The following is a 72,089-nucleotide window of genomic DNA, read 5'->3' on the forward strand; positions in this document are numbered from 1 at the left end:
CTGCGAAAAGAAAAATTCCACCATATAACCTTGAAAATAAACGAAGTGTCCCCAGGGACAACTTGTCTCTAGGTACAACAGCTTCCCCTAGTGATGATGGTAATGAAACTGACTGTGGCGATGCAAAAATTGATCACTAATCAATCTTTCGGGAAGATGATGTGACTACTGTGTAAACGGTGATAAAACTAATACAGTCGTAACTGAAAGTGTCAGTTCAGTTGTAGGGAATAATTTTATTTCTACCTCAGTAAACGATGGTCTGCGACAGCCATTCCTAAAACTATTTTAGGACGCGTTATGGTAAGGATTTCAGAAGTTTTCAATCTGAATGATATATATTTCCTTGACTGCAATATAGTATTGAGCGTGATGCAGCATACTGTTTTCCCTGTAGATTCTTTTCCAATGGACGTAGATCAGGTAAAAATCCATTCGTTTTGTTGTTGTGAGAACTGGAAGCGAGCACTGGAAAAGGGTGCCAGTTTAGAAAACATGCAGACAGAGCTTGTATAGCGAGACGTGTATAGTTTCTTAGGGTTCGTACAAGGAAATGAAAAGAAAAGGTAGTAAGATGATTGAAAAAATTAAGAAAAAAATCCTTAGTAACATACTGTACAGTAAGGTCTGAAAGTCTTGTCACCCCCCTTATTTGTAAGTTTATGTGCATCCATTTTGAACATATCATAGCAGATGTGTGACAATGGTTGATACTTTACATTCCAACTTGTTTAGTGATCCAGAACATCAGTATCAACATCATTGTTGCGGCACAAAATGATGCAGCGCCATGTCCTGTGTAAAATTTTCTGCAGCAAAGGGGGTGTGATTTCTCTGAATGCCTCCCTTATTTGTATGTTTATGTGCATCCATTTTGAACATGTCATAGTAGATATGTGACAATAGTTGATACTTTACGTTCCAACTTGTTTAGTGATCCAGAACATCAGTATGGGCACCATCATTGTCGCGGCACAAAATGATGAGGCAGCATGTCCTGTGTGAAATTTTCCGCAGCAAAGGCGATACTTGCTGAATAGCCAGTGCATAAATTAAGCCAGATATGTCACATTTGGAGTGGTAAAGAATGTGTTTGTTTGAAGTTCGGAAAACGAAAGTTCATCTTATTTGGTTCATTGATTTCATTATGTATGTCTTTTGGATAATGAATAATAGTTCAAGAAATTAAACTGCAAACAGTAATATCATTCGCATTATGGTAAAATAATTGAATTGTGAAATTAGGAAGTATTGTTAAATTAGTGAGACATTTTTGTTCAGTGGGCTGCATGTGTGACAGATTATATTATTTACATACTGTATGGTGATGATCACCAATTTCAAGATATGAGATTTAATCTCGTTCTTACTTACCTTTCAATTAAATAATAATATCCCAAATATAAGACGATCGGGTTGGTGAAACATTGGTTACGGATTGGAGGGTCTGAGTTCAGTCTTGGTGATGGCTGAATTTTCTTGTTGTCAAAACTTCCAGAATGGCCCAGTGTCCATTCAGTTTACTATCAAATTGATTACAGATTCTTTGCTGGTTCGGAGCACTGTTGGCGTGGGTTAGATTTCCACTTGAACTGATTACCTAGTTGAGTATTATCAGAGATTTTTCCCAACTGTAAGGCAAATATCAGGTAATCACTGGCGAATTGTCGATCCCATTTCGCCAAATGTAATCCGCTATCATCAATTCATCGACGCTAAAATAACATAGTAGTTGATACCGCGTGATTAAAACTAAAAAAAAAAAAATAATGAAGAGTATAGGATCTTTCTGGGGAATGAAAAAGCTCTGATCGTGGCACTGACTACAGTCATCTCATTCTGGTAGCGAAGTAATGGAATCATGAAGCTCTACTTACACAGTACACGTCTCTCAAACATCTTCATAAAGTCTGAAAAGGGAATATGGGAATATCTTTTTCTTTTTCATTTCAACTATTAAACTTAGAACAATACTCTTCAGTGAATTTATCTCTTTTCTTGTTTGCTTTTATTACTGTCCGCATCTCTTCTCACTATTCACTTGACGAAAATTTCTCGTTGATTTGTTTAATGCAGTACAAGATCGATTATTCGTTTTAATAAACTGTTCATAGTGAATGGTTGATCGAAAGAACGTATAATCAGTATGATCAATTTGAATAAACGTAAATATACCTGGTGCTGTTTAAGATTATTTAAATTACTTTTTCCTGCACTTACCTTCAACTAATTTTCTTTTTATGTCCTTATTCGAGCAAAGAGGAGCGAAGTAAATTTTTTATGATAGTCCAAAAGGGTGAAAAATTGTTTAACCTTGACAGAGAACCGAAGCAATAGTTTCACGTTTGATGCAGTTATGCGCTCTTAGTAGGTACAATTCAGAAAGTAGAAAATTGCGGTACAAGTCATTTACTGTGCACTGCTTAAATATCGTTCCCATTTTTAATGAAGAATACTCCACAAATCAGTTGATCGAGGGACGGACAATAGAGAGTCTACTGTAATTGGACTGAGTTACGCAATAATAGACCAAGCGCCAAAAACCTGTTTCGAGATATTGGCCATTGAAATAAATCTGTTTTTTTTATAAAACATTTTATGCAAGAAGTATTATAACATTCATACTATTACAAAAAATAGCACAAATAATACCAAAAAGGCCAACAGATTTTTGATAAGAGACCAGCAGTTGAATTAACACCTATTTCAAAACAAAATATATTAACGAAATTTTTGCTTATAAATAGCAGCAAAATTCAGATATCAAATTCTTGATTTTTTGTAAGTTAAATTAGCTTGCCATCAACAGATTTGTGCAAATATCTATTTTTTTTTTCAAATTATCGGTTGGTCTGTTATTACGTAATTCCGTCCATTTGTATTTGGCTTTCTCAGCTTTGCTTGTTTTTCAAACATCTTATTCTGACACATAGGCCTATGTCATTATCTTTCTGATTTTTGTTTTGTGATTGTATTTTTCAATGAGAAATAATATTTTAGAACTAGTTAAATAGTTTCCTTCTTTTGTAAAGGGTAATATGAAATGCAATAGACTTAATTTTATTAATTATCATAATAAGATTATAAATTTTAGTTACTAACATTTTATTATATACTCTTCTTACTTCTTCATGCGTGATTATAGCTTGACTGTTGCTGGGGTTACTGATATTCCGTATAATAGAATATTGTTAATTGCTAAAAGTTGGGTATGTTAATAATGTTCTTGATTCTTATTTATTTGTATTGATATAGCCTATGAGTTATTTTTTATTATACTGTTTGTGGTTTAAGTTACATTTGAAGAGAATACACGTTTATCTGGTTGTTCGATATGTTTCAGACAATGAGAATCTTGTGATATCAAGTCGGAAAAGAGATATATACAGAGTGAAAGGGGTAAAACTGCATTAACTTTAAGAATAGAATCATTAGGTTGTAAGTAACCAAAAAATGAAATATCAATTTGATATTTGAATAATGGTTTAACCGAAGAAAAGTAATTTGTGTCTGAAGTTTGAATGTAATTTTATAGTAAAACTATAGGGTATTGAGACATATGAGTGGTAAGATATCAATTCGAAGAAGTCGATAAAATATTCCTTTGCCAAACGTTTCATTTGTGTAATAACGTACAAAATTAACTGAACAAAAACGCATTTACAGTGTGAAGGTACCTTCAGAGAAATCTGGCATCGCTGCACTTACGGGTTGCTCGCAAAGTATACAACACTGTTTATCTGCGTTCTTACGTTTTATCTCAGCAATAGGAAGTCTTATGCCAGTTTTTTCGTAGAATTCTGAAGGTGAAGTCAGTTAAGGACAGTGCCAAAATTTACTAATCGTGAGTACCTAGATATGCCTTTAATGGTGAATGTAGAGTATCCAACGCCCACTGAACGAATATTTCACTTTTATCACTGCCAATGTTGCGCTATAATCGTATATGCAAGGTAGGCTATAACAAAAACCTAAACTAACCAAATCTAACCTGTCAAAGAAGCAACAAGTTATACTAAATATGTGTAAAATTGGCCTATGTCTCTATAGTGGGCGGGACATAAGTAACATTGACTGAATGCCAAATTCGAGAACGTTTGTTTCTGTGACACAACGAGTGTTAGAGACTGGATGTGTGATTCCAGGCTGCAGAAATCGAGGGTCGCGGTTACCAGCCTACCTTCATGAGTTATAGAATTTATTTTATCTTCTTATTTGTTGTGCACAGAATTTATTACTGCCCAAGTTCAAGTGCAATTTGTTTTCATTTCTTGCAGCATAATTCAGCTGAAAGTATGGACGTGTTAATAAATTTTATTATTATTATTATTTTTTTTTTTGTTATTCACAAAATTTTAATAAAACAGGCATACTGATGTTGAGAATTAGCCTACTTATGTTTGTTCATGATGAATTGCAAGGTTACTTTTAAATATTCTGTTCTGTTTACTTTATTCTTAAAAATAACAGAGCATGTGTGAATGAATTTTCGTTTTTAGTAAACACACTGACCTACAAATCAGCTGTTGCCGATCGCCTCCTCACTGAAAGGCAAGCAGAAGCGAATCCTTTGCTTATTACTACTGCATTAGGCTTCATACGTTCGCAGCTGTAAACGAAGCATTGCGCTGTTTCAACGTATCCACTTCCAATCTCTCAACGGAAACTCGATTTTTTCCATAATCATTACAGACAGAGAAACGGTTATTCCAACTTACCTACTAGTTTTATTGCTATCTATAACTAGTTGAAATTAATGCAGTTATACCCCTTTCACTCTGAATAATTATTAATCAGAATATGCTTAGTTCTGGATTGTGCAAAGCTTGTGGAATAGCATACCTCTGTTTTTTTAAGGTGGAGTGTTCTTAAATTGGCGATTTCTCCTTCGAAGAGGTGGAAAAATTCAAATATCTTGGAGCAACAGTGACAAATATAAATTACACTCGGGAGGAAATTAAAGACAGAATAAATATGGGAAATGCGTGTTATTATTCGGTTGAGAAGCTTTTATCATTCAGTCTGCTGTCAAAAAATCTGAAAGTTAGAATTTATAAAACAGTTATATTACCGGCTGTTCTGTATGGTTGTGAAACTTGGACTCTCACTCTGAGAGAGGAACATAGGTTAAGGGTGTTTGAGAATAAGGTGCTTAGGAAAATATTTGGGGCTAAGCGAGATGAAGTTACAGGAGAATGGAGAAAGTTACACAACGCAGAACTGCACGCATTGTATTCTTCACCTGACATAATTAGGAACATTAAATCCATACGTTTGAGATGGGCAGGGCATGTAGCACGTATGGGCGAATCCAGAAATGCATATAGAGTGTTAGTTGGGAGACCGGAGGGAAAAAGACCTTTAGGGAGGCCGAGACGTAGGTGGGAGGATAATATTAAAATGGATTTGAGGGAGGTGGGATATGATGATAGAGACTTGATTAATCTTGCACAGGATAGGGACCGATGGCGGGCTTATGTGAGGGCGGCAATGAACCTTCGGGTTTCTTAAAAGCCATTTGTAAGTAAGTAAGGAGTGTTCTAAAATGAATGATTTATAACACACAATTGTATATATCAATAACATTTTATTTCACACACAAGTACAATCATTAATTTAAGATTATTGTTTACTAGTCTCATGCTTTCTTGAAATCTACAAAAGAGACATTAATAGTCAGAGCTCAGAATACTTCTGTAGCCAATCATCGTGGCTGCTTAGCAACTTTCTCTCTGAACGTATAAATGCTATGTAAAAAAGGAAAACAATGTGTGTGTTCACTTATAAGCTAGAGAGAAAGTTGTTTCGTAGCCTTCGGCGTTATTGACAGTTTGTACTCCCGGTAGTCCGGTTGGATCCTCTCGTTCTCCCCAGTTTATGCGCAGCGTAGTAACAGGAATCATAAAAAATTGTAGTGGAGAGACTAGACGGATAGGTTGTCCTGCACATCCACTGCGCAAAAATTTTCTCTAGTTGATGGCCTTGTGATTAATTCACAAAGCGCCTTGTTTGGACCAATACTGCAAATTCCTCTCACTTTCACATGTTGATGGTGGTAGTACTAGTTCATTTCCGTAAATGGCTTTACTTATGAAATGTTTTTGTTATTAACACATATTTTGTAGACCAGTCCATTCTATTAACAGAATGTTTGTCCTTCGCATTTACATTTCTAAAAGACAGGATACTTCAATTTCAGAATTCGCTTCACTCACACACTTATTCGAATGTAAAAGTTGCACGCGAATTGGTTTCAATAATAAGAGGAATGAACCTGATTTACAGTAGTCATCGTATAGCCTGAATTCTGAAGTTCGGTTGCACAGCCGGCTGAGAATAATTCCACAATTATTTCTTTAATTAATTCTTCTCCTTCTATCGTGTCTTCTGTTCCTCAGAGATCAAGCTTTTCCTTAACCACTGCACATGGTTTTGATGTTATTTTGATGTTTTTGAAATGAGAATGCTTTTATTTAATATATTATTTTGCGGAAAAGCCGTCACCAGTGGGATCCAGGATCCAAGGATAATTGTTAGGGCATTCCATGCAGGTGAAGAGACGGAGGGTCTCTCCAGGGAGCTCGCGGGTGGTCAAGGGGCATGCATTGGGTAGAGAACAGTAGGGCTGGCCCTTGACGTCACACTTTTCTTTCCATTCCTGGAAGTCTCGTAGTGATGTCAGTTCAGTGGGATTCTGCATCCATTGGATAACCTGTGAAAGATCAAACACATTTAATATTATATCAAATAGGACTAAATACAGGATGGAAGTGAGATAAACCTGCAGATTTCCAGAGCGAATAGGAGGGTGTTAAAACATTTGGAAAAAAAAAAAAACATTTATTTCTGAAAAAAATAAATAAATTTTCCACCAATATGGTATTACACTTTTTTCGTTATATACAACATGAGCTATTCGCTCTGAAAATCTGTTTAAGATTGAACACAGAGGAAAATAAGCAGCTTGGAAAAAGGCTTCAGTAGAGTTTTTCTCCAAGAATATGTTTATATCATTTTCTAGGAAAAAGAAACTGAAGTCTTAAAATTCAATAGATCCAGGCTCAAATAATGCTGCATCTACTTGAAGGGCACTTTCATTTCAGGAATAATCTACACATTACCGTATCATGAACTATTATTATGAAAGTAAGTTCAATCTGTAATGCATTATACTCGACTGTGAGGAATCATCAAGCAGAAGAATGAAGTTTACTGGCATAAAACTGAACTAGAAACTATACACAAAATACGTTAAATTACGTCTAGATTTCGCTAAGGCATTGGAATTTGTGGAAAGATTGATGAAGATACGAAAACAAAGGAACGTAATACCACAGTCTAGTATATACAGTCACGAAGCTTGAGTTGTGAGGGTGCTAGGAACAATAGACTGTGCTGGTACTATTTAGCATTGTCTGTAATGAGGCGATATTAGCGATCCTAGTGGTGAGCAGCTATCTATGGATGCATATTTACTACGTATTGAGCTTCGTGACTGTATATACTTGACTGTGATAATACTCTTTCAAATGTCGGAGTGATTTATGTGTCAGAAAGGCGGACTGCCATTTGATATTTCGTTCCATTTCAATATAGAATTGACGCATTGTAAGGAGCCTATAATGATTAGGCCTACATAGGCTAGCCATAAACAAAGGACGAATAGTTAGATTAGAAAAAAATCGACGGCCTAGAAGAGACACGTACCTGCAGCATGGTCACGAAGTAGACATCGTTACGGTCCAACATCTCCTCGATGAAGCGAATCAGCTCATCCTTGAACTCCTTCTTGCTCTTGAGCCATGAAGCGTGGAAGTGGAGGCCGAGAGGAGCACGGTTTGAGTTGAAATGGCGATTGAAGTTGTGACGCAGGAGCCGGGCGAATTGCTCACCAGTCTGGATGTTAGAGCAGGAATCTACCATGTGACAACCTGGCAGGGACTCGTCGAAAGTTGGGTCATCACGACGATCCAATTCGTTCATCACCATCTCCCATACTGGATGACTCCTGCTGGGGCAGTTGTGAGCGTTGCCGTTACACTTGTGAGGCATGCGGAAGTACAGAGTGTAGGGCCAGATGGGAACGCGTCCCAGAGGAGCCGTGATGGAGGCGTCGTACACGAAGAACTGGTCTGCCATCATCTCGAACTGCTTGTTGCCACCGACTCTCAGATAAGGTGCTCGCATGCCGATGATGGAGCCGTCGGTGATGTTGGCGAAACGTTCGATGATAAGTCTGGCTCCTGCCATTTCGGCCAGCCAGTCGTCGTAAGTTCCGCTGGTCCAGTAGTTGGGGTCATCCTTGTGTGTGAGCGAGAACACTCCGATCTCGTGGCCGCGCCTGTGCAAGTCTTGAACTGCTGAATAGTTGGTGTATTTGTGGGATACGAAGTAGGTGCCTCGGATCTGGCAGCCGTTCGGGTTCTGGCGCACACCGTTGAAGATCTCTTCATACAGGTCGATATTGTCGACGTTGACGGCTCCGTTGAATGTTATGGTGATCATTTGAGGTACCTGCATACAAATTTTAAATTATTTCTTTTGAAATGTTACCCTCAATGATTTACATGCATGTCGTTGGCTCGTCAAAATATGATCAAGGACGACAGATTTTTATCAGTTCTTTGCATGGTTTATTTAGGAAGGGAAATAAAATTAGAGTTGACAGTTGAAATTCGTTTGAGGGGGATGCATTTTAAGAGATGATCAAAATTCCTAGCACAGTTTACTTCTGGATAGAAAATGAAACAAGAGTTCACGTGTTCAAATTCTGCCGAAGTCAGTGGATTTTAAATAACTATGACACTGCAGACTTGATGCTTTCTCCGCGTTGGTTATGGAATAAATCTTCTCTGGTTTTCAGCCAGGTGAGTTGGAAGAAACAATCCTACTCACCTGGCTGAGAACCGGAGAAGAATTCTGTGGTGTTCGGGTAAAGGGGTATAAGTCATTTTTTTGAGCAGATGGAATTTTGTTCCCAAGATGAACATACAAGTTAAATTATACAAGTGGGTGTGCAAAAATCGAAGAATACTAGCAGTTGATGTGTTTTATTTGTGTAAAAAATTATTTGTAACAAGGGTTCTAAGTTTAATTTTCATTTATCTCTGAACTCATTTTTATGACTTATCTCCCTTTACCCAAACACCACAGAATTATTCCAACAGTGACATTATTTACATAATTGCCTTCAAAAGGGTAGTAACACCAGGTGTCCTGTGTTGTACGTTCATTGTAGGCTATACAGAAATTAAAACTATATTTGATTTAGAGTATAGTAAAATCCCTCGTATCCGGCACTCAACCGGCAATACCAAAACAACGGCATTTTGGCTAGGCCAAAAGAAAGTCATTCATGCGAAAGGGAAGAGTCGAAGATGTGAGTGGTTTTCGTGGATCGCACATGCCGCATTTTGTTTACTCTTTACATTGTGCAAGCGTGACAACATAGAGAACCCCGTTATGTTCCTGGAGATCGGTATGCTGCCACTTGGGCCTTGCAAACAATTCGCAGAGACGATATCTTTAAATTTACCACTTGAACTCGCTCGTTCGAAGGGGTGCTGGACGAGTCTAAAGAGCAAAGTATGAAATACTCTGTTCCTACAGCACGTAAAAGTTTCAATCGAGTGAGTGAGCCGTGTATACACGTCTCGACTATGCTAATGTCTACTGCAGCACTCCTTCGTTTCGCCTCGATGCCATCTTGAAATCAGCGTCATCTTTTCGTGCATAATTCCCTTCATATTTCCTGTTTCACCGCGTTATAGGTTGCGCTGGAGAAGGGGAGGAGAAGATGTTTTCCCTACAGCTGCTCGCAGTTTCCCAAGTGAGTTTGACATTAGCATAGTCGAGACGTGCATACACGGCTCATGACAGATAGTATTTATAAACAAGAAGACACTAGAGATATGTTAAAGAGGTTCAAATCATCGAGCGCTACTTCATCTTCACAGTTGCGACGTTGGCTACACTGCTCTTCACGTCACATGGTCGCTATTTAAAATTGCCATAAGGTTACGAAAACGTTTAGTATTTTTACGCTATTATGCATTACAATAAATTATTAACTGATTAAAATACATTAACGTATTAAGTACTAAAAATAAACATTGTACGTACTTCAAAACTTTATTTTTAAATATCTATACCTATACCCTATATGAAAATTACTAAATTTAAAGATGGAAAAAAATTTTTTTGTGCAGTACATTATGTCTTTACATAACCTATAAACGTATTTTCCAATTATCCAGAAAATTAGTTATCCTGCACTGACTTTGTCCCAAGTTGCCGGATACGAGGAATTCTACTGTATTTCAGATAAAATTATCTAGCAAACTACTTTGCAAACAGACGTTTTTGCGCGTCAAGGTCTGAATTGAGTCTGAGAATATTCATGCAGAAATCTCATAAAACCGCAGAGATCAATAAGGAATAATAAAAGAGGAAATATAGAAAACTTAGCACCTGGAACATTAAATCAATATTTCCGAGAGTATTTCGGTTTATGCTACAATTATTATTATTATTATTATTATTATTATTATTATTATTATTATTATTATTATTATTATTATTATTATTATAGCACTCCAGTGTTATCGCCATATTGGCATCTCACCGCCTCTGAATAACATAATTCAGAAGCAGTCGTTAAATAAAGAATAACTAATTGTCTTTTCTAGTGAAATCAAAATTAGGAATCTCTTACAATTAAAAGAAATGAAATTTACGTCCCAATTTTGCATTCAGACGCCACAAGACATTGTGAATAATAAGAGTATTAGAAAGAGAGATTGAAATTACACGAGCTGTGTATGTAGCCTATGCAATTAAGAGGTTCTGTAAGTACGCAAATTTGTTGTTTAGTCAACTGTCCGAAGACAGGTTTGCACCTCACAAGTGATACCAACATGACACCACTCATGAAGTAACTAGGCCAGGAGATAATGGGGTAGAGTTGAGTTCCTTTCCCCCTCCATTGCGTAGTACATCGTCGATTAGCTCCATATTACTAATCGGACTTCAGATGTGTACAAACAACTTATTGTTCTTCCTCTGACACATATTGTCAAGTGAGATGTACTGCCTGATTATAGATGTACGTATCAGCCAGAACCTCAATCAGAAGTTTACGCAAATTTATTAAACTATAAAAACTAATAATGGTATATTAAATGTGTAGAGGAGAAAACGGGGCAGATTCAAATTCGTCAGGTTACGGAATAAAATTTCGATTCAGTGGAGGAGTTGATTCCACAGAGCGATGACCATACCTGCAGCATAGCAAAAGGGGATCTGAATTGATTCCCAGATGTTACAGTAGATAGTCCTTTTTTAAATTAACCTAAGTTGTTTTAGGGGAAGATGAATGCCGAACTACACGTGGCCATCTATCTTACAGCTCACGTAGCTAGTTCATCAGCCCCACTACCCCTTTCAAGCAGGCGCATTAGAATATTACCACAGTCTAGTATATACAGTCACGAAGCTTGAGTTGTGAGGGTGCTAGGAACAATAGACTATGCAGGTACTATTTCGCATTGTCTGCAATGAGGCGATAGTAGCGATCCTAGTGATTAGCAACTATCTATGGATGCAAATTTACTACGTATTAAGTTTCGTGACTGTATATACTAGACTCTGATGTTACTGTAGTCTCACCTGGTTCGGTTCGATGGCTCCGGGAATTCTGGTGCCGTCAGCAGAACAGAAACAATCTGGCAGGGTACACTGGTTGGGATCGCAGTCTGGTGCTCTGTTGGGATCTGTCTCCACAGCTGTATAAGAAAAGAGAATTTTGAAAAATTAGTTAAATAAGATATAAAAATAGATAGTAAAAGCAGTCACAAATTTATTAAATTTCAAATATTGTTTAAGAAACAGGCTTCTTTTGAGGCAAAAATGTTACAGTTGTTTAACTATGAATCCAGCCGACCTCTGTTCGATATCTGACAGAGAAATGGAGATTTATTTTTCTTTCATAGGGCTGGATGTATGTCCCATGTCCTGTGTTGTTTTAAAGCGAGGGTTTTGCGCCATATTGGCTATGAACAGAAAGACTCCCTAATTTTGAATGATATATTGACTCAAAATCTTCACGGATGAGGACGGAATAAATTGAGCTGCGTCATTAAGGAAGTGACTGAGCTTATTGTGACCAATTGATGAATATAGTTAACAGATTAGAACTCTGAAGTTTCATTTATTGGTAGAAACCATCTATGATACTCTTCATACACCTTATCACAAGCCTCGTGGTCTTCTTCACCATGTTCACTTCATCTTCAGAAGAGGCTAAACAATTAAAAATTGGATCCGAGAGTTCCTCCGAGTTTACATCTAATTGAAGAAGTCATGATCTCATTTACAAAAAAAAATATGAGTTTTGTTAATCAGAATTTTTTTTTGGGCGGAGGTAAACTACACACACTTTCAGGTATACATTTTTTTCCCGTACCTTTGCTATAAACTTGTGGTATGTAATCTGCACACGCAACAAAACCTAGGTGGTAGGGGTCGTATGTAAATTACACACAGCATGAGTCGGGTTATTTTTTTAATAAATGACGTGTAAATCGAACGCAATGTTACGGGTGACAAGCACAATTGACTTACGCAGCTTGTAATGGAAGGAGAGAGGTAGTGTATGAGATAGACTGATTTGGGCGGATTGTTACGCAGCAGTTCAACATAAATTAGTATTGGTCCTTGAACACAGTTGTTTATAAGTGCTATTCATGCTGCTATAAACGATGTATGGAGTAAAGCCAATGTCACTGGATGTAGATTCCACCTAAGTCAATTTTGGCTTCGTCAGATTAAAAAAATATGCTTTCATAAAGAAATATAAACATGATTCTGAAATAGGCAGATGGTTAAAACTTGTGTCCAGTCTACCATTTTTAAACCCACATGAGGTTTCCGACTGTTTTGTATCTGATTTAGTGGTCATTAAGCCACAAGATGAAAGACTATATAAATTTTGTGACTATTTAGTAGACGATGACGCTACCTTTCCTCCTTCAATCTGGGCAGCTAAAACAGAAAGCTTGCAGGATATAACTGCCTGTACGTATTTTCATATTAGATTCAACAAGACATTTTACTCTGCTCATCCAGATATTTATACTTTTACAAATAGGTTAATTGAATTTCAAATAGACAAAAGTGAATATTCAGGGGATATCTACTGCTGCAAAGAAACTATGGAGATAAATATAAAAGATTTTAATGAGGGGCATATAGGCCTATCTCTAGTGGAATTCAGCGAGCAAAATATCACCTACCAATATAAATTATTGGTTAATACGTTACTATTGTAATAATGAGTATATTCAAAGTAAATATATGCCATTATAGTTCTGTGTGCAATTTACATCCTCTTTTTATTACCTGGGTTGTTTGCGTGTGCAGATTACATATCCAAAATCGGTGTGTGCAAATTACATGTGTGTAAATTACCTTCTTTTAGATAATATACCTGAAACGTGTGTGCAGTTTACCGCCAACGATTTTGTTTTAGATAAATAACTGTAAAGGTAAAGAAAAATGATGTTTGTAAAACGTAATTAGTGTTTATTTAGGTTAAATTTAAGCGTCGCTGTTAATCTATCCCCAGTGTAAATACCAATGGGTGTACTTTTCTGCAATTTCAAAGTTTCAAACTGCACGATAACTAAAAGATCCAGAGGAAAACCGATTTCAGATTTGAAATCAGCAATGAAAAAATACATAGAAACAGTTGAAAAATTTCACACAAGAAAAAATGAGAAAACAATTTGTTTCCGAGAGTAATCCGTGTAGAAATACAATGACTGCGAAATGAGATACTTACTGCAGGCATTTTCGTCTGACTGGTCCTTGCACTCGAACTTGTCATTGCAGAACAGCTCCTTGTCGATACATTCGCCGTTACCGCAAGAGAGTTTCCCCTCGGGGCATACGGGTTCATCGGTCTTCAAGATGGGTAACACTTTCCTTGGCTCTGTGCAAAAACATGAGAATTAAGTTTCCTTGCGGTTGTTTTCACAAGCCTTCGTGACCTTTAGATACGCGTCCCTAATCTCATTAGCTACAACCTCTCTTAAAGGGAACGATATTTAATCAAATGTCACTGTACGGTTTCATTTTGTGCCACTTTAAGGCGACTCCCCTCAAGGTAGTTTATGTAAGACACAGAAGGTTGCAGAAGCTAAGGTAGTAAAAAAAGATCATTCTCAACGTTAAATAGAAAACACAAATATAAGTAACACATAAAAAAGATGAATAGTTAAAAGAGGGCACGCAGTGAAGTACTTTTCTTTCTGGCGTGTGAAAGTTGACACGAAAGAATGAATAAAAGAGAGAACATTTAGATTTATTGTTAGCAGTGGAGAGAGAATCCTGCAGTTAAAATAGAATGCCAGGAGTGCACTTAGACAAATGAATAGCGGTGCGTTTTATGTGAAGCCATTGATTACAAGATGGAAGTAGAACGATTTGGAACTTAAAAAAAAAATATTTTTTATTATACTGATGTATTAATTATATCATGAGGAAGATTGTAATGAGAACGATATAATGCATATTATTTAGGTCACATAAAAATTAATTAACACACACAAGATAGATTGTCACCATTAAATTATTACAATAATGTATTACGTAAAAGACTGAAACTTGTTTCATGTTGTCTACTTTGGTTTTCTTTGAATTTAACTTATTGAAATATTTTAATGGCACTGCAATAACATCAAAATAAACTTACATTTTACTACAATTATTTATTGAAAATGTAAAGAATATTTGATGTTTTATCGCACAAAAGTACAGAATTATATTTGTTACAGTAAAAGAAATATTAATAGAATTACTTGTTAGTACTCCAGTAAGAAACAAAAAGGTTAAACCCGACACCTCTGTTAATAGAGCAAAAGAAAATGTTAATATTTATGAAATAGGAAACATTAGTACAACTAAAACAGTATGTTAGGTATGAAATATAGACTGGAATCATGCAGGAGATGCAAAGCGTCACTATACTACAGATAATAAAAGGGGACACCTCATACGTCTATACAAAACAGTGAAGAAGCCACTACATATCGTAAATTCCCTTCTACTGAACTTTGATACTCATGCACAAATATTTCCGTTTCCTGTCTATAATATAATATCTGAATCCAACCGGGAAATGCCAATCAAATATACATGTGACTACCAATGACCCTACTGCTAGGTAAATAATACTGTGGTGAATATAAGCAAAATAATTTCCGATTCCCTTTGAAATTGTTGTCGAATCGACCGCCACCTCCATCTTGACTCACTGGAATTGTCACTTACTCTCAAGTCGGTCACAGTTGTTCACTTTACCCTTCCAATCACATGTTTGCTTATCAACGTCGAAAGCCAATCCGGAGGGACAACTGATTTGCTTTATACCAGATTTTGTGCACCTGATAAAGAAAATAAATAACAAAGGAAGCTTATTAAGTGTTAAAAATTTCAGAAACAGTAAAATGTCACTTGATACGCCATTTGAATTAACGCGTTCAGTCCCGTTTCTGGAGCTTGTATTTATTTCTTACTACGTAGTATATAACTCAATAGTTAAAGTTTTATCGAATACTCTCAAATGAGATCCATGAGCCTTATTCGTATTTTGTTATAATAGCCTAATTATAATTTTACCTTATAGACGTTTAATTTTTACTTATTTTTTGCAAGACTATATCTTCTGATGCAAAATATAAATTTTAAATAGATGTTACGGCTGTTGAATTTGATAAAGGAGGCAGTTTGAAGACCGAATTAATTGTAGAAAATTGACAGATAGTCCGATAATTATTGTGGAAAAGAGATAAAAGTGCATTATGCAACGAGCCTATAATGGTAGTAATTAAGACGCAAGTATATTTGTTTATGAAACGAGAGCAAGCGAGTTTCATAATTTTCATACGAGCGTCTTAATTACCATTAAAGGCAAGTTTCATACGAGTTTTTATGCTCGACCATATTTCTAACTTGAAATTATTCAAAATTAAGTCTTATGGTTATGTGCGAACTGACCTGAATTGTGAGATCTGCGCAGACGCGAAAGTATTGATTTTTTCCGAGGCCGAATGTCATTGACCTTGACAGAGAATAAGATGAACATTAGTCTGATATAACCTGGAAATTGATTTAGAATTGAAAAACGAGATGACAAACTGAATTTATTTGAATATTATTTACAATTAACGCTAATTATTATAGTAACAGAACATAACCTTCTGCGACAGTATTGGATTTCCAGCCTCCGTGACTTTTCGCTAATTGTTTTTCGATTGCATATCCGAGAATAATCGATACTTGCGGTTTTATAACGGTACAAAGCTGACTTGTCATTGGCTGAACACCTGAACTTTAATGAATAGGTGTACTTTAATGACATGCATTAAAGGACTGCTACCAGGTGTATAATTACTACATTTCGGCATGGTCGAGCATAAAATTAGTAATTTCAGCAGAATTAAAAATTAACATGGTAGTGCTCATCTTAGGATTTATATACGCGTTCGATTGCAATATAATTTAGATATTATAAAGAATTGAACCCTAACCTTAAAAGAGGAATCTTTCTTTATAATTAAACACATTTTTACAAAATTCTTCGGTTGTTTGTTTTACATAGTATCCTATGGAATTTGTGGGAACATAATCTTATTTTAGACAATTTTGTCGCTTGTTTATGTTATAATATGTGACTAGTTGCAGGAAATGGGACCTGAAGTCGGATTTTTCATTTTTTTTTTGTGGTTTCGAAAAGAGGATGAAATACTGAGCATTTTAAAAAAATTCATGGTTCTAGGTGCTATAGTTTTTAATATATTACTTATTGAATATTGATATTACATTATGCACTTTTCGAGAAAATGCAAATTAAAATTTTCATTTGTTTCCTTAGCAACTATAAGAAAGATTTAAGTATTTAAGCACTGTGTAAAACTACGTCCTTGTTTAGTATGTAAAAAAAGCCTACAGGTAGCGCAAGATGTCAAAACATAGAAATCCAGTTTTTACACCGCAAATTCGTTACTTTGTTCTCTTGTAAAATTTCCTTTCACGACTTTAGGTCCCTTTTCGCGCAACGGGTCACATATAAGTAAATTCTAACGTTTTGTAATATCTGGCAATCATAAGCGTAATTTCAGACTAAACATTCGGTATTTTTTCGCAATCTGTCATCTTTACGGACGAAATTAAACCTTCTACTTGTAAGGATTCAAAATCTTATATCGCTTATAATATTTATATGTATTGATACCGTGTCACATTCCTCAAACGATTTAAAACTGCATGATTTTACAAATAAAATAATTATGTTGTTGCACGTTGTATGCTTTTACTGTCATGATATTTATCCACTTGACGAAAAATGCAATTGAAAGATTTGTCTGGACGTCCATGATTCTATACAATTCACTATTGAAGCATGTATTTTTTTATTTATGAATGTTGCAAGTTTATTAAGTTGCGTCAAAATCCGTTCCGTGCAAGTCGATGTTTTTCCCCGCAATCGCACGAACAGAGAAAGGTAGACAAATCGGTCACAATACCTTTTCTTACACATATGCATCGAAAAAAGTAAACTCGATATTTTTTAATGAAAAGGAACTGTATTATACCGAGAATTTAGTTCCCATTACATACCGAATCACCGAGGCGTATCTTTTGTGACATTTTATGCTGTTTCTGCTATTGTACAATACTTACTTTCTACTCTATCACAGTTTTTAACATTGGTTTTCCAATCACATGTTTGACGCTCTATATCAAAAGCTAAGCCGTTAGGACATCTGACGGAGGCAAGGCGAGTTATGCCGTTCTCCCCAGCCTGGTCACACCTGTGAGAAAATATCATATCACTATTGAAGAATATCCAGCTATACTCAAGGACACCTGTGGCACATAGTTTGATTTATTTATTTATTTTATTTTATTGTGGCGGAGTTAAGGCCAATAGGCCTTCTCTTCCACGGCTATGTATCTAAGTAATTAGGTTCAAATTATTATTATTATTATTATTATTATTATTATTATTATTATTATTATTATTATTATTATTATTATTATTAGGCTCTGTATTCCAGCTACCTAAAGACTGAAGTTAGAGACACATTGGTTATATAGTACGCCGAAAACAGGTATTGCAACGGATAGGGGTGTAAACACACAAGTCGTCGCTGCGTGTTCGTGGAGTAGAGTCAATTCCCGACATTCTGAAGCTATACTAGTAAACACATGCTTGAGCCGTGATGTTCGTTTTCGTCGTGATCTTTGCAGTGATAATAGCGTGCATTCGTAAGTTACGGAACTTGAACATATGTGGATGTCACTTGAAATTATTTTATGTTGCAAGAAATTCTTTCAATAGCACATGACGTTATTGGTGCATGATGTAGTACAAGATATTCCTATTGTCTGATTTTTTTCGTGTTTAAGTAGGATATTGCACATCGCTCATCACTGAAAATCCACTTATTTTCTATGTACTTTTCCTGAAATTCTCTAAAATGCACATTATTTAATTTATTAATTGGGATGTTGGCACTGAGAATCATGGTAGGCTATACAAATCCATGCTAAACGCCGACTTAATATCTTCATAATTTTCAGATTTTGATGGTACCGGTTCTTTTGGATTACGTTCAACACAATTTTTGTGCCTTTTGGTATTACAGTGTTTTTCAATGCATTGTTTTTGTCACTTTTACTTTATATTGCACAATTTATATGTAATGTTGAAAATATTAGTTAAAATATCCTCAACTATGCCCTGCAATATTACACGCTTAAGCGTCTTACCTGAGGCGTTTTACCTCTGCAATGAACCTTCAATCAGCAACAAAGATGTAGTTATTTAAATAATACGACTAGTAAGAGCAGTGATCGATAAGACTGATATGACTGACTCCCGATTTTTACTTTCTAGAGGAAGAGGCAAAGGATCCATAACTATTTTGTGTACGAACGTATTTGTACCTGCGTTGTGACGTCACATATACTTCTAATCAGGCAACTTCATTCCAGTTTATAGGTAGCTGAAATATGGAGCCTAATTATTATTATTATTATTATTATTATTATTATTATTATTATTATTTCACTCTTATTCACATAAATGACTATTACACAATGAAAGCGGAATATTATCTACTAGTTTTGTAGCTAAATTTTATACGAATATATTGTAATTTCGATAAATCATTATTATTAGCCTATTATTATTATTATTATTATTATTATTATTATTATTATTATTATTATTATTAAAGTAGTTATTTTATTAGTTCAGTCGTTTCAGTAGCTTTATTGAAGTAGACAAATACATTATGTATTAGGCGTATTCCTGAGAGAATTAGTGTAGACATATTTTATTTAACTTATCTATTTTGAACAATCATGTTCAGTAATTTATGGGATTAATTTCACACATAAATGAGTAAACTGTGTAACAAATTTGATAGTCTGAAGGATGTTCTTTGCTAACGGTTCTCTTGTTTTTGTATTGTCCGTGTCGAGTCTGTAAATTTCATCACCTCGATAATTTCCTGTTCTGCTACTTACGAAATTAAAATAAAACAACCCGAGAGAAGATTACGTCTGTGCATCGAATTACGAAACTAGTAAAGTATTATGTTTTTTGCAGTGACAAACAGGAACTCTGTCATTAGACCTACATACTGGTTACCTACTTGTCTACCGGTTTATGTTTTGAACAGTTCCTATCAGATCATTTCAAGTTCCTGAATATAGTTGTGTGGGCAAATACTTTTAATACAGCCTAATTAAAAATAACTTAAAATTGACTTGTGTTATCGCTTACAGACCAATAAATCATTTTCTTTCTGATCCGAAATAGTAATGAAGAAACCAACACAAAAATAATCTTTTCGATTTAAGTAGCCTACGGTATTTCATTTGCAAAGCAATTATTTTATTATTTCTCTTGAAGAAATTATATAGCCTATTATAATATTGCTGGATAAAAAGTAATTATAAAATACTACTATAATTACTATCTCTGATCACACACCCACACATGCCATTCCGATGTTATGAAACGGCAACATATGGAAAAAAAAAAAAACAACCACAAGGCTCTCCACTGTCTAAAATGCATTTTTTGGTAACGACCGCTAGATGGAAGTACTGCTGCAAGCTATTACCACAGTCTAGTATATACAGTCACGAAGCTCAATACATAGGAAATATGCATCCATGGATAGTTGCTAACCACTAGGATCGCTACTATCGCCTCATCACAGACAATGCGAAATAGTACCTGCACAGTCTATTGTTCTTAGTAACCTCCACAAATTAAGATTCGTGACTGTATATACTAGACTGTGCTATTACTCCAGGCAATTCCATGAGAGTTAAACGTGACTTCTTTTGCAGTCGCTGGATGGCAGCATAGTGAAATTGTTAAAAGTTGTTATCTTGAAAGTGTATTAAGCTGATCAATCTGTTATATGTGATCAAGACTATTATTATACAAAATGCTTTCAATTTTAATATATTATCACTTGAAAACTTTTATGTTCATTTATGTTAAAGTATTGACTTCTGGTTTGAGGTTTAGCGGTAATTTTAATAAGTCTGCTAAATCAAATTACTATGTTGTACAGAAGTACATATGGAGTTTCAGTGCAGTAATTCTGCATTTTCATGGTAAAGAATCTGTAGAACAGAGAAAAATTCTTTCCGGCACCGGGAGTCGAACCCGGGTTTCCAGCTTTACGTGCTGGCTGCTAAATCAAGTTGAAATGTTACACAAAACAAAAGCGAAATTTAATGTGTAACACTTTTATTAAGCCGCCAATGCTTATCTACTACAATAGTCATTTACATGAGTAAGATTTCTACATGAACGTTTTCGATACCATTTTTTGTATCATCTTCAGATGCATTATAATTATAAATTAGCAATTAAATTTGTAAATGATTGAAAACCTAGCCATTGAAGTGTGTGTTCTGTGAACTTCCATTTCGTGGTTAAGTATGTGATACATTTATGGATGTCGCTGGTAAGTGTGTGTACTAGTAATTAGTGCTAATAGTTATACTAAGCTTACTTAATATCAATCAATTTCTAAAATGCAATATAAAACTTATAATATAACAACAATATAAAAACTTTTATAAAGGAACACTTGTTTGGTCACTTTTGTTGTTCTGTCATTTGAGTTCTTTAGTGTCTTGCCGTTGAATGGGACGATCATAACTGTTCTCTCTTTGTTTTTATTTAAAACTGGAATGATGACGTTAAGCTTATCGGTAACAAAACAAAAATGAAAAAGCGAAATTGTTACTTACTTTAAGTACGTAAATATCAATGCTTATGATAATCAAACAGTTTGTATACTGTATTGTAATGTGCACTTGATAGTGCAACTTTCAGTAATATTTCTTTAAAATATCCATCATTGTCAGGACAATTGAAGACTCTGGTGATGGAGTACCGTACTGTGAATAAACACATTATTTTTATATTCCCATTTCATTAATAACATAAAAATGTCTTCTTTCAAACTCTCAATATTATAAAAATAAAATTAATAAAATCATGTTTATAGAAATAGAAAGAAAAGGTGATCGTTTTGTAGTGAATTAAATATATGTTTAATATTTTTGAAACACAAATACAGGAACTATGAATAACAAAATTGTGTTACTAGTGTTAGAATTTTCAGTGCTTTTTAAAATTAAATAGAAAGTTAATGCAGCTAATTGAAATCTGTATTATAAATTTATTTCCAGTTAAATAAATTTGAAATACATGACATAGAATCAGTTAACTGAAATTTTATTTATTATCGAACGTACGTGAATTTTATTTTTAAAACATTAGTTTTAATCGTAAGTGTGGATGAAAATATAAACAGTACAAGAAATTGTAGATACTTACCTCCTTTTTACATTGAAATAGATATGGCCTCAATAATAGTGATATTAAATTATAGTTATCACATTTTACGATTATGCCAACTTTTTGTTTCAATTACATAATTATCTATAACTTTTTTATGTTGAAGAGAAAGTACAGCCATTTGAAAGCATAAAAACTGCCCGAGTGTTGTTTTATTCATTTCCTAAAATAAGGCTGTCTAGGATAGCAGAAATGTAGGTGATACGGATTAAAATACTCATTATACCACATTGATTATGTCCATGTTATCTCATTTACATCGGAAGACAATTTATATTTGATTGTTAATTAAAAGATACTCTACTTACCGGTGGGAAAATTAAGTAGCAGAATATGAAATATTTCGATAGTTCTCGTGGTTTCAGTGTTGTAGTTTTTATGAAAGTTTATATTCTTAATTGAATGAGACTTGTAAATGGTGAACTTGATCTCATAATATATATGAATTCAAGAGCAGCCTGTTGTAGTTCAGACAAATAAACAGTGTTATTTTTAGTTACTTCTATAAAATTACTGCAAATGTATTAAATTGAAGTATATTGTGTAAAAATCATAGACTTAACAAGTAAAAATTGGGTCAGTTAATTTAAAATACGTGAAAAGAACATACATTGTAAAAGAAATAATAAACATAATAATTTCTCAGAGTGTAAAGTCCATGATGTTATTTTTCGTGAAGTACTGACGAGAAAATTAACATCTTATAACATTTTCATTAATAATCATAATAATAGTGCGATCTTGTCTATAAGGCAAACATATTTATGTAGTTTATGTACTGGTATTTATGCATTAGATTTTGGTTTCAAGAAGATAACGACTTACCTATATACTGTATAATCATATGCATCTACTTATACGTAAGTGTAAAACATTCTGAAACTCTGGTACCGTACCTTGACAGTTTCAAATCTAGCGAACAAAATTTACATTTTTTTTTAAATTTGTTAATTATGAAGTTGGAGATATCTGACATACATTTCCAAATAAAGAAGTAGATATTTAAATATTTAAAGTGATTCACGACGATTCAACGACACGTAGGGATATAATTCTATAAATCTCAACAAGAAAATGTACACAGAGTACGAAACGCAACTCGCGCGGTTCACTTTCGTACAGCATAGTACCTGGAAGTGGAAGGAAAACTTTTTTGAACTTCTCCTTTAAAAACTGTGCTCCACTGGTTTCTTCATTAATAAGTGATTTTTAAATAATTTTCATTGTATTTATCATTGATTTCATTTCGTGTTGTTCACGACACTTTCCACTTTCTTTATTTATTTTCAAACAGCTGTAGTTTCTTAAATACTTACAATTAGAATAGAACCCACTTTCACATTAAATGTTGCGCATGCATTGGTAAGTACATATGATTTTAAAGAAACCGCAAGCCTTGTTTACAGTGCGATGGAATGAATTTTTACAAATATATCGCGTACTGTTGAAAATCTGACCTAGGTTTTTTTTTTTTTGCTTCACATAGTCCATACAACAGACTCTAAGCGCTTTGAATCGTTCTGAATCGCCCTGTATAGACGATTTAGAACATAATCTAGAAAATAATATTATTACAGTATGAGTACAGAGTTGGTTTTGTTAATGGAAACAGTCGCAATATTAAGATGATTATCAGGAAGATTCTATTTCTCAAAATGTCCAAAAATTAAAAGATGCGAAAATAATAATAACAGAACTAATTGCCAATAATTCTTTACATACTACTCGTATAATCACTAGTATCTGGAGCATTAGTTACCATTCTTTTACACCTACAGCGTTGTAGGTACTGTTTACTGTAATCAATAATGATATTATAATGAATTTGTGTTCATACTGCTACTGTATGTCCATTCACTTATGACAAGCCACTAGTTTCGTGTTATAACCAGAGAAAATAAGTATATTTTACTCATTTTTCTTGTTCGTCTTATACATACAATACGGGTACTCATTCGTTAGTGGAAGTGCATATTTACAGTCAACCTTATACAAGGTGCAATCACTATATTTCCGAACTTTTTTTTTAGTTGGTTATTTAACGACGCTGTATCAACTACTAGGTTATTTAGCGTCGATGAGATTGGTGATAGCGAGATGACATTTGGCGAGATGAGGCCGAGGATTCGCCATAGATTACCTTGTATTCACATTACGGTTGGGGAAAACCTCGGAAAAAACCCAACCAGGTAATCAGCCCAAGCGGGGATCGAACCCGCGCCCGAACGCAACCGGCAGGCAGGCGAATTAACCGACTGAGCCACGCCGGTGGCTATTTCCGAACTACACTTGTATTTATTGTACCTTTAAACATAATTGGGAGTGTTGCTGAAGATCATTCCTTCCATGCCTGTTGAGTCAAACGGTGTCAGATTAACAACTAAGCTTCTTCACGTAATTTTGTGCAAACATGTCAAAGACCTATTGCGATTTTTTCTGAAATTTCTTCATATCCGCCTTATGGATAGTCTTGTTCTCTGCCTTTCAAGTGATGCATTTAGTATAGAGTCCAGGCGTTACCCTAGTTCTAGATAACATCTATTTCTTATGTCTTGTGTGTTGCCTACATTCAGGAAGTCCGGAAACCTATTGATTGTCCCTTTTATGCTCATAGAAACTATTGGTTCGTGAAATTTTTATGATCATGAACATTAAAATTTATTAGGAATCGCAGCAAAGATACTTGTGGAATAATATACATTTCGACAATGTTTAATTTTGTAAGTTTAATAATTTATATTTTGCTATATTTAATGACAAAACGTAATATTCTGTGTTTGAATGGTGAAAAGTAAGCTAGCATATTAGTAAAATCATGATCTCAACAAGGACAGTACAGTACCTACATCAAAATTAAATTTAAAGGTTCCTTTTGTGTTCATCGCGTACCTTACGACGTCCCTGCAGTCGCCTTCTGTGCTGAGTCGGAAGTACTCGTCTGGAGGTCTATTCTCACACAGCTCGTCCACGGACTGGTCGTCTACATCGGCGTCCTCTTCCTGTCTTTTGTGTCGCACATTTGTTGCCACGGCTGCACAAACAAACAAACAAACAAACAAATAAACAACTTAAGTCATAACTCGGAAAACCATTCATGCGCCTATGCAATGCAGTATTCTTGGCAATTTGGCGTATGTGGAACCGAAAGTGAGCCGTTTACAGCATCCTCTATCACGCTGCTAGAAATATAGAAATACAAATACAAACACACACACACACACACACACACACACACACGAACACATAAGTAAAAAAATAAATGTTTACAGATACAAATAAAGAGATATATAAATGAAAAAAATAACGACAAAAATAGAATTTCAGAAATAATTAGACAATAAAATTTTATTGTACTAATATATTAATTGCCTAATTTACAAACGGTCTTACTAATAAACCGTGTGTAGTTTTTTATACGAGACTTATGCAGAGTCTGGACAGAAAACGTTACTAATAAACCATGCATAAGCGATGGATGTATAAACAGCCTGTAACTATACATGAAATCCTTGTTTGAGCGTTGTATACAACAGAAAAAATGGCCGCCCTCTAACAGCTGTTCGTATCGATTGTCATTTTATGATAGTTGCCTTGTAACCACAGAACAACAAACCAAAGAGCACAGAATAATTAGAATTACATTGCTGTAGCTGTTCTCTTTGATCAAAATATAGCGTGGTAATCGATCAGGCCCAATTGCAATATCGATACTTAGCGCGGCACACTAGCGCAATCTGTCGGAGGCAATAGAGAACCTCAGTTATGCTATTACTTTTCGTAATGAAGTAATGATGAAACTATGACGTAGCTGTGAAACAGTTGTACTGTTATATACACGGGTATGTAGTGATTATTAGTAAGGAATTTACACGCCACTTATAAACGAGCTCTTCATTGTGTAAATATGTAAGAGTTTTTATTGGTAAGACCGTTAGTGATTAAAAAAAATAACAAAAGGTCTGCACTATACTCTACTCAGTAAGAAAATACTTACTGAGTTTGTTTTTTAATATTGTTATATTTCGGCAGTCTCTGATGTCACTGGGTAGGGTATTCCATAAAAGTGATAGCGAGGTAGTGAATGATGATGAATACGACTCTTTTTCATACATGTACAAAGATTGTAGTACGATGATAGGTACTTGGAGCGGGAGGCAAAGTAGGAACGTGTAGAGGTATGAAGGATTTGGAAAAAGAGAACAAGGGAATGAAAGTTTCTACGTTTGTTAAGCCGAAGCCAGCTTAGAGTTTGGAAGGATGTGATAATATGGTCAGTAGGACGGACATCACAGACGAAGCGAACACAAGAGTTATGAACACGTTGTAATATCTAAGACTGGTTGGCATTGAGGTCGTCCAGTAGAAAATTACGATAATCAAATGGGTCATTAATAACGTTTACATTAGTATTTTTTTTCACTGAAATATTTTGGCAGTGATTTTACAGTGTTTCATGCAGCTAGATGAATTTATAACTTCGAAAGTGATTAGAATTTACAATATTATAAACATTTATACAAAGATATAGCTTCTTCAGTGCAGTGTGTTACTTAATAGTATTTGACGCTAAGATCTGGTGTGTTAATGACGTTCATACTTATCAAGTTTATGATTTTACCAATCACAGTAAAATGCCTGGGGTTTAGTTTCTCTTTATTTTTTTCTGCAACAATAACATCTGTTAAATTTTTTCTTTCACAAATATTGTATTAGGATTTTTTCTGTGTGGATTTGAAAAAAAATACATTCTACACTCTAAAAAGTGTTGGTTTTGTAAAAGCCCGAAACAGAGAAATATGTTAATCAGCAGTTTTACCTGCATTTTAAGTTAACGACTATTGTTTCAGTAAGACTTAAGTCGCTTTAGCTCTCTGATACGTAAAATTGGAAAGGGACCCCGAGGATTAGCCAACGTGAGATGCAAAAATGAGAGAGTCGAATACCGGAAACATGTCGAGTGCGGTGAAACAAGCAGCGGTGATACTTTTCCTGTTTTCGCCGCTCTCTTGCTCGTTTCCTACTTGCATAGATCGTATATTATGACCAAATTGTCCCTCCAGCATCGAATAATAATGCAAACACGTCATGAACCCTCGTCAGTTTGGTTGTTTCAGTGTCCCGAACTTGATTAGTAACTTCGAGAAACAAGTTGAGAAAACATTTTTAATGAGACTGCATTTACGATGCTATTTAAATAAAACGAAACCGTGCCATAAGAACAACCGACTGTTGCTTCTTTAACCTACACTTAGTTTATTTTCTTGTTATTTGCTAGCACTTAAAGTCCATGTTAAAAGGATCGGGAAAGCAAACATTCCAAAATTTTATTGAGAATATGTAATTACCAAGTTGAAGAAACTTAATACTTTTTCTAATGATGCCTTTAAAATTTAACTTGATTTAGTGACGTCTAATGTGACGTGCTGTTGTCCTAATATCTATATTCATATTATGAGAAGTACTAATTGGTTCTCATTTATACAGTATTTGGCTTATTTGTAAAGCCAGTACCATCGGAGAAAGCTGGGGAGATTGGAATGACTAGAGAAATACTTAATGAAGTTCGTTTACTCTGAAAATTGCAATTGCTATGAATATAAGAAATAAGTCGCTTGATTTATTGAAACAGTTCAGTTGAAGTTTCTGAAGTACATTATTATACGTGATACGTTTTTGGAACCTTGCTAATATTAATAATGATAATAATAATAATAATAATAATAATAATAATAATAATAATAATAATAATGATAATGATAATGTCTATTAAGTTTGGAACAACACAATATTATTCATAATGCTTATATACTAGCATTTCCACGTGCTTGTATTTCTGCTGTAAGATATTTTACAAGCAGAATGATGGACTGAAGGGGTTATTTAAATAGTGGAAAAACTCCACTTTTTGTGAAATTGGAGTTAACTACAATTTCAGTATCACAAATGTCCATTCTTTTTATTATGAAAATGGTACTAACAGAACTTCCTTCTACTGCCAACAGAGTGCACCATAATGCAGTTAATTCTACAAGAAAATTATTTAACAGTGGTATAATTCATTTGTGTTTCATGCGAAGCCAAAATGAGTGATTATAAAGAGATTTTTAGTGACTCTGATGATATTGATGATCAAGATATTGATCCAAATTGTCAAAAAATGGCATGCTATAAAAGCATTATTCTGATACGCCTCTAAAGAGTTGCCTTGGATTTATCAATTATACTTACTTACTTCCTGGCGTTTAAGGAACCCAGAGGTTCACTGTCGCCCTCACATAAGCCCGCCATCGGTCCCTATCCTGAGCAAGATTAATCCATTCTCTATCATCATATCCCACCTCCCTTAAATCCATTTTAATATTATCTTCCCATCTACGTCTCGGTCTCCCCAAAGGTATTTTTCCCTCCGGCCTCCCAACTAACACCCTATATGCATTTTTGGATTCGCCCATACGTGCTACATGTCCTGCCCATCTCAAACGTCTGCATTTAATGTTCCTAATTATGTCAGGTGAAGAATACAATGCGTGCAGATCTGTGTTGTGTAATTTTCTCCATTCATTTATCAATCATACATCGAAATTTTTTATTTGAATAGTGGTATACCTCCATTGTCCTTCTTTTATTAGAAATGTCCCACACAATATTCATAAACCCCAAGAGTATAAAGACAGTTTAATCTCTGACAAGGATTTAATCTGAATAATTTCGAGGGAAAAATTGTTCCGAAGCCGGGTATCGAACCCGGGACCTTTGGTTTAACGTACCAACGCTCTACCACTGAGCTACCCGGGAACTCTAACCGGCACCGATCCAATTTTTCCCTCTATATCCATAGACCTCAAAGTGGGCTGACAACCGTCAAGCAACCAACTTCGAGTGCACACTAACTCTGTGTGACTTAAATTGTGGTTTTCTGTTAACGAACAGTGACGTGTATTATGCAAATCAAGATTTCAGGTATAACTCCCTGTAATCAACTTTACAGAGAGTTATACCTGAAATCTTGATTTGCAAGGATTTAATCTTCTCTACCACATCACTAGAAATATAGAAATACAAATGAAAAAATATGGAAAGAAGAAAATAGAAACGCAGAGATAATTTAGTAATAGGTATAAAATTGTACAAGTATTATTAAAATATTTCACAACCTGAATTTTCTGTACACTTTTAACTTTATGGCTCCATATCTCAAAATCAATGTAAATTGAGGTATACCATTTTTAAAATAACGCCTTCTTATAAAGTTTACTGCCATACGACATGTAATTTGCCTCTTGGTCTAACTATTCTGACTCTTTACGGCGTAGAAACATAGACCTCTTCATCAGAAGTGTAGGTAGGCCTACAAGTGGACCAAAAGAGGTGCTTTAGTGATGAAACACTGGGCTTTCGAATTCGAGAGGTTCCGGGTTGAAATCTCAGGATGCGTCAATCAAATCGGGGTTTTTAGGGATATCCTTGACTACAAAGTACTAGGAATCTTGTTACTATATTTAAAAAGGATGTTTTCTTACTTCCTTTACAAAGATACAAATTCTGAAACGCGACACATGAATCCATTAATTGTACAAGGTGACCGTAGACGGAAGCAAAATGATAATCCATTATTCCATTCTCAGTAGACTGTCTTGATATGATCTCGCAGTTAAAGTGAATACAAATAAAAAAAATCGAATTAAAGAGGTTAAGTGATTTGTTTTGCGATAAACATATGTGTTGAACCGTATTCTACAAAGCGCTCCTCCTCTGTTATAATTCCAATCTGTTTTCATCATCCTCATCAGAATCGTAATTATCAATATCCAGTCGAAGGAAAACTAAAAAGTTTATGCTCAATTCGTATTAGAAATTATATAAATAAAAACTTTAATTTCGTAATTTCATTACCGCTTGATGTTCAATAAAAATAATTATTTACGTGTGAAACAGAATAAATAATATAACTCGCCGTTCATGGTAGATAACTTCTCTAGCATTCCAGTTTTGCGGGCTTCTCTAGTTGATACGTGCAGGCGCTCCTGATAACGGTCGAGTACGTCTACTGTTTCATCCATTTTTAATACTAACCTACAATTGTATCCAGTAAAAAGGTAAAGGTATCCCCGTAACATGCCGTGAAGGCACTTGGGGGGCATGGAGGTAGAGCCCCATGCTTTCCGTGACCTCGGCACTAGAATGAGATGGTGTGGTCGGCACCACGCTCTGACCGCCTTTTACCCCCGGGAAAGACCCGGTACTCAATTTTATAGGAGGCTGAGTGAACCTCGGGGCCGTTCTGAAAGTTTGGCAACGAGAAAAAAATCCCTACAATTGTATCCAGTTTTGATTGTAATTTCTGCTTGCTTCTAATTTAGAATTTCTTCATTTTTTAAATAATATAACAAAGTGTATTCAATTGCTTTCCTAAAATTTCTTCCCTTCAGTATTTAATCTTGTTAAATCTTATTTTCGAAGTGTCCATATTTCGTTACCGGGTTGCAAGGAGTAGTGAAGTGCTTTCCATAACCTCTCCTACTCATTTCCCATCCTCACCTTCCCGTGGTGCAACCTGATTTTAACAAACGAGGCTCTGGGAACGAGTCACAGAGGTATAACTGTTTCATTAAAAATGAAGGAAATGTCATCTCAGCATGTTGACCTGCCATGGCATGCATAAGCGTCCCCTAAAAGGTGAAGAGAGGATATGGTTGATTTCAACCTTTTACGCTGTGTTTTGAATTTGTTTTTTTTTTTCTGTAGTTCATTAATTTAATTCTGGTACCGAAATTGAGTACAGTTCTTGCGCCATCGTCCTTTCTTTTTGTTCAGTTAAGTTGACCATTACCATTCAGACCTTTCGAAAGAGTTTGCACTATCATCACTTTGCAGGGTGCGAATTAACGAGGGATTTCCCCCCGTTGGAAAGTTATCTCCTCATAAATTCATATTAACATCCCTGCCAGGGATAACTTCTGTCTCCCCTCACAAAATATAATTGTTTTAGTTCGAGTACATTTTATAAAGTACAGTCTAAAGTAAGCAAAGAAAATAATATTGATGTATTATCATCACTGACAAGCTGACAACAATCAATAACTTAGGAATTACACATCTTATCTCAAGCCTGCTCATGGATATAATTGTTATTATGATCAAGATGCAAGACAAGCAACTCACTGCAACCAAGCGTTGAGCCGTATCGAATGAGGATAATAATAATAATAATAATAATAATAATAATAATAATAATAATAACAATTTTATGTGTGGTATTCTCTATCTAGGATTCTATCCCCCTTCATTAGAAATCTTAATTCGCATCCTGTCACTTTGTACCATGTACTCAGTTAAATTTAATTTCTGAGTAATATTAACTATAATTTGTTACTATGTAGGCTATACGATTTAAAACTTTCATTGTATTCAAGCAGTGCAGCACTTTTTGGCACTGTGTCATAGATGCGGAAATACCAAATTTAGAATCTGTATGTCCACCGTTGTTTTTAGTAACGGTTAGCACGTTTGATTGTGAACTAGCGATCTCGGGTTCAAATCCTGATTTGGACAAGTTACCTCGTTAATGTTTTTTCCGGTGTTTTCCTCAACCCATTAAGAGTAAATGCTGGGTAACTTTCGGCGCGATCACACCTGTGGAGTAACGGCTAGCACGTCTGGCCGCGAAACCAGGTGGCCCGGGTTCGATTCCCGGGTGGGGCAAGTTATCTGGTTGAGGTTTTTTCCGGGGTTTTCCCTCAACACAAAATGCTCAAATGCTGGGTAACTTTCGATGTTGGACCCCGGACTCATTTCACCAGCATTATCACCTACATCTCATTCAGACGCTAAATAACCTAGATGTTGATAAAGCGTCGTGAAATAACCTACTAAAAAAAACTTTCGGCGCTGAACCCAGGACTCATCTCGCTAGCGAGATAATCGTAACAGTTGATAAATCGTAGTAAAAAAAAGTATCTGTGTATCGACTCTATCGTCAGTGAGAACAAGGAAATATAAACTTTTCTGTTGGATCTGCTAGCAAGAATTCAATCTTGAACAGCTCTTGTTAACGTATTCAACAAGTTTTCCTTCCCTTGGTTCTCCAGACGATGTATGTTTCTGCATCTATGACATGGTGCAGAAATCCTGAATTCTCTCATCACAATCTATTACCAGGTTACATATTTTCTTCCTGAAAGTGAAAACAATACACGCTGCTGCACACCTTGCATTGTTGTGGTTGTGCCATTTGAGATAAAGGTTAAGAATGTGACACTGCATTGCTTCACTTCGGGTTAGACTCCTAGCCGCGCATTCAAGTTCCCTCCCTCGGCGACCGGCTTATGGTCCGCCCGTGACGAAATGTCATCAGGTGAAGCCAGAAAGCTCCCACGTATAACGAACCGAGATAATCATGAGCATCACGACTCCCCAACACGTTGTGCAAGCTAAGCGCAGGTTACAAGCAGTGGCGGATCCCGAGGACATGGAGACGCCTTTCCACTAACCCAAGAAGCTTATGTTGTAACGTAATAAGTAGGATTGCCTCATTCGTACAGTTAATGCTGATAAAATTTAAAGTTATTACATTGAGTTGAACATGCTGATTTTTGTGTTATAGTTAATACAGAAGTATGAGAACATGAATATTATATAAAGCAAACGACTTATAAATAAATATTAATTTCAAAAGATATTTCACATAATTACTTTCACTAAATCATATGAATCGTAGTGTTTATCGAAACAAGAGAAATTTCCATTGCGAGATAGATAACGGGACATCTTTCTTCACGGGTTGCTCAATAACAACACACTTTACATTATTGAAGGAGGACACTCAGTACATTAGTAATTTCATATTCAAATGTTAACCATTAATACTGTCCTTAGCTGTAGCTCAAGTAGTAACGTGTAACGCTACAAATTCAGCGAGCCTGGGTTCGATTTCCGACAGAAAATTTAAGATTTACGCCTCTATCATATGGACTGCGTTTGTATAATTTATCTTTTTATGTATTGTTGTAACTTTATGCCATGTCAACCACATTATCAAATATCCTAGCTACTTTAATATCTAGTATTGATGAAGAATCTGGACCAATGTGTACAGCTGATAAAATTCTGAATGACTTGTAAAGTTAGATGATGATGATGGTGACTGTGGTGATGATTATTTATTATTAATATTAATGTAGTAGTCAACATCCTTAACAAATAATAGGATAGCACAAAGAATGCAATACTATAACAATACTAATTGAGAATGATATAAATAACAGTAATAATTATGGTGAATATGATACAATTACGCAAAATATACTGCAGGTTTACAAGTGAAATAGATCAAATTTACTGCTATGAAAGTTGACAGTTTCAATGCGTCTGGAGACAGGAGAAAGAGTTTTATAATTTCTGTTGTATCGGTTTCTGAGTTCTCATATCTTTCATTGGAATACGAAAGCTAAGGCTATTTATGACACTAATTATACCACTTTCGAGAACTTTGGATAAAATAGGATATTAATATTTCGGCGTCTGGAATATAAACTGTGATATGTGAAAAATTTTTTTTTTTCAAAAGATTCTTGAAGCCACAAGAAAGAAATCTATACGAATATAACAATATGAATTTAATTATATCACACTTTCTAATTGAACCGAATCAGTTGTCATAACATAATTACAAACTACAGATTCATATTGAGGTTTAAATCTCACGAATTTATAGCATATAATAACAATAATAATAAATAATTAGCTTTCGTATATGGCAGCGACATTTCGATTTTAAACAACAGAAGTATCCAGATACTCGAAGTAGCAACGCAACTTTCAAGCCTAAAGAATAAGTGGAAATATATTACGAGATAACAGATACGTAAAGATTCTTCGGAGTTAAACTCAAAAGACCGTATATAATAATTTGAATGACAAAAGAAAAGCTGAAAGAAGCACTTCTCTGTCGAAAGAATGATCTGATTATGTTAATGGCAATTGATGGTGATGTAGAACATGCAATTTTATAGAGTTATTCATATTTGAAAGAAGGAGTAACAAGTTTTGGATAGAGAAATAGAGAAGCAAAAAATGAGACCATGAAGGTAACTCAGGTTATATACAACTTACTACAGAAAAGGACATAAAAATGTAAGGCCACCGGAATAGTTCAGAGGTTATGGGCTGGTCTCCTGTTTCGAGATTGCGCTAGGGGATTACCTGCTTGGATTTTTTCCGAGGTTTTAACGACTATAAGGTAAAAGTCGGGTAAACTAGGGTGAATTGTCGGTTTCATCTCGTCAGAATATCATCTCACTGTCGCTACTTCTGCCGATTCTAGATAGTGACTTCGCAGTTGATATATCATTGTGAAGTAGCCAGTTAAGAATATGTATTATATACATGTAGGCCTATGTATGAACACTGACGTTCAGTTATTACGTATGCTGGAGTTGGAAACATGCATTTCTAGAAAAAATGAAGACGAATTATCCTGTGGAAAGGAAACTGAAAATCACAGCTTGAATCTGCGAAGAACAAAATTGGAGAAACAGACCATGGCTTATAACGAAGACAAATAATAAGAATATAATAATAAGAAAACTTATTTCTATTTCTACAAACACTTTCGATGAAGACGGCACAGTTGGAATGTTGTCAGGTCACTTACACTTCTAAGGCTGAGGTCCATGTTACATATAGTGTAATTACATTTCAAATTTTTCGTCCTTCTTAGTAATTTCTCTTTCCATGAAGCATGTAGCCAACAGATGGCTATTGAAGTAATTGCTTAAGTACTCAATGTAAACTTTAAGAACACAGTGATCTAGTCAGGTGGGAGAAGAGAATTGAGGCCACATTGAGGCGAGGTGAAGTCAAGCAAGGAAAAAGGGTTGGTTGGTGAAGAAACGCTCCCCACCTTTTTCCTTTACATGCCTAGGAGACTTGCAGAATGTGGGCCAGGCTATTCGAGAGACTTTTGCAAACTCAGCAACAGCATCGTGCCCGGTTCTATCTTATAAATCTGCAGAGCTTGTCTCCGATAAGTCATGTCGTGAAACTAGATTTTATAACACTTACACCAACGCCCAAAACCTATTCTTAAGTCGATTTAATAATTTATTTTCTATCTTCCATTACTTTTTCTTAAAATTAATGAGCGACGAACAAATTTTACGTTGAAATGAAAAATATTGATGGAGTTTTTACTTTCTCATTACACCAAATATAATTTGAAATTTTGTAATGCTGCAAAAACTCATTTCGATATTTTCAGGGAAATACACGTTCTGTGCATCTCTGAAAGTGGTTTTTGGCATTCCATATGTTTTTATGTAAGTATGTGATTTATTCTAAACCATTGGACAATGTTCTTTCACAGTCAGTACCTACGAGTCTATTTGAAGGGTTCAGAGCCATAGTGGGCCAAGCGCCATTTATTAAAAACGGAGAAAGCAAAGGTTAAAGTTAAGTGAATACCATAGTTTAATGAAGATTGACATATCATTTAGTTTTAATGTCTTTACCTTATATTACTTGCTATATGTGTCCATTGAATTATGGCAATAACTTCATTTTAACCCTTGTTTTCTACGGTTTTTAGTAAATGACTCTTGGCCCACTATGGTTCTGAACCCTTCATTTGGAAATGGTGCAAATGAACTATAACAATTTTTAGTGATATATTAATGGATCTCTATTTCAAATCAATAACAAATGGCTGTTTAAACCTAATGAAATCCAACGATACCCTTCGTTATTGTGTATTAAATACTGTAAACTGATTACATGAATTAGTATATTTTTCTTGGACGGTGTGACTTTACAGTATACATGTTTATTTAATAAGAATAAATATACGTACTTAGAATCTCATTAATTTAACGTGAAATGCCGATTTCCTTATGTGACTTTTACTTAACTTTGAAGAGTTATTGTTAAGTAATGCTGAGTTCTTCGCAATAGAGCCATTAACTCTTTTGATCTCCAATATTTCTCGCACACAGTAGGTTTAGAGGAGAGGATTGGACAGTCGCTGAGGATGATTCCAATCCATTTCTCACTTAAGATTGCACAGTGGTCAAAGTGCTGAAGAAATAATTTCAAATGTTTTGACAGTCAGTCATGCAGTATTTATTAAAGAAAGGCTTACGGATCATCTTATAAATAAATCGCTTATAATCTCATATTTTTCTTAAACACAACCTACGCTATCACAGACTATGAGAATTTTATGTGGTCATCTACACGGACTGAAAACTAACTAATGCTTAAGCGACTGATGCTCATAAAGTCTTAGTACAGTATTTGAAAGCCTTTGTTTTAATGTTGAAATAAATTATGCTTACATTTACAAATTAAGATTTATTTTTATCGTTGGTAGTTGATATCATTAATTTGAAAATTTACTTTCAAGAAGACGGGAATTTATGCTTTTGTTAATGAAGGTACATTATTTTGTGCAGATGGCCAAGTAGTAATTAATGGAAATGAAAATAAATTATGGCAAGCAATTTTCCAATTGAATAAAGTAGCCAGAAATTTTGATATGAAATTCTTAGTAGATAAAAAAAACATGGCCTTTTGGGGGTCACAACCGTCACAGATTAAATTTAATTAAATAATGAAATTTTATGAGTAAATAGGTTCCAAATACTTAGGGTGTAATGTAACTTACAAAAAGAACTCTGTAATTGAAAGCAAAATAAACACCTTAAATTAATTATTTTTGTGGAACACTACGACGTACTTTGGGAAGACTTGTTAGATAAGAAACATAAAGGAAATTTTACAAAGTGATGGTTTTACCAGCATTCTTTATGACAGTGAGAGTTGTATATTGCGAAAATATCAAGTACGTAAAATTGTGGCCAACTAAATGAAGATCTTAAGATGTGTTACTGATTACACATTGATCAACCAGAAATAAATTACATGAGAAATGAATTATAAATGGAAAGGTTCTTTGAAACGACAGAGAAGTACTAAATTAAATGAATACAATATATAGACCGTATACCTAGAACACACACTACAAAAATAATTTTACAGTAGGAGTCACAAGAAAGATGATTGCTGGGAAAACCTAGGAAGAGATGACGAGGTCAGTTTTAAAGGAGACGTGAAAGTCTGCAGGAAGTCTGATAGCTGTAGATGATGATGGTTAGTGAAAGTCATTGGCTATAGATAAATTATAGGAACTTAAATACCTTCTATAATTTTCGTATCTATGTCTTTCAAATACTGTAGAACAATTAAGTTTAAGTGTGAATGAACACTATAATATCGAAATGCATTATGTAGAGTCCTAAATATTTATGGTAAACATACAACAGACAACATCGTTTCAAAATTATCAACGTTTTGACCCGAAAAGCCTAATGGATTTTTTTCTACATAACTAGATTCATTAGTTCAAAACCCTCATGGAATGAATAAATATAAGCAAACAAATACAAAGGTAGACTGTATTTTATTCTCGTATATATAATGTGTTTCTCGTTAAAAAGAGAGAAATTTACGTCTTTCATTAGACTGGTTACTGTTTCTTATTCCTTCATACGTCTTTCGCTATGCAACCATCACAGACACGTTGCACATTCTATTAAAAATGTACGAGGAGACAGAGGGTAATTTATTCTGCTCAGTGTGCATTCTCGTGAGTATGTCTACATCTCTGTGAAAGATTTAGTGTCTTGACAGTAGTCGTGCTTCACTCTGTGGGAGACTTTCCAATCTTTTGATACAGTCGTTTGTATTGTGAAGGAGATATATCATGTTCATCAAATTTAATGTGAAACAAATTACATTCCATAACGTGTCGTAGGATTTAAATTAAGTACTGGTAACTTTCCTTAATAGTTTTTGTGCGAGATCGTGCGTATTTGCTTGGTTTCCGCACAAAACTAACCCGCGGTAAGTCTAAAATTTCATATTCAGTATTCCCAACCGAACACACATAACAATTTCCCTCTTCTTACCGCTTAAGTGACATATTCATATTATTGCTTTAGGCTTTTAACATATTATTTTTAGAGACGTTCAATATAGTAATAATTATAAATTGGAAACTTACCACTGCAATTTCACCTTAATTGCACTGTTAATTATTGTTTTTAAATATTTGCAAAAATTAAGTAAACTCTACAACTCCACTAAAGTTACTGCATTTCGTGATGCATGTAACATTAAGGAAACCGTTTGTTTTAAGTTCGCATTTATAGACTGGGGGAAAAAAAGACAGACGTACAGTATATCACGGCCTGCTGGAGTATAGTAAACACAGAAATATTTTAAAGCAACAATGTTGAAGATAGATATTTTTGTTTTCCAAAATTGCCGTCATTGAACAGAAACCAAGATGGAGATTTCATTGCAACTAATTAGAAATTCCTCTTTCAGGTATGTAATAAACGATCTTCGCACAAAATAATGTACGATACACAAGCGGTATGATTTCTTTCAATTCTGGGAAATTAAAAAAGCTCAACTACGTTTCGCTTTTTCAAATTTTTCGTCGTACATGAAAACTTCAACATACCGCTCTTATAATGCAAATTACTATTACCCACATCGCAAATTTGGAAGTTACTGAAAAAAATGAAAAATTATATAATAATAATAATAATAATAATAATAATAATAATAATAATAATAATAATAATAATTTATTTTTTAATCTGGCAGAGTTAAGGCCAGTAGGCCTCCTCTTCCGCCCAGCCAGACTCTAATTCTATTTGAATACAATTTGGTTACATAGTTATTACATTAATATCTAGACCATAAAACAACATGAAAGTAAATAATGAAAGTTGGATAAGTAATGTTAGTGAGACAATAATAAACATTGGTAAGAAATAATAATAATAATAATAATAATAATAATAATAATAATAATAATAGGATAATTTAAATATTTATTCTGTGATATATATATATATGTATATATATATATATATATATATATATATATATATATATATCCATTAAACATTGAGAAACCTGAAACGGCTATTATTGTTAACAAGAATTGTTAGAAATATATTTCGTTAGTTTATTCCTAAATTGGTTTGATGTCTGACAGTCTCTGACATTACTCGGTAGGGAATTTCAAAGCCAAGGAACAGCCACAGTGAAAGAAGATGAATATGAGAATGTTCGGTGGGAGGGAATGGATAATATTGAGGAGTGTTGTGATCGTGTGTCTAGGTTATGATGGGTGGATAAATTTTGAAAACTAGACGCAAGATAGATAGGAGAGGAGAAATGCAAGACGAATAAGACGAATGGATGAAAAAGAAATTCTCAAGATAATTTTAAAATACAAGATACAGGAAGAAGAAATCAGAGTCTCAGATCATCTTCTATATCATAAGTAAATTACGCAGCGGTTGCAAAAATAGCCAAGTTTAATGATTGAAGAGTTATATGAATTCTGTCAGAAGGATGATAGCAGTGGAAGGGAAGAACTTGCAGGGCAATACGTTAAAAAACCGCTAACGAGGGGATTAAACTGTATTTATATTTATACATTATGATTAAATACGATATTATTATTATTATTATTATTATTATTATTATTATTATTATTATTATTACTATTTTTTTAATATTAAAACATACAACAAAATATTAGCGACTTGGAAATAAAATTTGCAACCGAACAAAATGAATAAAAATGTCACCAACTTAGTAGTTATTTTACATTCCTTTACAATTGAGGGACCCATGCCACATTCCTGTTGATTTTTAGTTTCTTCAATAATATGACAGTCTTTGCCATCTAGGACCTATTTTATGAACTTTCAACCTTGTGGCATGTGTCTACCGAACGTAAGCATTTATAAAATGCCTCTGCTTCACTTAAGAGAGAGAATCTCAGTGGAATAAATGCTTTTGCTACAAAATGTAGTTTTTGTGGCATGGGTCCCTTTTCCACTGAGACCCTCTATTCATTGTATTGTTTTAATATATCACATGCAAAAGTCTAATGTTTTCACTTAAACTTTATTTCATGAAAAACTTCTTTCGATTTTACATAAAGTGGCTGGTCATATTATATGAAAAAAGGGATATCACAACTACTTAGTTATTGGATTTGTAGTTACTGCCGGAACCCAGAAAAGCTCTAATATTGCGTGTAGTTGCATATCCAAAGTTATCTAGAACATTTTTAACTTATTTCTTACTCTCGTAACAGAGTTAATTAATAATCCCTTTTTAATTGTTATGGTGTTCTGATATTTTGAAATGACTGTAAAGTTCTCTACTTCAGTAGCTTGACGTCATACAGCTCCGTGTAACACTTACCCGGAATTTCAGTTATCCAACGCTGATCATGATAAACACACGTGTGTGTGAATATTTGTATATACATATGAGTATATCCTGATCAAGAAGATAGTGTAAGAAGTGAGATTGGTACGAAAACATGTGAAGAGTGACCGAGCACTGATTTTCAAAAATATTCATACAGTACCGATATCAAACCAAGGGACACATTAACATTGACACCGAAATACGTAAAATCAGATGGGAAATACTCTTTTAGTAAGTTAATGAGGATAAAAGATCTAGTCTTTCACGTAGAAGAAGAGAGAGATAAAAAAACAAAAACTAGGTTTAGCCTATATAGGAGAAGATAACCTGACACTTGAAACAGAAGTGACTTAAGTTCTGAAATTAAAAAAAGTTTTCATAGGTCTACTGTACTGAATTACAAGCCCTGAGAGTTATCAGTTCCTTTAGAAAATTAAAAATATTCGTCATAGTTCTGAGAATTTTGTGTTGATTGTCGTTTATAAAAAATAATACAATGAGATTTTATAAATTTAAGCATAGAGAAAATAATTTTGAAGTTTCAGATATGACAAGAAATTTTCTATTTATACTCCTTCCCGAAAGGCTGATAATTCATTCTTTTCCTTCTATTTTTCCATAATAAAAATAGACGGAACGTAATGGCAATTACTCAGCTTTTTGTGCTGATATGAAAAAATTGTCGAAACTCTTAAATTATGACCGCGATATGCTTGTATATAATTATCTTTATTTTTCCTTAATTGATTACGACTTTCGAAAGAGGAATGCTACTTACCTCTCTGAAGAAAATTGAACATCATAGACCTTAATGACAGTGGTCTAACCTTTGTGTCCTAGACGGGGTTCGAACTAACGAACGTTGGTTCTGCAGAGTATTAAAATTTCACCTTGGTCGTTACGCACACCACGACAGGCGAATATTTTCTACTTTCACAAATACGTATGCACAGCATTGCACAGGAAACACTGCCAACCCGTCACGAAGGAGTGACTTTTACATCTTTACAAGAAGGAAATGTCACTTGCCTAATTTATAGCTGTGGTGTAACAAGTTAACAATAAATTACATAAATATCTTCATAACATTATTATTGAATAACACAATTTGTTACTTGGCGAACATGAATAGGCTAAAGCTATTTAAAAGAATATATTCTATTGTATACAGAAGTAGTTGCAATTTAATATTCATAGATACCTTATTTTATTTCTAGCCTACATCTTGCTCTAAAATTCTACATTTATTTTGTACGTAAGGAACATTTTAGTTGCGACTTTCTAAAATATGCCACTATGTCTAAAAGTAAACAAAACAACTTTATTTAAATCTTTGATGCATAAATTTGAGTCACGTGACTAAGTAGGCCTATGTTACATAAAGTTATTTAAAACTGTGATATACTTTATTAGATAAACTGTTAGTCTCTGTTGTTGGGAGTGGCACAATTTACAGCGCTTAGTCATTCATTTGTTACATAATCAGCTGAAGAATTGCAATAAAATGGGTCGTTCTTTTACTTTTTATTGTGAATGCGGCATGCGATTGCTGAAATGTTAGGAAATGTAGCCGTGTACGTGTAGTTGGGTGTATTTCATATTCTTGTTCTGGCAAAAATATTATTGTAATATCCATGTACGAATAAGCAATTGCGTTCTAAATGAAGTAACACAATTGCGCTTGCTTTCCAATAAAAATTAAGTATAATTATAATTTCTAAGTTAGAAGTTGTACTATGTAACAAATGCAGCATTTTTGGAAGAAAGGCATAATTTCTGATTACTTACAATAGCTTTAAATGTAATGAGAAAAAGAGATAAAGACTACATTGACGGCACAGTAGGCCTACGGCTGAGGAGCAATCTTCAAAAGAGATGCTATGAAGAAATAGATAGTTATAGTTACCAGATAAAATAAAATAATGTATCAGTGCGAGAATGTAATTGTATTTTCCATATGAATAAATATTCTAATGGAAAGTCGTAGTAGTGCTTTAATAAAATAGGCTACTTGTAAAAATATGGCATAAGCTCGGAATTTTTCTTAAATAAGTTATAAAACCATACAGTTTTAAGTGGAAAGATTCTTTCTCAAGGGAATTTCTCAAAATTGTATTATTGTTTTTACTCTGTTTTCTATCAGTACAAGTAAAATATGAATTTGAGCTATTGCGTCATATTTATTATATGCAATCCATTTGGTTGGAATAATAATAATAATAATAATAATAATAATAATAATAATAATAATACCTACGGCTTTTAAGAAACCCTGAGATTCATTGTCGCCCTCATATAAGCCCGCCATCGGTCCCTATCCTGTGCAATATTAATCCAGTCTCCACAATCATATCCCACCTCCCTCAAATCCATTTTTATATTATCCTCCCATCTACATCTCGGCCTCTTCAAAGGTCTTTTTCCCTCCGGCCTCCCAACTAACATTCTATATGCATTTCTGGATTCGCTCATATGTATTACATGCCCTGCCTATCTCAAACGTCTGGATTTCAAGTTCCTAATTATGTCAGGTGAAGAATATAACGCGTGCAGTTCTACGTTGTGTAACTTTCTCCATTCTCCTGTAACTTCATCCCTCTTAGCCCAAAATATTTTCCTAAGCACCTTATTCTCAAACACCCTTAACCTCTGTTCCTCTCTCAAAGTGAGAGTTCAAGTTTTACAACCATACAGAACAACCGATAATAAAACTATTTTATAAATTCTAACTTTCAGCTTATAATAATAATAATAATAATAATAATAATAATAATAATAATAATAATAATAACGGTAAACATATAAATTACTTTATGCATTAAACACGCAAAGAAAAATTCTTCATAATCGATAACCGCCACATTGTAGATAGATTTACAATAGATGTACGTATGTAATGTTTGTTTTCAATTGTCACATTGATAGGACACGATTTTGTGAAGACTGATAGAAGAACTATAATAATTTATATTTTTGTAAGAGAAATAGATATTACATGAGTATGATAATTAATTATAACATTATAAATTTGATACTTTATTATGCAGAGCGTTTCAGTGAAAACGTGAAAAAATTAAACAGGACATAGGGGAAGCTCTATTGAACATTTTGAGATAGGGAAGTAAGGATTGAGAAGCCACCTTAAAGAGTTATGGGCTTAAACATGTATATTATTATTACTGTTTTCTGGATTATTTACAGCTAATCTTTACAGCTATTTATTTACATTTAGTTTTTACATTATTTACAGTTATTACTGTAAAGTACCATGTCATTGACAAACCTGAGTTAACATACTTGTACCTCACAACAGTTGCTCAAAATTAAGGCAACCAACTTCAATGCAAGCATGACATCGACGTACGAGATTTTACCGCACTCATTCGAATATGTATTCCTGGTGTGTTTCGAATCACATCACAGGTGTCTACAATCCTGGTAACAAATTCCATATCCGTGTCCACTGGGGTGTCATACAGAATTGTACACAAGTGATTTTAGATATACCCATACGAAATAATCGGGTGATCCCGCAGGCCATAGAATAGGACCTACCCTTCCAATCCAGCGATCAGGAAATGTAGTATCCAGATGTACCGGTACTGCGCCATCGTACTCTTCAACTCTTCAAATGGTATGAAAAGGTATGTTGTTAATTCATAACATGTTCTGTCATGTGATAATGTAAATACGATAACACAGAGTCATCTTGTGGATGATAGGTAAACAAAAAATGCATCATGTATTGCCTAGTCTTCAGGTTCTTCCTCACATGTTTAAGTCCATATCTTTTTAAGATCGCTTCGCAGACCACAAGTTCTCTATCTCAAAATTTTCAGCAGAGCATCCCCTATGTCGTGTTTCATTTTTCCACGCTTTTACTGAAACACTCTGTATAAAGTCGGTAAATTTCCTTTATCATTTTCAAAATTATAGTTGAAGCGTTTTGCTTTTCTCTCTCTCTCTGAAACGATTGATCTCCTAACATCATTATTGCCTTTCTTGGATTAATTTGTGTCTATATCGAAGCAATTTTGTTGCTTCTGTTTAACCAATATCACACAACATTCAACTATAACTTCGGCATTTGATATATTTTATATGAATGACTTTTATTATTTGGAATCAAGCAACCAGTTAATTAAATTAATTCTATATGAAAAATTATTTGAATTAAATTGTGAAATATTGTCTTATTCTTTTATTATCGCAGGAATAAAATAAAAATGCTATTCGGCTTGAAAATCGCCACGATTATTGGAGCCGTTGTTACGTAATTTTTACTGTTAAATATGGTACATAAGGTGAATAAGTTCTTAGTTCAATTTCCTATTTTCCTAATATTTAATTCAGAATTTTCGCTGTAAGTAATTATGGTTAGATACTTCATTCCAAATAAATTTTCTTTGCACAATGATATTCTTAGTAAACATAAAGTTAATATGAAACAAATACATTACAATTGTGTTGTAATTGAACATTTGCCTCTGTTTTGTAGAATGTTGGTGCATAGCGTTAGTACTCCTACTTACAGATTCGTCTGTTCCATTTGTGTCATTCCTTGTCGGTTTCAATAATCCAATAGCTATATGCAATTATCTTTTGATTTAGTCTAATATATCGATACAGGTGACCTAATATAATTTGGATTACCTATCGAATCGATTTATGTGAGTAATCGACTCATTCGTATTTTTCCTCAACGGCAGGTCTTTCACTGCAAACCCAGCATTCTTCAGTCTTTCCTCTTTTCTCAAACGATCCATATATCTTAATGATGTATCGATATAAACTATAATAAAATCTAAAATAACCTTACCCATCTAATCTGTCAGTGTGTTACATCACTGCAGTCTACATACAATGTACCCTATTTATCTAATACATTGATTTAATAGCTCCATCTATCGATATGATCTATCTGAAATATGTAATATATCATTATAATTGATTTATACACTACAGTCCATCAATTTAAATATAATTTATGTACCTGATTTTGTAACAAAACATTTCAATATGGCATATTTATATTTTTGGTGATTTTTAATCTAATATTGGTTTTAATTCATCGTAAAAAAGTGTAAGTAATAAGAATGCACATGTAATGCTTGAATTTGATGACGCAGTATTCTGTGTAATGGTTCTTGGATCATGTAGTCAAGGTACATTACATAACGTTTCAATAATACTTTTTATACAACATTCTTATTTCTCAAAATTTTGTGAGCTGTTTACAAAAGTAGGCTACCGAAAGCGTCAACTGCATGTGTTCGAATAGATAAAATGCTAACCTTTCAAGTTTTTCAGTTGCATGTTAACTATTAATTATGAAGAAATAGTGAACTTACAGGGTGCTATTCATAAACAATTCGCTAGCCCGCGCTACGAGCGTGCTAAACTAGCTCCGGCTATCAACTGGTTACTTGCAGGCCTACAGGATTCATAACATATCATATCGCTAACATTGGTTTATGAATACGAAAAACATTAGTTCGCTGATCATCCACCGGAAGCCCGCGCTAAGTATGTATATGAATACGGCCCATATAATTTTAAAGGGAAAAATGCTGAAAGAAATTTTCTCTAGTAACGTAGGGCTATGGTTCTGGCAAATATTCCTTTTCATGTTAACCGGAATCGAACCTAGGACTACGGCTTGGAAACTTGATTTTCCAGTCGCTCAGCTAACAGTGCACCTTGGGAATATGATACGATATATCCATGTCCTGTTTATTTCTGTGTCGGAGTTATGTTTGTGAATAATGGAGAATTCTCGAATTCTGACAGAGAACATATAATTTTTCTGAATAAATCTGCCCCAAAATTCTTTTTTTCATAAATTCCACTTTATCTTATCTTTGGGACTTTACAAATAGGTGCTAATTCCATCATACTAACGTTGCGCCTTAGCTGTAACAAAGTTTTATAAAATGCTTTGCAAATGTCAAATTTGCACTGGTTGACTCTATCAATAGCACAAGAGACTACGAATTTGGTTCAAGCCAAAATTTGAAGATTGACATTTTCATCCCTGCTGATCGCATTATTCCTCTCTATTGTCGAGATCAAGAAAGCATACGAGCTCTATCTTTCTGGATTCTGCGATCCTCAATGACGGTGTATACTGATACATTAATCTCTTCTTATGCACCAAATTTAATGCGAAATCGCTTGCATTATGACATGATCAGTGTGCACCTACGTGAACTACGTATAACTTACATGACCATACGAAAAAGCTTTCCCTCTGCGGTAAGACAAACCACAGTCTTAAAACCACAAAAAGATTCCGTCACTCTCAAAGAAACCTGTTACTAAAAGAATATCTTGCTTCTTGCTTTTTTAAGATGCAGTTTCCCTTTCTCTCTCATCTCGAGTCTTGTCTATGAAAAAAAAAAACGCCGGATTAGCTGCATAATGCTTTTGACTATAGGGGCGTCAAGACACGAAGCTGGAAAGGAACAAAAGACACGTAGGCGGTGGAGAGGGAATCGTGTTGACCTCGATAAACATGCCAGAGATTTCTCTATTACCTTTATTTTCCCTGTGCCCATGACTATTCCTGTATGCTTTTTTATTTAACTGCCGTTTCTTCAAGGTAAACTGGCGAAGATGTGAAGCAGGAAAATAACGGAGACATATTAATTTATAAAGAAAAAAATCTTTAGAAAGTTTGTAATTGACAAGTAGGAAAACATTTCAAAGTCCTTAGAAACTAGCAAAACCAAATTTGACATGATAGGCACATTGACTTATTTTTGGACTAACTGAATTGTTAAAGGCCCACAATAATAAAACTAAAAGTTGAGTTAATTTATTGTTTCATGCAAATAAAGCATGTCAACAAAAACTTTACACGTTTATTTGGTTGATTTTTACTCGTATGTGTTTACAGTAATTTCATATTTGTATACAGTTTATGGCGAGATAAAAAGTTTTTCGCCAAATGTTTCATTCCTTACTATGTTTTAAGGTAAAATAATACTGTTGCATTATTGATAAAGACTTGGAGCCGTATTCATAGACATTCTTAGCGCGGGCTTTCGGTGGATGATCAGCGAACTAACGTTTTTCGTATTCATAAACCAGTGTTAGCGATATTATATCATATGAATCCTGTACAAGTAACCAGTCGATAGCCGGGGCTAGTTTAGCACGCTTGTAGCGTGGGCTAGCGAAATGTCTATGAATATCACCCTAAATTTTTAAATAAATTAGCATTTGCATACAATATTACAGAAAATTGACTTTTCAACACAAACGCAGAATGTCTGATTCTGTATTATATTTATGTTCAGATAAAAGATTTAACAGAAACTTGAAATATACACTTCATTAATCATTTAAATAACTGAAACGTAGGTGAGGCTGGAATAGGAATTTGTTCACCTTTAATTAAATGATATATTTTGAAGTAAAATGACATTTCCTTAATTCTTGTTGAAATAACATTAGATGTCACTAAATATTTAACAAACTTAGTAGCTTCATTTAATACTATGAAATATGTTACCGAATTTCCAACAACTATTTTTTATATACATATAACATATTTTAACAAAAACTTAACATATGCATTTTAGTTAAAGTATCCTTAGACGTGAAATAAATTATAGGTTCATAAAAGGCAAATAAATATAAAATAGCTCGCTTTCAGATATCTTTATTCAGATTGCATTAGGTAAGGCTAAATATTTAAGAAAGTCAGTGATTTTACTTAAGAATTACGAAGCAAGATAGCGACTTTCCAATTCAAGATGCACAGTGATTTGATTATATTCTGCTAATTGATGACGTGCTGGTTTTGTAACTGCTTGCCTTAGAGACCATTATTCAATCCACTTTCACGTTTCTTTTTACGTAAATGTATTCAGTCTGCAAACGCTTTCACACTTGGTGAGCGTCATGACCGGGCGGAGAGTTGGGTGTCGACGTCATTTACATTCTCAACGGGAAACCGGGAATTTTAAAAACAAGCAATCAAACAGCAAACACGAGTTCACAGAACGAGAGAAGAATGCCGCACAAAAGAATGTCTTTTTATTATCATAGAAACAGTTGTACTTACCCAGGCCGAAGAGGAGGAAGCACAACCAGACAGTTGATCTTGCCATCCTGTCCAGAAATGAACTCTAGAACAGCCGACCTCTCTGCACGAAGGAGCTTACGACCGTCTCTTTTTATTTTATACCTGTGTTAACCGCGCATGCGCTACAACTACTCCTCACTCCTCTTGTAAGTCAGTCACCAGCCAATGCTGAGTGTGAGTAAGTTAACTTAGACGTTCTTCTAAAAACGCTAAAGTCACTTTCACCGGCGGGTCGTCAACACTGAGGCAAAGCCTCTGCTAGCATTAACAGGCTAGGAGCTGCTATCACATACACAACACTTGGGTCCGGGGCTGTGCGATACAAAATGGCCACATCCTCTGGTCTCCACTCCCCTTATATCGACCAACATGTTAATACACTCGGTAGTCGCATGTACCTGTGACGTCACGCTCTAGATAGCTTCAACCTGGAGGGTGTTGCTGAAGAAACGAACTGGTTGAGATCCAATCCCCACTTCTCAAATCCGTAACACGAGGAATTTGCCTCTCCTCCAGTTGCTTACTTGATGATTGGGGACCGACGTACACGTCGGAAGTCTTGACCATCCCGCGACTTTCCGAGGCGAAAGCAACGGCTCCACGTCACACTTTAATTTACGTCGTTTCGTTTTCTAGCTCGTGTCTCTATTAACTCTCAGCGATGGAAGGAAGTCTGAGTTCGTGTTAAGTGTACAATACACTTTACTACTGCCTATTTAAGTAATATAGTGGAGCGGTCGCTTCCCCCCCCCCCTCAAATGTTCGTTAACAAGTGAATTTATTACTATTTACCTTATGTATTTATTATTTCTGTTATTTTTATTTATGAATATTACTTTAAATTTAGCTACATCTAACTTCGTCAGGAGTAAACCTCGAATGTGTGGTATTCCTCTGTAAGACTTTACAAGGAATCTAAGTAACTCCAATAGTGTAGTATCTTGTATTACCCATAATTTTATTAGTAGTTTTGCACATTTTCTTCTAAATTTTAATTGTATACAACCGATAGACTTATTAATAATTAGTTCAACTTCAGTTTTCATATTATTACTGGAATTTTTAACACATTTTGCAGAAAGGAACCAATCCACATGATATCTAAACTAAGAAAAATGTACTTTAAAGTTAAACCTGAGTAATAAATTCATAAATAAATGTAGCTATATGCTTATTGATTTAACTGAAAGTATATTATAGGACGTATTTTTGTTAAAAATATGAATCCTTGGAATTATTTCATTATTGCGACATTAAATTTGTTTGTAAGTTGGTTCCTTTCTGCAGAATGCGGTCTGATTACAGATGTAAGAAATTATATAGAATGAAAAGATTGTCGATTTTTACAAAATGTTGTCATCAAATAATGATAATAATTAATTTTTGGTGTTGATGTTAATAATATTATTATTAGTTGTAAGAAGTGAGAACCTGTTATTGTTATTATTACTGCTACTGCGATTCCTACTGCTTAAAATGTGTAATATTTTCAGTATTTTCGATAGACATACAGCGAAATGTGTTTTATATAATAAAAATAAGAACGGAGCCTGTCAACTATACCAGGAAAGACAAAAGTTCGGAAAATACAAGTCTTACGTTTTTGAACTGTTATATCCTTCGCAGATTGTCGTAAAAATACGGTAACAGACTTTATTCCAGGCAGATTCCGTAAGATTTATATTTAATAAAGTAGTTTCTTTCCAAATACTCTGATACACATTCACAAAATTTCTATATTATCATCTTATCTTATTTTCTCTGTAGTGGAAAATGTACGTTAAATGAATACCTAAATAAAATCGGAATTCATCACCAGCCTAATGATGTGATATAAATTAAAGAGAGGACGTTTGCTGAAAAGGTATCGTAATTTTTCATAAAGATTCCTACGCAATAAGAAAACCGCGAAATAAGGATATGCGATCTTTCACTTTTGGATTAACAAGTCGCTATACTATCCTGGAGTTGTTCCAAAACAGAGATTTTCTAAGCATTAGTAAAATATCTAAAAATAATTTACAAATATAATACAGAGAATAGAAGTTGTACGAAATAAACAATGAAATACCAGAATGTTCGAACAGCAAAGAAAATTACAGAAATCAATTAATATTTGAATGAAAAAAATTACGTAATTATAGTAAAGTATCATGATTATCAAATATAAAGAGAGAGAGAGAGAAATTTCAGCCACTGGCTTAGTTCAGGCGGTAGCGTGTTTTTCTGCTGATCCTGAGATGAACATGGGCGTAGGTTTGATCCTCGTTTGGGCTTATTGCCTAGTTGGGTTCTTTGGGTTTTCCCCAGTTGTAAAGCTAATGTTAGGTGATAATATGGCGAATCCTCGGCCTCATCTTACGACTATCGATGCTAAATAATCTAGTAGTTGATATAGATTTATTAAATAACAGACTGAAAAAAGGGAATTTTCTGAAATCAGTTTTAAATCCGAAGAAAAATACTAAATATTGTATAAATATAATGTATTACCATTATTATGTAAACAATAGATTGTTTCGTATCATTTACAATCCTAAACCACCAAAAAAATCCTTATATTATAGCACAATTAAGTGCCATGCTTATGAAATAACATTATATTTCCAGAAACAATATATAAATCAAAATCAGTAAAAATGAAAGTACATCCAACTATAATAAATTACCACAAATTTAACAACATTGTTTTTTTTTAATTCGTGAACACATTAAACCACAAAAAATAAATTGATTTGAAATGTAATAAAGTTTCAGAATTTTCAAAAAGCAATGTTATTCTCGTATATCATTCACAAATGCAATAATAAAAACGAAACTTATGAAAAATAAGATGAAATAATATCTTATTTAACTAACAGCAATGAAATTTTAAAAAAATCATTCATAATTCCAAACCCACAAAAATCCATAGACCTTAATGATGCACTGAATTGTTGGACAACAATACGTTTAACATAATTTTCAAGGAATAAAGAATTGTATTAAAGCTCTAACATTAACAAACAGCAGTATGTATTTTTTCATATTAGAAACCAAAACTAATAAAATAAAAAAAATATATAGTAACAAATTTCCAAAATTATGAAACAGTGGAATGTATAAAAATTGTTTCCAACTTGAAATTAACACAAAATTAAAAATGATAATAATAATGTAGTTCTAAAATTTTCACAAAGCAATGCCATTTCCGCACATAATTTACAAAATATAAGCTTCTAAAGCGACAAAATATTATATAAAATGCAATAAAATTTCAGAATTATCAAATAACAAACAACTTTCAGAAACCATTTACAAATTTGTTACAACGTATCATAATCACATAACTCACGGGCTTAATTAATTAATATTTAATCTTCCTCAACTAGGTGAGATTGCCAGAATAAAAAAAATATTAAATAGTAAAATATTTTAACTAATGTGTGACACTTAAATGCCTCACAAGAAAATTGTTTACATAAATTGAAATTTACACTACATTAAATGACTTACAGTTAATTATAAGGCGCGTCTGTAACTCAGTGCTAGCGGGTTTGTCTTCCACTTCAGGTTCGACCTCTGGCAAGGTCTTAAAAGAATTTGTTGTGAGCAAAGTAGCCTCTACAAAGGGTTTTTCTCCGGATACTCCCGTTTTCCTCTATCATTTCACCAACACTCTTCACCTTCCCCTCTTTCGTCTATTTTATACAATAGTTAAAAATAGACTAGAATGCGGTCTTGGAAGTAGTGCGTTCTCCGGTGCTGATATATGATTTATTCGCTTGGGGATTAAGGCTATAAGGTTTATCAGGTACTCGTTTGGTGATAGGATCTGACTCTGTGAGGTCTGATACAGGATGACCTGCCTTTCAGGATTGGATTCATAAATGCCATCCAGGTCACTTATCGAACTACATAAAAGATCGCATTTAGGGAACGTAGGACGCACAATGGGTCCTAAGCCTTAGTGCATATATCGACACCTTGAAAGCCAGCAAGCTAACCAGCTATGCCGAAATACGAATTAAATAACAGAAGGTATTTTCACAGTTCGCGTAAACGTATTAAGTCATAATTTATGCAGTTTTTACACTCATATAATTAATGAATACGTAGCAACTTAGATGAACTTAAATATCTGAGTTTGACTTACGTGCAATATACGTATATTAGATTTATCTGTAAAAATCCATACATAGTACTGTGTACCAGGCTTGTAACTTGTTTTCCTCTTAATGCAAACAGTAGGGCTTGCACTAAGGGGAAGTGGATTTCACTATGACGTGAAGTAAGAGTAAGAGGGATAAGATAGATCAGGTCTGGTGACATCAGCTGTCGATAAGTAGGCCAAAAATCGATTATTCGCAATATTACACTGGAAGACGTATCTTTAGAGACTAGGCGACGTATGTATTATCATGGTGGTACCCCCCTGACTTTTCTCTTGTAGTAGTAGCTCACTTACGTGGATATTTCCCTGAGCGATGGATCGACAGCGGTGGTCCACGAAATTGGCCCCCCAGGTCACCAAATCTAACCCATGTAGATTTTTATATTTGGGTGTGAATGAAAGACCTTGTGTATCAGCGAAAGTATAAACAAGAGAACAATATTACTTGCCCTATTGTGAACACTGCTGTGCTTAACAGCCGTGCTGAGCTACGAAATTCTACGCGCGCGATTCACATCCGTGCGTCGGAGTTCGTTGAAGTGGAAGGAGAAATGTTTGAAAATCTGCTTTCATGGTGATATTTACTTAGTTTCGGATTAATGGAATATTTTGTAATAATATATTTTTATTTTTAACTAATTCCCTTAAATACTGATCACAATCTCTTCGAATTACTTAGGATTCAAACAGCTGTAACTCCGTAAATTTTCCCCTTCGAATTTTAGTACATATGACAGTTTTACTTAAAATAGAACTAATTTTTAAAGCACAGTCATACTTTCATGAATAACCTTGCGTGTATATAATTGTGTGTATATGTGTAAAGGCCTATATAGTGACATTTTGTATTCCAATTGATTTAAATAAATTATCATGCATTAGAAAAGAAATTTCGAGTACATCAACCGATGAGAACTGCAGAGAGAATACAAAAGTAATTATAGAATTCGGAAGAAGTAAAGAAACCAAGTCCATTGTATACACGATATTGACGACAGCAATGTTACTGATGATGATGATGATGATGATGATGATGATGATGATGATAATGACGACGATGTTGATGATGATGATGATGGAGAAGGAGAAGAAGAAGAAAATGGAAACAATATTAGAATGTCGAAATGATACGTTCAGTGAAAGGTCTTCAGGATACCGTTATACAGGAAGATGCAAACGAAGATAAAGTGAATAACGTTTGGATTCGGGGCAATCAGAGATGTCTAATTTATTACGTTGACATAAAGATAAGAATTCTGAAAATTAAATGGACAAATTGGCTTTGAATACATATTTCTAGATTTCTCTTTCATGGGCAAACCAATTTAGTCATCCCAAAGATGCCAGAGAGTTCTAATCCGTAATGATTTCGACAATGACTATGTTTGAATGACACATTTAATCCGTTTGTACAAATATTGAAGACTCAATTCTTAGAAAAATCAAGGTGTACGAAATAAAAAGTTGTATCTCTTTTCATAATTAGCTTCCTTGAATTAAAACATCATCTATACTTTATAAGAAAGGATACATTTTCAAATATTTTCTTAAAATTTTCCAAATATTTCTGTTTAACACAGTAGCAAGGCTGACTGATAATGGGTTTATCGGTAGATAGATTTTGGCTTTAATGAAGAATCTCTGAAACCTGAATATCACTAATTCTTGGTCTTCTGGATTCCATTTTCTCATACACTGAACCTGTTTCTTAAAACTTTTCAATTAACATACCAAAAAAAAAAAAAATGATACAAGGGCCGCCTCTCAAATACACGTTTATTCGAAATCTTCGTAATCTGGAAGTGAAGTTTCAATCACATTCATAATATTTCACAAAATCAATTCTTGTTTGAAGATTTGCAACCAGTTTCTCAAACTTTCAAATGCTTCTAGTCGCTTCTCTTCACGTCGTTGTAATATCCATGTTTCTGATCCCATACAATGCCACACTCCACACAAAGCACTTCACTAGTCTCTTCCTTAGTTATTTTTTCCAGAGGTCCGCAGAAGATGCTCATTTTTTAAGTATTTCTTAGGAAAGATAAATGCGTTAGCTTCCCGTTGAAATGTGGATAAGGAGAAGAATGGAATGCATGAACTGAACAGACAGAATAAGAAATGAAGCTGTGGGTGAAGAAAGAATGATGATGAAACTGATCAAGAGAAGAAAAAGTAATTGGTTGAGTCACTGGCTAAAAAGAAACTGCCAACTGAAGGATACACTAGAAGGAATGATGAACGAGAGAAGAAGTTCGATCCAAAAGAAGATATCGAATGATAAACGACATTAAGATACGTGGCTCATATGCGAAGACTAAGAGAAAGGCATATAATAGGAAAGATTGGAGAAAACTGGGTTTGCATTGAAATATCTGTCCTGAGACAGAAAACAATGAATGAATAATTGAATTCTCAAACTTGAAAAATTCAGGCCTGTATAATAAACAGAGCAAATGGCTTACAAATTTAAATTTATTTTTCAAAGCTTATTTGTTGCGTGATAACAATTCAAGTATATGTTTTAACACGAACTATTTAAATCCTTCTTCACACATTCCATAACTGCTTAATTCATCTAGGTAACTCACTTCATTTATAAACTATATTAATTTATTATTACTATTTAATACGAGAAAAATTCGTACCGGCACCGGGAATCGAACCCAGGACCTCTCTGGCTACATATTGGCTACTTCATAGCAGTCGTGTAATATTCAATGAGGTGGGCGAGACCTCATACAAAATGCATATGTGATATAATTTAAATTATATTAGTTAATTTATAAAACTTTTATATTATATTATATCAATAACTTTGTTTCATGCTGAATATTACTTGTTCGTAGAATTTAGTTGAGCGTATTGATTAATCTCTTTGTTTCAATAATCTGTCTTTTTTTTAATTCCCTTATCAGGAGAGCAATCTTTTTGCAAGTTTGCTAGTTTCAAAGGTGAGAATATATTTTCATAAATTAAAAATTTTTCTGAGCAGTCTCTAACCAAATTGAATTCTTTTTTAACTTTAGTTCCCTTATATAATAGTCGTTACGATTAAGACAAATTAAAGGACAAGGTGAGGTTTGTAATTAGCGTAACTCAGATTTCATTCTTTATATGTAAAATGCCAGTCATGGCGCATCTTGTTGGACCTGAATGCGTCAAATTAAAAAAGAGAAAACTCTTTGTTTAATGTTACTGTTAAGCTGCAACAGGCTATCTAGTTCTTGATGGCCTTCGAATTTGAAATAGCCAGCAACTAAAGAACTGCAGACCTGCTTATCCGGAACCTAAAAGCTACAAGTTGCCTTGACATTTTCTCCTTTTGCTTGACAAGTCTTTTTCTTCTGTTTTATTGACGTGTTGCTAGAAAGATTGTAACTGTTGAAGAAACACCGTAATTCTTGTCAGATGAAATGTTCGTACATCGTTCAATCATCGTAGAAATTCATTACTTCACGACCTCTAATGCACTCAAAAGAAAAGGGAAAAAAAAGTTGTCCGGTAATTTGAAAGACGATGTGTTGAAATTCATGTGAAACAATACGACACGGCTGCGGACGACGTGATACTCAAAGTATATATTTCGTTACGCAAGATACTGAGTTAGTCTTTAAATTGCATGAGAACATGTGCGCAGATACAGGATTGTGTACTTGTGAAATACTGTGTGGGTGTTTGTAAACAAGTGAGATAATTAGGTTTAGAGGTCAAGAATAATTTATATTACACTAATTATTGAGAAATTGAAGCTTGTAAAAAACTTGAAGGAATTCATGTTACCGAGAATAATCTGAAGGAATTTGAATCTTGTTTCTCTTGAAAGCGTCAACAGACTGCGCAACAAAATGTATTTGACTGCTTTGAATTCTTTGTAACTAATACAGTGAACATACAAAGGACCCTAAAATGTAAGCTACGAGTTGAATGCCAAACAAATAAGTTTAAGATATTTCGTTAAAATCGTAATCATTGTACTATGCACACTTAAGGTTTGGGCTTTGTATTCCATTCCAAGAAAGACATTTTTCTGTAACTGAAATGAATCCTATAGACTCGAAATCCTTTATATCCACTTTCACAAATTAAAGAATTATGACAGCAACTGGTGGCAAACAGAGGGAATTTTTGATCTAACAGTGACTTTTAACAAACCTTTTGCTTTAAATTCAGTGGATTTCTGAATTCAAACTATATAAATCATTAGAATTCATTCTTAGCAAGCAGTATGTGGAAATTAAGTCAGTTCTGAATAAAACAGCCTTTACCTTTTAATCTATGGAATTCAAATCTGGTCTTCTTCTAATTCTTATTTAAGGGGAGAGGATGGTATTTTTTAAAACGTTTTTCCTATTTGGTGTAAAATATATAATTTTTTGTGTGTAGAGAGCTCATAGCTGTGGTAACTCAACCAAATAAAAAAAATATATATATATATTTGGGGGCCCAAATTTGAAAAAAATATGCCCAATGCAGGATTGTACTAAAACCCATATTTCTAAACCGTTTTTAAAGATAGATTCAAACAATTTTTTGCAATGTATTTGCAAAAGCATGTTCGACAAACTGTCTGAAACAGAATTTTGATATTAGTCCTTCCGTTTGTAAAATAAACAATTAAAATTTAATAACTTTCTGATTTCCTTTCCTGCAAAGAAACGGACGTATTTTTAAAATGAAATCAATTAACAAAATTCTGTTATAGAAAAAGTTTCCTAATTCTCTAAACAATGTGTGTTCTAAATGTCATGCATGTATCTTTAATAGTTAAGAAATTATATCCATTTTTGTAGCAAAAAAAATGAAGTTACTGGAAACCGATAAAAGCGGGCGTGTGATTTAAAAATCCATAGGGCAGGAAGTTTAAAAATGAAGTCTCAACATCCTATAAGGGCACAAGTACCCACAAAATGTTATGCAATGGATTCTACACATATCAAAGGATATTTTAAAGAGATTTTTTTTTTAATTTAATTTACCGGAAACAACAATAAAAGTGGGCGAGTGATTTAAAAGTCCATAAGGGCACAAATACCCACAAAATGTTATGCTATGCATTCCACACATATCACAGAGTATTTTAAAGATTTTTTTGAAAATTTACTCATTTTTCACAAAAAAATACCATCCTCACCCCTTAATTGGAATAATACCAGTGCATTCGAAAAGTAATGGCAACATAGTTACTGTTTCACACTAAATTTACGTTATTTTTGGCATTGCATACTTCAAATATAGTTGTCAGCTCTTGATTGAAAGTGAATTCCTCGCTTTCACCCATCTTGCACAAATTCATTGTGGTAGGACATCTCTTCCTTAAGCTTCTTTTAATACCCTAAAGCACCGAGTTGCATCTTTTTCCTTTTGCTTATGTATGTATTCATATAGTCCTAATCAAAACATATCACTTAGTATCACGTGTGGGCTGTGCTCACTATCTTCAAATGGTTGAGAACCCCTGAGCTATAGCAAAATTAAGCAATAATATTGATAGACTTAAGATTTAAAACGCAATTGTAAAGTCATAACACACATAAATGCAAAGTATAGTACGTATGATAAAATAATTTTATTTTTATTAGCAAAGTGAAATGATACAACTCACTTATTATTACGCTACCGTTTTCAGTGCAATGTAATATTTTGTTATGAAGAACTTAATGAGTTAAGAGCAAGTTTTTTATCGATACAAAGATTAAAAACAAGTACCGGTATAGGAAGATGTTTCTTACATTAGCAGAGCAGCAAAACTCGATACATTGGTTCGAAGATGTTTGGTTACTCAATTCAATCTGTAGATTATGTAAGTTGAAGAAATGAGATATCATATTTTTTATTCTTAAAGACTTATAAAAATGTCACTTTATTTACAATTTTCTAACAATATTTTATGTGTGTGTGTGTGTGTTAAATACGTTGAAAATAAAAAAGTTATGTTAATGATTAGGCCTCTTGTTAATTCAGACTTCTTGAATAGTGACTCTTAAAATACAATACCAAAAAATTGAATTCTTTCGTAGAGTATTCATGTGAAATATAACATTTACTCGTAAGTGGCATTATTGTATAGGGTTTCTACAAAACATCTTTCCGTTTTCGAACACATGTAATCTACGTTCTATGAATCTGAGGTGCATGAAAATAGCACCAATGGAAAGGTAAACTCAAAAAGTTTAGCTGTGGCAACATTGTTTTCCTAGTTGGTAACACTGCCTCATAATAGCGCATATAAACAAATTTGTTCATTGTTAAGGCGAAATGGCTGCTATAGAGGACAGAAAAAGTCTTGATTTTCATGTGAACCGGTCGGTTATTAATGTACAACGGCATTACCGAACAAAGTTTGTTGCAGATCCACCCAGTGGACCTACAATCCGTAAATGGTACACTAATTTTAAGGCAAGATTCTTCGCCAGCGGTTGTGTTTTCATCCGTACCGACCACAGTTGCTGCAAACCCTAAAACCAGAGGACGAAGTGCTTCGAAGAAATTTTTGCATAAGTATGCAGACTTTAAATTGAAAGCGATGATGAATTTATTCGTTCTGTGGTGTTTTCGGACGAAGCCCTTTTTCATCTTTCTGCTAAGATGAACAGACATAACCTCAGAATCTGGGGGTCGGAAAATCCGCGTACCTACGTGGAACTCGACTATAGGTTTGATGTGTCGTGTTACCAAGGGGGACCACATTAAACATCTTTAAGTCAAGGAACTAAGGCTTTTGAGTTTCTCTTTCAATTGTTACTATTTTCATGTCCTCAAATTCATAGAACGTAAATTACATGTGTTCGAAACCGGAAAGGTTTTTTGTGGGATCCATGTATTTTAAGATTTTTTTTTTTTACAAAATTTGAATTAAATGGCGATTTGATCGAAATTATACCTTAACTCCACTTATCTTTTCCTTCTGTCTGGAATTTTATTTATTTATTTATTATTTTGCTAATAATCGTAACATAAAATATAATATATACAGGAAACCTATATCTCGCCCCTGAAAGAGTAGAACTCGCGCTCAGGGACGGATTCCTGAATTGAAATTAATAATTATACAATACAATTTGTCTTATGTCTACTGTGCAATTATAGTATATAAATTTAAATTTACAATTTTTCAATTTTTATAAAATCCATACATAACTTTTTAAATTTAATACTAGAACTATTAGAATTGACAAGATTGGGTATTTAAATATAAATTTGTTATATATTCTTGGGCCTAAATTACTACTATGATTAAATACTGTAACAGTATTACATTTTGGTTCAAACAATCTTAAACAATTCATACATTTTGTTTCATAACTATGAGAATACAATTCAAAATTATTTCGATTTTTATGTATGAATTTTATTAATACAATATAATAAATTTGTCTTACGTTAAGTACATTAAAGTCTAGAAACAAATTTTGAGATGGAAAATCAATAGGTTTATGATGACATATTTTAATTATTTTCTTCTGTAATAAATAAAGTGGATTAAAATTGGATTTAAATGAGCTACCCCATCCTATAATTCCATACATAATTACCGATTGAAATAAAGTTAAATATATTATACGTAATAAACTTATTGACAAGTAATTCCTCAATAAAACAAAATAATATACTATTTTACGTAATTTATTACAAAGGTAAGTAATGTGTTGGTTCCATTTTAAATGATTATCGAAAATTATGCCTAAATACTTAACTTCAGACGACTCTTTAATAATCGGACATTTACACTGTATAAGACAACAATCAGAATTATGTAATTTAATACTTAATGTACTGTAGATGTAGGAGGTTTGTTACATTTTTCAGACAATGAGAATAGAATAATGATGGTTTTATTTTCGTTGATAGAAAGATAATTTATGTCAAACCTTTTTTTATTAATTTAAGTCCATTATTTGAATTATTATATGCATCATACCAGGTTTTTCCACCAAAAAGTAAAACTGTGTCATCTGCATAAGAATAGTGACCACCATTGTATTGTTGTATTGTATTGAACTCGAAGTTTATTGCAAATAAACATAATAGGTATATATTTCAACCGTTTTTGTGTGTCCTGAAATACTCTTCCTAATTGATGTCGATTCACATACGTGCTTTTAATAATCTCTTCTCATCCTGTTGTTATCCAAATTTTACTAGTTTAAATTTCAAATGCTCTTCTAAATGAAGTTTGACATCTGGTCTTTACTGTATTTTGAATACTTTTCTACATAACCTAAGTTTTTTATTTCACTGCCACGTCAAATTTCCAGCCTTGAGGTCACAGCTTATTGACTTATTGTGAGTATGGTCATATTTTATACCTTGCTTCGTATTTTAAAGTGGTTTATAGTCGCCTGACAACATGATCATGTAGCGACCACTTAATGAATTAAATACATTGAAAATATTATACACTGCATGAACAATATGAACACACAAGTTTATGGCTTTGAAAAATCTAATTAATTTTACACAAAAACTAGCGTCTCTCACAATATTTGGAAATTCTGGGGAGTTGTTCACCAGTTTCCTTAAGTTGTAAAAAGTTCACTCAGTGATGATGTACTTTATGGTAAGACTGTTATTGTTTACAGTGCATTATGGGAGATGTTCGAGCAGGAAACACTGATGAATCAATTTTGAGTGACAAATTATGATTCTAACGATAAGAACTTCATGATGTCACCTTAGATACCGAATTAAGACGACTCTCTAATTTAATCTGTGTAATGAATTTACTGTTGGGATGTGGAGCCAAAGTATCTTTCCATTGTTTCAGAAGATATAGGCCTATGTCTTATTTCATCATGGCATTAGGTCATAATATTTGTGTTTGTGTTTGATATGAAAGTTGTTTCTTTGGCGGCTTCATCTGCTAGCTCATTTCCAGTATGTCTTGAAATGATGGATTCCAAATTATTTTGGCATTATATTTATTATTAGAAAGTTTTTGGAAGGTGTGATTAATTTCGGTTACAATGGGACGAGAGGAAAAGAGGTCTTTGATTGCCAAAATTTCACTTTTGAAATCTTTGAAAATAATCTAGTGGTTGTAGGGATATGTTGACTGAATATGTAGCCAGCAGTATTTTTTATTGCAACCAGTTTGCAGGTTAATATTCAGCGTGAATCAGGGATTTTATGATCAAAGTTTATTACAACTGCACATCCATAATTATTTCCTGTTATTGATACATTGATATTGAGTTCTTTCTAGAGTTTTTGTATATATTGTTTGCAGTATTAGATTTCGTATAATCACTTAGGTTATCATTGATATGGATTTGTTGTAACGCATGGAGGAGATTTCGGAGCTTTGTGGTGGAAATAATTGAAGAGTTGGCGTAGTTTGCATTTTTCACCCTAACGTGAAATGGTATACCACATTTCACATTCCTTATTCGTTGGAATTAATTATCCTTGGATATACATAATCATACATCCTGGATCCTGGTCTAGATGCAACTCTAATTGCATAGGAAAGAGTATTTCTCTGCGGACAGCAACAGGGATGTTCATCAGCCTCAATTTGCATCTACTTATCGCAGCAGTAGGAAAAGTAGCAAGCGCCTTCATTAGGGATGTAGACTGGAGTTGTATATTAAATACCTTCGTGGTCTCATGATAAGTTTATGAATAAAAATGTAAGCAATCTGTAATGAGGTATAGACCCGCAGAAAATATATTTTCTCAAGTTAAGGAACTTGGAGAGAAGAGGCGATAGCTAGCCGATAATTTTTTCTTGAATCCTGTCATTGAAAGAATAATCCTTACTACATGCCATAAATATATTATACAACATTCAGTAGTGTCCTTCCGAAAGAAGCCACTCAAAACGTCTGTATATTTTAAGAATCAACGGCCCTGGTCTGAGAAATTTTAATTACTTCCGAATCAAAGCACAACCATGCTAACTACTGGGGTTAGTCTTCTATGAGCCTGATTATGATTCTTTCTCCTCATTAGCATTGGAAGATCTCTTTTACCTTCATGTATATAATCTTACAGAAATTCTAATCTATAAATTTATTTATTTGAATAAAACAAAATAGAATGTACCATGGCAGTATCCCTAAGTAAAACTAAAGTGATGGCTTTCAATGGAAAAGAGAGCATTCGATCAAAAATTGTAATTGAAGATAATATTGTGGAACAAGTTACAGAATTTAAGTACTTAGGATGCAATATATCATACCAAAAAGAGTCAGATTAAATTAAAAAAATGGAAGTATTTAATCATCTTAATGGCACTATAAAAAGGTATTTGAAAAATAAAGCAAGAAAAGACACAATATTAAAGTTTTATAAAGTAATGTCAGTGCCAAAACTATTGTATGGGAGCGAAACTTGGATCGTGACAGAGAAAAATAAAAGCAAACTTGAAGCAAATGAAATGAGATTTCTAAGAGCAGTAGCTGGCTATAAGAAAATAGACCCTAAAAGAAGTGAAGATATAAGAAATGAATTAGATATATATAATTTGAACGATAAAACTAAAGAGTATAAAACCAAGTGGATAAACCATGTACAAAGAATGAACATAGACAGAGTACCATTTCATTTTAAGAATTATAAACCGGTAGGGAAAAGAAATATAGGAAGACCCAAAAAACGGTGGCATGAACAAGATAGCCTATATGTAGATTGCTACAGACAATAATGTCTAACGCGTGAAGAAAGAAGAAGAAGAAGAATAAAACAAAATTTTAACCGTCGGAATCATCGTCAAATTAAATCTGAAATTGAAGTACGATAGAATTACTTGCAAAAGCATAATTGTAACATCTCTTCAATATTATGAGTCATATTGAATGAAACCTGCTTAGTCTTTACATTTTTTTTTTACCTATCGGAATATACTGTATATGTAGTTTAAAGCTGATTATGGTAACCTATTCTTCGATCTTCCATACTTTCAATATAGCCTAAGTAAATACCGGATTTTTATGTACTAAATGTTAATATTCTAACTAGTTATAGTTACAAACGAGCAAGCAGTGCCCCTAATCGGGGGTAAATAATACCTATGCAACGTTTGAAAGTATTAGCCAATTGTAGTGAATGGCGCGAACTTCGCATTAGCGACATTTACTGTAACAGACTACAACTTGCGCTGACGTAGAACTGTAGATAGCTTTAGTGTGTAGTGCTCGCTTTGCAACTACAATTTTCAAATAAGCGGCCTCAGCTGTTAAAAATTATCAAGTGCCCTTCAGTAAATGAATTATCCAGTGTTTGTGACCCAGCCATCTTTTGCTAGATTGAATTATGTTGTGAACAAGATCTCAAAACGGTTCTGATCTATATTACATCCACTCAGATTATACTCGGTGTCAATTTTAACTCTTAGTACTTAAAAATTCCGTCTCTAGAATAAATGTAACAGAGGTGCGAACTGACGTCCATACGCTTGTAGACCATACTGACAGTTCCATTAAACGTACAATCAGAAGGTAGTGGGAAGCTGAGTTAATGACCCCACGGAGATACTGTAGAAACAACACAATCATGTTGCTGTCACTAGACAACACAGCAGGGCGCTACCAAACGGTCTCCAACCGACATGGTCATCCCAAACATGTTAGCGTACGTACAATTCCTGATTCGCAGGAAACACCCATCGAGAATTCTTGTCCTGCTAGGAGCTCAGTCGTGAACGTTTCACAGAAAAGCAGTATTACCTGTCACCACTCGGCATCATCGAAGTTCGTACATCTTATCTTAAAACCTTGTTTTTAATGAAATGAAATTACTTAAAGTTAAGTGAAAAGAATTGTGAAATTGGGATGGTTGGTGGAATGAAATGTCTAATGTTGAAGGAAACGGAAGGACCCCATAAACCACAATCGTCTGATTTTTTAATAGAAACATCACTCCAGTTACTCCGAGGATCGGCACGAGTTCACGAAACGTAAACCTGAGCTCCATCACAGTGCTACCGAAGGGGTCTATGAGTATGTTATTTTGTTTATCTCATATTTTCTCAGTAGATTTTCTACGGGTAAAAACTTTGACTAAATTCTAACGACGAAGTCTGTATTCGACCTACACTAATAGAAAAAAATAAAGTGAATATTATTTTGTGAAACGAAAAAATTCTCCTTCGGTTGTCATGGAAATGTTTGCACCATATCCAGTAAAATTTCATTCCTATATCAGGGGAAGTCCGTATATTGATCATATGACCTATTTGGAAGAGTTTATTGGGATCCAAGGGGAGTTTGTAATACAGGGTGAGTGAGGAGGAAAGGTACATGGTTTGAGGGGTGATAATATTGGTCATTATGAACAAAAAAGTTTGTATAAATATATATCCTGTTCTTAACGGTTTCGGAGAAAACTAATACAAATAATGAGGAACGGGAAAAGTGCAGGTGATAGTACCCATAAATTAAAAATTGTTACCTTATATCCTGTTTAATTGTGTACTTTTTTTTACAGAACATGTTCAAAAAGTCCACCATCAATTTCAATGCATTTTGCAGCTCTTGTATACAGCTGCTGTGTTGCTGAACTGAGCTGATTCGAACATTCCTTTACTTGAGCACAAGCATGTAAAATGCGAACGAGAAGTTCTTCCCTTGTTACTACTTTGCGCTTGTAGACTTCGCTCTTAAGCCAACCCCACACACAGTAATCCAAGGGAATAAGGTCAGGTGACCTCGGTGGCCAAGATATGAATCCACCGCGATCGATCCAATGCCCAGGATACATTTCATTGATCCTACTACAACCTAATGTCGTTTTTGTTGCGTCCACATGTGAGTGCTAATGAAGGACATAAGACTGACGCCCTTGATTTTCAAACAGCTGAATGTCAGATACTGTTAAGAACAGGGCATATGTTCATATAAACATTTTGGTTAAGAATAACGAATGTTATCACCCTTCACACCATGTACCTTTCCTCCTGACTCACCCTGTATATTTTAACAAATGAGGTTATTCAAATTGTGCTTCAACATGGACGCAAAGTAGACATGCGTAACTATAGGAAAGTTATGCATTCTTGGCATTCCACATATACCGTTGCATAATAATAATAATAATAATAATAATAATAATAATAATAATAATAATAATAATAATAATAATACCGGTAATAATAATAATAATAATAATAATAATAATAATAATATTTGTCATATTATTATATGCTTGTAATAACATAATATACAATTAATTAATTAATTCATTTATTTAGTGTTCTGCCCAAGGACGGATCTTTCATTGCAAACACAGATTTCTCCAATCTTTCCTATTTTCTGCCTTCCATAATATACCATATAATTGTTAATTTATGTGGCTTAGAAACAATTCTTTATTTTTTGTCCTCGTAATACTAGATTCTGTTTTAATTCATTGCGATTATTATTATTATTATTATTATTATTATTATTATTATTATTATTATTATTATTATTATTATTATTATTATTGAAGAATTAGCCGTTATTCATAACTAATTTCATTCCGTTCATTAGACACATTTAAATCTTAAAGCAAATTTAATGTATTTGTTCTAATTCTGTAACCCTAATTCCTGTATAGACATTAAACACAGCCAGAGATTTCCTCAAATATCCTGTCACTTTCTAAATGTACAGCTGTTTTGCTTAAAAATATGATCTCGGCTGTTTTTCGATGTACCTTATCCGATTCTCTTCAGCTTCGCTTCACCGTTAGAGTCTCGATGGAAAAACGATCAGTGAATTAAACTTAATTTTCCTTTTAACTCTCATCTGACTAAACAGTATTATATCTTCTACACAATCTTTCGTGCAAGAGAGTAAATGTAACTTAACACTGATTAATTTAGTGAGAAGTATTAATGGGCAACGATCTCATTTTCAGGCAAAGAGAAACAGATTACTAATGCACGGTGCAGGTCTAGTAATCGTGTCTTGGTATGAATGAGAGAAACTAAACAGTCGAATTGTCACTTAATATTCAAATTGATGATGAAGGACATAACTAGATTTAATATCTTAGCTGATCCCCGATTATTGTACGCAGAATGTATTCCCTCCGGACAAGAGCCATATACATACTACAGACATCATTCTCTTTACCATTAATATTAATTAAACGATTTCCCCTGTTGGCTGAATATCCCGTAGAGCTTTAAATATATACAGGTTGACTATAAACCTAGGCGTAGTACACTAACAACTTTCCCTATGAATAGATGTGACAGTATGCATACAGACAATTGCTTAGCAGGTTCAATTAACCTATGTGTGATGATTACAAATTACACCGATCTAATTACCTGGTCACCTACGTTTAATTATGTTTCATTGTGATAGATTCAGTAGTACAGTTTGTATCTCTACGAAATTAAGATATAAATTACTTGGGCAGTGATGTACTTGCAAGCCTATGTAGGCCATTAAAACTTGATTTAGAGAATGTGAAAACTCATAGCAAGAAGAGTCCCATTGGAAGTGCTCAGTAGGCTATACAAACACTCTCGATTTCTCCTCGTGGAATGTGAACAATTCAGATAACACAAGCGGTGGTAAACATTTGTAATAAATCTGTCGTCCTTCTTCTTTTGATCTGCCGGAGAGTCGATGACCGTGGTTATAGAATGGATAGATTGTGCCAAGTGAGGGAATATGTATTGAAACTTTTCTCAAGTTCAATGTCGTGTATCTTACAATGGCCTAGCCCTGAACTTCTTATTTAAGTAATGAAGTGTACTGCGATTTCATTTATATTACTGTACTTTCTGAGTAGTAATATGGACTTTCACATACTGTTTTGAACCTTTATTGCGATGAGATATCTAGAAAATGGAATGCTGAAGTGAGAAGCTATTTACTAGATGAACCTCAGTACTGACATGTCTATAAACGCAATACAGGAAATAACTCACAAAGGTCATTGCTCAAAGGTGCGTCGCTAGCCTAATAAATAAATCTTTATCTTTCCAGGATGAAGACCTCTGTTCAAAACTCGACAGAGAGAAGCGGAATTTACAATGAGCAGATGCAAACAGGTATGTTTCTTCTGCCAAAATTTGACAATGATTTTTCTTTCTTTCTTCCTTCCTTTTTATCTTTTCTTTTTTGTATAAGTTAGATCTGTGAAATTCTATGAATACTATGCCACCTGGACTTTGTGTGTCAGAGAAATAAATATTATTGTGAGCAGGAACATTTATATTTCTCGTTGCGAACTTTCCAAAGTACTAGAAGTTAGCCAATCTTAAAGGCCATACCGGATATAGTCCCTACACATGACCAAAAGTGTCTCATTGTTATAGGATTAGCATCCGTTGTCATAAGTAGGCTATAATATTTCTTAATCATGGGATAAATCCATGAATCATGTAGGCTACTTTCCTGTGGTCTAATGGTTATCATGCTGGCCGTTTGATCCGATGCTCGCGGTTCAAATCCTTCCGTAGGCGATGGATTTAAAAATCTTCAGCAACACTTCCTCCTACATTGAAGTAAATGTGAGAGTCCACTGTTGTAGATTTAAGGTACGTAAAATAACTCTGTTTCTAATAAAGGGCTCCAAGCCTCTTCTCACCCATGTTGATTTTTGACGCGGCATAACCTCTGCAGTTGAAAGCGTCATTAAATAAAACACTAATATCCAATTAACCACAATTATTAAAATGTAGCTTAGATTCACCTTGCATAATTAGTCACGAGCAGTATCGAGGACCAAAAACCGAGCTACAATTTTCGGCACGTTTATGTGATGAGAATTAAGCTTAATTTATCTGCTGTCGAGTTAAAACAATTCTAAAGACTAGAAAAATCGTCTCCAAATACAGTGCATTAAACACTGACGGACATTACAAAATAAACAAATAATCTATTTTAATTAAACCAACCAATCGTATATATAATTTATTTCAAGAAATAGTCTGCCCAGGCATCCTGGGTTGCCAAAAACACAGAATAACACACATATAAGAATAGTAATGATTACAGTAAGATAGATGAGCCAAATTTAAATGTGAACTAGGAGCTTAAGTTTAAGAAATAATAAATTTGTACATATATTTGTAACAATCACACACTAACGAATAGAAAAGGGGGGGTATTATGATATTCCGTATAAATGATTTTTCAGAATTGCCACAGACCCTTTAATGGTTGAAGTAATTATTTTTGGAATGATGTCATGGATTTCAAATGTTTTGATAGTGTTTACAGTTGATCGTGGGATGGTGCCCTTCGCTCCGATCATTAAACCATGTACTTCCCAGGTGCCTTCCATCTGATATTTTTCTCGAAAATACGGAATAGTAGGCTCATAAATTTGTTGTTTTTCTTTGTTGACCTCGGATGGTTGGGTCTGGCTCATCTCAAATCTAACAGTTGGGTCCAGTATAAAGCCTTTACTATTAGTCTTGTCTAGAGCCACGATGTCCGCTCTTCTAATTCCGCCGCCTTCAGACGCAACGCAGTGCACCTCTTCATGGACCTCGAAGGATTTGTTTCTAAGGGCTTGTGCTATTAGTTTTCGGATGTCATGATGGCGTGAATTTCTCAGGAGTTCTCCATGCTGACAGGATCCTATTATTATTATTATTATTATTATTATTATTATTATTATTATTATTATTATTATTATTATTATTGGTGAAGTTTCAGTCATGTATTGCCAGTATTGGGAATTAAAAACAAACACTGAAAATACCTTAATTTTGTAGTGTGGATTAGTAGAAACTCCATATGATCACTGGGAGAACTGTGGTCCCACCCAACCCGCCCTATATAGGTTCCTTACTTATGTAGGAAAATCGTCTTACTTGAAGGAAGAAGGCGGCCATATTCCGTCGTTGTGGCGTTATTTTAGGTGGAGTGGGGGAATGATTGCAATGTCGCCAACTGTGGTAACCATTCATATTGTCTTACACGCCTACCAAAAACGTAACGTAACCTAACCTAACCTAACCTAACCTAACCTAACCTAACCTAACCTAACCTAACCTAACGTGCTACACACCTATTGTAACATTCCTAACGTTTAGCACACCTTTTGTAACATTCCTCACAGTTTCATTTCGTTTGCCGATATTGACATCCCTGCTACGCCGTCTACTGGAACTCAAGAGTCATCTAGTGGAAGTGAAAAACTTCGACTCTGTTAATTACATTTCCGAAGTTGTTTCTGTGTTATCTGCAAGAATTGTTGTGTCATTGTAGTGATAATTGCATTTATATTGTACCGTACAATAAAAATTGAAATGTGTTCTAAATTGATTTCCAGCGCCACAATCCCAGTGATAAACGTGTGAATATTCGTTAGGAGTCCGTTGGAGGTGGCCGTAGGAGACCGAAACTTGAGATTATTATTATTATTATTATTATTATTATTATTATTATTGTTATTATTATTATTATTATTATTATTATTGTTGTTGTTGTTGTTGTTGTTGTTGTTTGCAGGCTTTGAATATAAATTAATCTTTCTGTACCTATTTCTTGTACACGTTGAACCGTAAGTAATGTCATTCATTTCTGGTGACTAATCTTTAAGATATTATTGCTAGCAAAATAGTTTAGAACAATTTTGAACGTTTTTGCTTCCTTACCGAGATAAAACTATATTATATGAAACATATCATTACGTGTTTTGGGAAAGTCGTTGATTTAATTCCTAATATGCTCAATCAGTTTAAGAGAGCAATGTTGTATGATAATAAAAGAAGCCTTCGGATTTCACTCAAAAGATTAACTCCCGATATGACCAAAGATGTTAAAGCGAATATAAATAACAGAGACAAAAAAGAACACTGGTAATAAGTTTTTAATTTCTGAAGAATGGACCTAAATAAAAGATTAGCTTTGCAAACGAAACTATACAACAATAGTATGATAATTAGATTGTTTAAATTCGACTTTAAATATTAGCATTAGGGATTTATTTTATTATTGCGATTCACAAACTGTATCACGGGTTTAATTGCGGACATTGACCTGTTTGTATTAAAATATGAGGCTTGAAAGTTCATAACGCTATTGTGGGTGCAGTACGACCTCAATTAGTTTCACCCTAATTGTGCCATAGAAACCGCACACGAGCACGAGTCTAGTGATAACTATAAACTTCTACTCGAGTTCAGTGCCGCTGTGCCGTGAATTCCTGGCAGCTCTCTACCTGAATCTAATAGCACCAATATAAATTCATACCGCGTGTTCTTGCATTGTACTCGGTCAGAATCAAGACCTCTAAATTCACACAATTGTTGCATTGATGTTTTGATGCCGTTTAATCCAAAAGATGAAACTATGTTTACAATTTGAGGATTATTATTATTATTATTATTATTATTATTATTATTATTATTATTATTATTATTATTATTATTATTATTATTATTAATGATGGAGGAAATAAATTAAATACCGATATATTGGTATTGCAATATATTGCAAACCTAATTTCGATAAACGATACATATCGCAGAAAATATATCGATATATCGAACGATTATCGATATATCGCTATTCCATAAGCAAATTGCATTTTCAGGTATATATTTACTGTATTACAATAAAATTACTTAAATTTTAATATTCCTTTTTATCATTGAAATTAACATCATAACAGTCAAAAGCATAAATGTAAAATTGTAACAATAAACAATACATTTTCAATACCATATGATGTAGCTCCTAACCTAAATCAAAATTATGGTGGAGGCAAGGGAACTTAAATGATATAGTGGAAAAGAGTTAAGTGAACTCTACATGGTTGAGTATTTGATGTTGGAACACGATTCAATTATTCTAATTTTATATACGATTCAATCCAGAACACAGATATAATGCTATTTTCAACTTAATAACGTAATAGTTTTTAAATGTAAATAAACAGAACTTGTAATTATTTTTAAATGTAAGTGAACCATACTTAGAATGTTACAAGCTTTAACAAACTTCACAGTTGATTTGATACAATCCTTCTATAGTAACTTCCCATTGCAAGTTATTGGTACACTCCAACATTCCAAACAACAATGGTGATGATTATAGATAGGGATAGAATTTTTTGCACTAAAAGATATAATAAGAAAATAGAATGTCAGCACTAGGTTGTACATAGACGTAAACAAATGTCACATCGGTATTGTATCCTTGTTTCTCTTTCCATTTCAGAATGTAGGACTAAAGCTTTGATACTCGTTTTGAAATCAGACGCTTCCCTTTCAAGGTGGGAGTTGCTCTCCTGCCTTGGAGAACATTAATAACAATATTAAAACAGTCGTAGATAAACCTCCCGTCTGTCTGACGTACGCACACGCTGCATTTTGAATTTGGTGCTGCATATTAAACAGTTTGAATTCGAATTCCAGTCCAGCCAATTAGAATAAGGTTACACAATTATGTAACTGTCCATCTTCAATAGCGCCATCTCTCGGGAATTATCGGAGTTGTCTAGTGTGGATTTTGTTGTTGTTGATAATGATAATAATTAAAAAACGATAAATTTATGAGAAAATCGATATATTATACGATATATTGAATCAAAATTTCGATATTGATATATCGCTATATCGAAACGAAAATATCGGTATTTCGTAAAAACCGATATATCGTTCCCATCTCTAATTATTATTATTATTA

General features: G+C 33.9%; 1 protein-coding gene across 2 annotated transcripts; it reads right to left on the bottom strand.

The window, feature by feature from the left end:
• Window positions 1-5,567: 5,567 nt before the first annotated feature.
• verm (LDLa and CE4_CDA_like_1 domain-containing protein vermiform) lies at window positions 5,568-48,678 on the bottom strand. 2 transcript variants are annotated; one of them, XM_069842072.1, is made up of 7 exons: window positions 48,333-48,678; window positions 24,851-24,992; window positions 15,331-15,443; window positions 13,841-13,990; window positions 11,668-11,783; window positions 7,708-8,514; window positions 5,568-6,712 (listed from the first exon to the last, which is right to left on the bottom strand). In XM_069842072.1, the coding sequence occupies exons 1-7, from the start codon at window positions 48,376-48,378 to the stop codon at window positions 6,482-6,484; spliced, it is 1,605 nt and encodes a 534-aa protein (XP_069698173.1). In that variant the 5' UTR covers window positions 48,379-48,678; the 3' UTR covers window positions 5,568-6,481. The 2 variants fall into 2 exon arrangements, with proteins under 2 accessions (XP_069698173.1, XP_069698172.1); XM_069842071.1 differs by lacking the exon at window positions 15,331-15,443 and adding an exon at window positions 17,743-17,873 and having other exon boundaries at window positions 48,333-48,676.
• Window positions 48,679-72,089: the final 23,411 nt, after the last annotated feature.

This window comes from Periplaneta americana, chromosome 12, assembly GCF_040183065.1.
Source record: "Periplaneta americana isolate PAMFEO1 chromosome 12, P.americana_PAMFEO1_priV1, whole genome shotgun sequence".
Classification (NCBI taxonomy): domain Eukaryota; kingdom Metazoa; phylum Arthropoda; class Insecta; order Blattodea; family Blattidae; genus Periplaneta; species Periplaneta americana.

What these genes read in the sequence shown, in the direction of transcription:
- verm (XM_069842071.1), bottom strand. Translation starts at nt 48,378, where the DNA reads ATGGCAAGATCAACTGTCTGGTTGTGCTTCCTCCTCTTCGGCCTGG. An exon ending in GAGCCATCGAACCGAACCAG is followed by an intron (nt 8,515 to 11,667) that starts GTGAGACTACAG and finishes ATTTGTATGCAG; the next exon opens with GTACCTCAAATGATCACCAT. An exon ending in ACTTCGTGACCATGCTGCAG is followed by an intron (nt 6,713 to 7,707) that starts GTACGTGTCTCT and finishes GATCTTTCACAG; the next exon opens with GTTATCCAATGGATGCAGAA.